This window comes from Myxocyprinus asiaticus, chromosome 18 (assembly GCF_019703515.2).
Source record: "Myxocyprinus asiaticus isolate MX2 ecotype Aquarium Trade chromosome 18, UBuf_Myxa_2, whole genome shotgun sequence".
Taxonomy (NCBI): domain Eukaryota; kingdom Metazoa; phylum Chordata; class Actinopteri; order Cypriniformes; family Catostomidae; genus Myxocyprinus; species Myxocyprinus asiaticus.
In genome coordinates this window covers 25,850,334-25,922,422 of record NC_059361.1, presented here as the reverse complement: position 1 = coordinate 25,922,422, position 72,089 = coordinate 25,850,334, and the positions used below count along the sequence as shown (strand labels likewise).

At 38.9% G+C, this 72,089-nt stretch overlaps 1 protein-coding gene across 1 annotated transcript; it reads left to right on the top strand.

Moving 5' to 3' along the window:
• The first annotated feature begins 38,440 nt into the window (after positions 1-38,440).
• LOC127456000 (mothers against decapentaplegic homolog 6-like) lies at positions 38,441-71,854 on the top strand. The gene is made up of 4 exons (XM_051724266.1): positions 38,441-40,008; positions 43,366-43,422; positions 44,140-44,217; positions 71,040-71,854. The coding sequence occupies exons 1-4, from the start codon at positions 39,201-39,203 to the stop codon at positions 71,579-71,581; spliced, it is 1,485 nt and encodes a 494-aa protein (XP_051580226.1). The 5' UTR covers positions 38,441-39,200; the 3' UTR covers positions 71,582-71,854.
• The last annotated feature ends 235 nt before the right edge of the window (positions 71,855-72,089 follow it).

Genomic DNA, 72,089 nt, shown 5'->3' with positions numbered 1-72,089 from the left:
ATGGACATTGCCTGCGATTTTCACCAGTGGAGCTGGAGTCATAAAGTGCTATTTTCATGTTGATATTATGGTATTCGATTCAACATTTATAACCAAAATAGGATTTGCTTCGATGAAGATAAACAACACTCGTATTTACATATTTTGAATGAATTAATACATTTTACACTTATTGCGCTTTTCACATAGAGAACAGTCGACTCTCTTCAACCACCACCAGTTACCAGTATATTTTAATATGATTATTCAAGTGTTTTATATACTATAAATGTTTGTATTGTAATACACTTATCAATTTAAGAGACTGTCATGTATATTTTGTTGGCTCATGTTTTTCATGTCTTTGAAAATCTAATTCCTGTTTCATGTCATGTGGTTCCCTTGTCATGTGATTTCATGTTTCCCTCCATGTTCATGTGTCTTGTTTTCATTGGTTTATTGTCTTGTTATCTTGTTTAGATTTCTTAGTGTTTATTGGTTATCTTTGTCATGTGTTCTCCCATGTCATGTATTTAACCCTCATGTTTTCCATGGTCCATCGTCAGGTATTGTTTGTTGAATGTAACTTTGGTTGTGAATTTCAAGTTTATGTCAAATCAATTCTATGTCAAGCCAAGTTCATGTTTATGTGTGCTTCATGTTTGTAGTTAGGGTTTTTGGATACACATTGGAATAAATTTGCACTTGGGTTCTTTACACCATCGTCATCGTCTTTATCATTGCCAGTGCCAGCAACATCGTTGCAGACGTTACAGCGATATGGCTGATACAAGTTCAATTGAAAATTTTATATTTATTTTATTTGTACAGTGCAAGTAAACTGTTGTACTACAATAGTACGTCTGTGTACTGCAGACAATAACACACTGTAAACGAAAAACATAAAATTAGGATTCAATAATGATGGGGATATAATATACAGTTGCAATCTAAATTATTCAACCCCCCCAAGACCATAAGGATTTACAAAGTTAAGCTTTTCTGATGACCCAGAATTTTTAAACTTTACATCTATGAATATATAACCTAATATTTCTAAATAGCAAGATTTTTTAAAAATACAGCCATGTCATAATTATTCAACCCCTATTGCATGTAGCTGTTTCTTAAATATGTAAGGCTACACAAGTAATTGTTTTAAAACAAAATTAAGTCATCAATCTGCAATGGCACTTATTTAAGTTTTAAAAGTTAAGTTTAGCGTTGTCAGCAAAAATGTGTTTCTATGCAAAAAATGCAATTAAATATAAGCTGTCTCAAAAGCTAATAAAAAAAGATTATTTCATTACACAAGAAAGGTCATGGCTAAAAGTAAATTTCCAAGGCACTTCAATTTCCAATAGACAAAGTTGGCAGCACCATTCATACATTTTTTAAATATGGTACAACAGCAACCTTCTTGGGGTGTGGAAGAAAGCAAAACTTCACCAAGGGAAATGTTGACCTGAATATTCAAGAAGTAATTAGGAAAGACCTGTGGAGTCCTGGAAGAAGGTTTTATAGACGAATAACACTAAACTGAAAATGAGTTTTAGACCCATGTGTCAGCAGTACGTCTGGAGTAAGATGACAAGGTGATGACAAGAATGACACCATCCCCACAGTCAAGCATGGAGGTGGGTCAGTCCTGTTATGGGGCTATCCTGACTATGTGACTGACACCATGGATTCTTTCAGGTATCAGGCCATTTTGGCATGAAAAATGTGATGCCTTCAGTGTGTAAATTGAAGCTCTGTGATCACTGGACTTTCCAGCAAGACAATAACACCAAGGATACGTCCAAGTTGTCCAAAATCTGGTTCAGGGATAGGTCATGGAATGTCCTTAAATGGCCCTTTCAGTCCATCATTAAAATCCCATTGCAAACCTTTGTTGGGATTTCAAGGTAGCAGTGGCAGCACAGAAACCAAAGAATGTCAATGAGCTGGAAGCTTTTGCTCATGAGAAATGTGTAAAAATTCTAATAGAGAGGTGTCCGAAGCCTGAGAACACTTACCTGAAACATTTATTTGCTGTTATTAAGGATAAGGGATGCTCCACAAATGATTGACTTTGGGGGCTGAATATTTTTGACATGACATTTGTGGAGAGAATGAGTTAGTTAAATTTTGGTAAACTGAACTCTTTGTTCTCAAAATCACTCAAATGTGTATTAAAAACTTTGTTACTGAGGTTTTAGTTGATGTGTTTTAATTCACATCACCAGAATATATTGCTGGTCAGGGGGGTTGAATCATTTTGATTGCAATTGTACTTTATTAAACATGAACATAATATGCAGAAATGTACAATATAACAATAACAATACATTTCCTTAAAGGTGCAGTATGTAAACATTTTCATGTAATATTCACCTTATTTTTGCCAATGTGTGAACGGCTTGTAACGCAACTTTAAAAAATGAGCCCTTCCTGGACTTCCTAGGTTGCCTATTAAAGCCTGTAGACTGATTTTCATTTGAAGGGAGCGGGTCGGTTTTGACGGAAAAATCCAAAGGATGTGATGTTTATGCACGCTCCTGAGAGCCTTGCCTCAGTGCTTCTCTTCCGCGATTCAACAGTGACAACAAACTGCAACACTTGGTAACATTATCTTAGAGATGGAATCCAGCAAACAGCCGGCTCCCAGCACAACACCGACTCCTACACAAACTCAGAGTAAGCAAAAAAAAAAAAAAAAAAACATTTATCTACTGAATCACGTCTGGCTAAGTGGGAACGTGATCATGGTTGAGCGAAAACTAGAGTGAACATCGGCAGGGCATTTCATTCCTGGAGGGACCTTCGTTCAAAACCGACCCTGATTTCTTATTGGACAGGTAAGCTTACATAACTGCAAAGCATGTGAAATATAGTGCCATAAGGATTGATCTGTGTAATTTTAGCTAACTTGATCTTGCCTGCTAACGCTGATGAATTGCAAGCTACCTTGCTTCGTAACTTTCAAATAATTTCAACGATCTTCTCTTTATACTAAAAGTCAGGTATACAGGATAAATTTAAGCAAGTATGCTGGTTTCTTGATCGTAGTACAACATATGACATACAAAACATACAATAGTGCAACATAACAGTGCAGTGCAACAGTAAACTGTCTGGTATAGTTCGGTAGTATGTAGCTGTATGTGTGTATCAGGATGCTATGTTAGCTGATAAGTAGTTTTAGTATAGTCTCAAAGTTTGTAGTAAAACAATCATAACTGTGTAATTTTAATTATGCTACCTCATCTGTCAGCATGATGCTGGTGAATCACGTTCATTGTCTTTGTACGTTACGTCATGTTTTTGGCCGAAGCTCACTCGCTCACATCCCTATGTAGTGTGCGCACGAGCGCGAGCACAAGCAACAGGTAGCTGGCTGCAGTTCACTTAATGACCACAGGTGTCATTAATAACAAGGGTTTCTGAATCTTACATACTGCACCTTTAAATATTTCCTTAGCAGTAAAGTTATAATAGAGAGATACACACTAAACAAATAAATATGTACATTACTGTCAGGGTTGGGGAGTAACGGAATACATGTAACGGGATTACGTATTTAAAATACAAAATATAAGTAACTGTATTCCACTACAGTTACAATTTAAATCATTGGTAATTAGAATACATTCAAAAAGTATTTTGATTACTGAAGAGATTACTTTGCATTTTATTGTCATTTGTTTCATTTAATATTTAGTCCTTTCAGATGGAAAACATTTATACATATAAATGATGCGATCCAAAGTGCGTTTGAACAGCGGTGAAACACTTTCTTATGATGTGTTACATTCATACGAGCAGACAGAGAAGTAAGTTTGAAGTAAGTTTGGAGCAGAAGAAATAGAAATTAACCTTGTGTAAATTGTCAGCTTTAGCTAAGCTAAAATACTATTTCTAGCCATTTTACATGCACATGTTACCAGGCACAATCATATTTTTTATCAAGAAAATTCATGTTGGATCATAATTTCTTTTTTTCTAGTAAAACCTTTGATATTAGGGCAAAAATCATATTCTTGATAATAACTTTTGTATTGTTTTCCTGTAAAAATATCTAAAAATCCTTAAAACAAGATCAATTAGATTAATCTTGTTTTTGAAACAACACTGCATATGATATTTAGGTTTTTCAGAGAATGTATTTTTAACATGTGTAATTTTGTCTTACTGTACTGGCAGAGTTTTTATAGTCAAAACAAGTGAAAAAATCTACCAGTGCTGAAGAAGTAATCCAAAGTATTTAGAATACATTACTGACCTTGAGTAATCTAACGGAATATGTGACAAATTACATTTTACAGCATGTATTCTGTAATCTGTAGTGGAATACATTTCAAAAGTAACCCTCCCAACCCTGATTACTGTGCTATGAAATTGGTACATTATAAAAAACTTGATGATTATACATAACTATCTTGTAGTAACTTGTACCTATAATGGCTTTCAAATTGACTTTTAAACAGACTAATAGGTCCTGCTAACAGGACAATGCAAATGGAAAACTTGTGCATTTCTGTGACTGGAGTAAAGGAAATAAGAAAACATGGCACACAACACACACTTAGGAAACCTCAAAACTGTAACAATGTTATAAAATACTCAGAAATCAATAACATTCATAAATATGTTACAGTAACTTCACTGGAAAATGTAGATACATCGCGATTGGTAAACACGAGTAATGTTCGATTCATTAAAGCATGACGTAATAAATATAAGCTTCAACAACCCTACCAGAAAAAATATCCAAGCATTATAGCAAGTAAAGAACTTTGTCAAACAGTTAACAGATAAACATCCATCCAGATTGCTGCGATGCTCTTCTGAACTGTGTGACTGACTGAACAACGTACTTTCCCCAGCCAGAACACACGACAGCTGACCTTCTTTTTTCTGTGTTTACATACATTATGTAAAGACGCAAGGATGAATGACAGTAGCCTGCGATTTCGTGCCAAACCTGACCCAATGCCTCAAAATACAAAGTACGCCTCAAATAATGGCATTTTGTTCCGTAGTGTAGCTTTAATAACAACTTAAATTAGGGTCTTCACACAGAGTTTTCATATGGCTTCAAAATACTTTTTTGTCATTTTTGTAGCTTAACAGCCCCAGGTTACCATATACGTTTGCAGTATGAAAAAGAGCATTGTGAACATTTTTTTAAAATATCTCTAATGATGATGATGGTGAACTAACTCTTTAAAGGCTTCATTATTTACTGTACATGTAGGCTGAGATCTAATGTGCATAGTACTATGTTAGACTTCAAATTAGTAATGATCTCATTTACAATTTACAAAAAAGGCTTGACCATCATTGAAATGTCCCATCCAACATGTAATGTTGGAATTATTTTTGAGAGTGCCCTCTTTGTGTTGGTTTGTATTAACAGCCATCAATGGCACCTCTCTTCCTGGGTCTGACCGGCTGCCCACGTCTGCGTCTCTTCCACTGCTCCACACGCTGATGCAGCCCACTGATACATTTCAATCTCACCAGGCAATTAGGCAGCTCTGCCCTTTGCTGTGAAAAGAGCGAGGGAGAGAAGAAAAGAGGAGAGATTAGGGCTGGGAGGAGAAGCGGTCAGGGGAGGGCAGGGTGCAGTCAGAGTGTCTACTTCCCCAGGCCCTAGTCCATTCTCTTGGCTGCCACGGCCCGACGCCGCCACTGCCTTTCTTATCAGCCTGCTCAGCTCAGCACAGAGCAGCTCAGCGCAGCGGCAGCTCATACAAGAAGCTGTTTATCTGAGCTCAGCCCTGTATCTACACTCTGGCTCCAGTCAAATCTGCCTGGCCAGACTAGCTCTCAAAAAATACAGTTTGTAGGGAGAAAGAGGGAGACAGGAAGAGGTTACAGGAGGATAATTCATTGAGAATCACCCTCCCTCTATGCATTTGACTATCCCACAGTTGCACTATACACAGTTCTTGTCTTTATTATATCCAAGTACATATATTTCACTATTGTTACCTTCTCTGAGAACTTTGACTAGGGTTTTTCCTGTCATGTCTGCACAAAGCTGGCGTGTTTGCAGCTAAATAAACTCGGCATACATGTGCATTCCTTTTAGCTTTGATCTTTTTTGTGTATGGGATTATTTGCATAGTGCGTTTACATGTAAAACAAAATGCTGATAACTTTTAAAAGTCGGCTCGTTATTGAAACACGACAATGCAAGAAAAACAAGTTTGCATGTGAATAGAAATTGTTAGTTTTTTCTGGTTTTGATGTCAAAATGTAAATATACATCTGCACAACCTGTCATAACACCGATAAATGTGTTTTGTATGCACAGCAAAATCATGCCTTTTTTAAGTGGAAATTATTTGAATTACCTTACACATTGATGGGTTCTTAAAGGGATAGTGCACCAAAAAATTAAACTTTGTAATCATTTACTCACTCTTATGTTGTTCCATACCTGTATGACTTTCTTTTTTCATGGAACTCAGAAGATGTTAGGCAGAATAACTCAGTCACATTTAGGGGTGTAACGAACTGCATGGTTCGCCAACCAAGGTTCGGTAAGCACTGGCACAGTGGTTCACCTCAAGTTTAACGACGCATCTGGAGCATAAGGTTTTGTGAAGAAAACAAATCGTGAAATAGACACGCTAAGTTACAACCTCTGCTAATGCACCTGCATGGATCTGTAAATGGACACACTCTGCCTGTGTTTCACGTGGGTCAAATTGATGACATCACCATTCTGCACACTTTGTACATAGTTGAAATGGCAAGTGAAGGAACCGAGCCGCTGATAGAGAAGCCCCCTGCGCTATTCAAATCTCCTGCCTGAGAAAAAAATGTCGCAGTTAATTACAACAGCGATGGTCATAAAACGTTTACAAAACAGGCACTGTTTGCAGACATCGCTTGATGTGAGTGCTATATACTTGTAATACATCGATATATGTTTAATAATTTACACCGACATCACCCAGGGAAAGATAGCACGTGGTGCGCACAGAGCCGCAGATGAGCCGAAACTGCACACACTCCCTTTCGTTTTTAAGCAGGCACTCAGTGCTTATTCCGACAGTCATGACACAATAACTAAAGCGTTTGGAGTGTACATTGCCATGAAGTTATGCTACTATACTCCATTGATAAGGATGTGGGATTTCAGCATATGATTTTAAACACTTGAGCTCATCACGTCATCTTGGACCCCCTCGTATCCATTTTGATGAGGTTCCTTCTATACTGATGTATAGCTTCCGAATGTTGAATGTTGAGTTGAGTATGAAACGCACTTTTTATTGATGCATGTAGCCTAATACTGCAGGTATTAAAGGAATAGTTCACCCAAAAATGAAAATTTGCTGATAATTTACTCACCCTCAGGCCATCCAAGATGTATCTGAGTTTCTTTCTTTTCTTTTTTTTTCACCCAATTTGGAATGCCCAATTCCCAATGTGCTTTTAAGTCCTCGTGGTAGCGTAGTGATTCGCCTCAATCCGGGTGGCGGAGGACGAATCCCAGCTGCCTCCACGTCTGAGACCGTCAACCTGTGCATCTTATCACGAGGCTTATTGAGCGCATTGCCACGGAGACATAGTGCGTGTGGAGGCTTCACGCCACTCAGAGTCACTCAGCACGCCCTGGGATTCGAACTAGTGAACTAGCGAACTCCAGGGGTGGTAGTGAGTTTCTTTCTTCAAAAAAACAGAATTTAAGATTTTTAGGATTTCATTTCAGGCCTCCTCCTTTAAACAATGCAAGTGAATGTACTCCATTTTTTGATGGTCCAAAATGCATATTTAGGGTGCATCAAAATAATCCACACGACTCCAGTCGACAAACAAAGTTCTTCTGAACCCAAACGATTGATTATTTTTAGAAACAAAACAATTCTTATATAGTTTTTATAAAGTTTAACAACAAATTGTAGCTTCCGTACATCTCTGTGACGTGTGCTCATGAGAGGGATGACATAAGCTCGTTGGTAAGGTCACGCGTGGAGGAGGAGGCAGGAAGCGCGTCATTGAGAAACTTGCACAGACCACAGACCAAGCACCGTTCACAAACCAAAACAGTCCAAAACAATTTCAAACACGATGTCGGAGGATTTTGATTTTAGAAGAAAAGAGGAGATGGAGTTTTTCGCCCAATCCTACCTATTTGAGCCCGAATACACCGATGAGGAACTGAGGGAGATGGAGGAGGCTGCAGCAGCGGTGCAATCACAAGTTTCGGGGAGGCAGAGATCTATGGAGACATGGTGGTGCACATGTAGTAAATGCCAACTAATGCCAACAGAGGCAGAGAGCCTGTGCTGCCACGATTGGACCATAGCAATCCCACCGTTGGAAACAATTAGCGAGGCAGCCGGTGAGAACACTCCTAGTCCTAGCTGCATTACCAAACATAATGGTTTTCCACCATTACTGAGCCCCCCAGCGTTTTATAGGTGTTTTTCAGTTTGCCACGAATAAATTGGAAGCGCTGTCCGAGGCCAGAAGGACCCAATGGCATCCTATCAGTAGAGTAAGTATCATGTTTTGTTTGTTACACTAGCTACTATATAGAAATACATAGGCTATATGACAAAGTTTTCACACCTACCTGAGTTCGCTGGAAAAACAGCACGGGCACAGCCGATGAATTCAGATATCGACCCTTTGTTTCTTTCGATGGTCTGAAATCATCAGGGGTAAAATGTTCACTGCACACCCTCCAGTATTTGAGAGAATGTAGGGGTGTACTGATATCCAGGTTCAGTGCGATAAGCCAGAGCTTCAATCGCTCATGATCATATACAGGCAATTGATGAAAAGTTAATATTTTTCCTGGCGTGCATTTTCTTTGGGGATTCTGAAGGTTGAAGCTTCCAGGATACATGCCAAATGACCATTTTGAACAATACACTTATACAAATACAAATCTACAGCAAAGACAATTAAACTTTTGTACAGCGCTCCTTCTCTTGTAAACAATGATGCACTTCCTGCCTCCTCCTCCACGTGATGCGTGACCTTACCAACGAGCTTATGAGCCCTCTCATGAGCGCACGTCACAGAGATGTACGGAAGCGAAAATCTGTAGTTAAAAAGTATATAAGTATTGTTTTGTTTCTAAAAATAATCGATCGTTTGGGTTCAGAAGAACTTTATTTGTCGACTGGATTCGTGTGGATTATTTTGATGCACCCTAAATAGGCATTTTGGGCTGTCAAAAAATTTAGTACATTCACTGAAATGGCCTGAAATGAAATCCTAAAAATCTTAAATTCTGTTTTGATGAAGAAAGAAACTCAGATACATCTTGGATGGCCTGAGGGTGAGTAAATTATCAGCACATTTTCATTTTGGGGTGAACGATTTTTTTTTTTTTTTTTTTTGATAGATAAGGTCCCTAACGAAATGAACCATGGTTTTACTATAATAATATTGTAGTAATCATGACTGAAGTAACCATGACTGCTGTCACCAGGGTTTTCTTAGCAGAAATCATGGTTTTGATACAATTAAGCATGGTTCACAACAGTAATACTGTAGTTTCCATATAGTAACCATGATTTTACTATAGTATTGTAGTAACCATGAGAGTTACCATGTTGATTTTGTGGTTACTATGATTTTACTACAAATATCATGATTAAACTATGGTTACTGTAGTAAGACCATGATTTTTTTAAGGGCAAACCTGTTGAAGTGTTTGTTACCAAATAGAGTATTCTTACTTGGCAGTAATATATATTTTTTCTGAACATAGCAAATAACAAACCGTACCAAAACCATGACCCTAAAACTGTGATACAAACCGAACCATGAAAAATTTTAACCGTTACACCCCTAGTCACAATTCACTTTTATTGTATGGGGAAAAAAATGCAATGAAAGTGAATGATGACTAAGGCTGTCATTCTTCCTAACATCACCTTTTGTGCTCCATGGAAGAAAGTCATACAGGTTTGGAACAACATGAAAGTGAGTAAATGATGACAAGGTTTCATTTTTGCATGAACTATCACAGTGGTTATCAAAATGGGGGGCACGAACACAAACATAGTATTTATAATTATTTATTTATTAAAGATTTTTTTTAAATCGTGTAAAAGTGATCATTAATACATAACCAACATATCATAAAATGTGTTTTGGAATCATTAATATTTACAAAATTATTATCAGGATCCAGATGTCCACAAATTATGCTGTAATTTGAAAAATAACGTGTTGTTTGTTAGGTTGCCATGGATTCCGTCAGTGCAGGGATCATTGCAGCAGGCTAATTAAAGGTGCTGCAAGCGATTTTTGCTATTCTTGAACTTCCACTAGACCGAGACATTAAATTAGACACGTCCCCTTTTTTTAAACAACGCCCACCAAAGATACTGTTGAGACCGACACCAAACCATAGAGCAGTGCATCTTCTCACAGTTGTCAAATACAACAGTAGCAAAATAGCGCTTTCAGCTGACAACTGTTATGAATCTAAATATGACATTACACCTAAATGTTCTGCTTCAACTACTACACTATGAGAACATGCAAAATGATTAACAGGCAGAAAGCAAATGAAAGACTTCTGATTGGCTGATCAAATAACGTCTCTGCGACCCACAGTCACATACTGTATTTGTTTGCTGTTTACACAGTCTAGAGCTGTCACAGAGACTGGTGAGATATCTCAGGCCACTTATTTCAGTGATAACTTTCAGGGAGAAGGAATGTTTTCTCCATACTATTCCATAAAAAAAAAAATCGCTTACAACACCTAATGCTCTGAAACCATTTCAATGTAGAGCCTCTCTCCTGAACAAACCATTAGTAGTGTGAGATCATGCATGTAAACACATTCTGATACAAGAAGTATTGACTTTCTCAGATAAACCTGTACCTGTCTTCCCCAATCATTTATTAGTGCACCAATAAGCTCTGATATCTTTCTGTGAGGATGAAGGCATCTTTTAAATGCCTTCAGCCACAATTCCAATTGCATCCCCTGGATTCCTCTGCTATCACCAAAGAGGGGATCTCTGGTGGTCGGAAAGACATCTCAGCAGACAGACAGCTTCTGCTATCTGCTGTTTCCACACAGTTGAATCTTCCTCCATTTATTTAATAAACAGGCAGATTAAGAGAAAGACAAGTTATTTCACTGGTTGATGTAAAGGAAAGTAAACATCAACAGCAACATCACCAACAAAATGTTTTATTCCTGCTCATTCCTTTAAACAATTCCAAGCTACATGTTTGTTGTCGCTCTTGGTAATATCAGGCCCAACAAGTTGCATGACTTAAACACATGCATTTTTAGGACATTTGGGTTGTTGACACATAACATGTCCATGGACATTTTTTTTAATCAACATCAAGATATTAGGTAAAAATTTAACACTTAGGGAACATTTTACAATGAGGTTGTATTTATTAACATTAGTTAATGCATTATATATGTATTAACTAACAATGAACAATTTTTTTTTTTTTTTTAACAGCATTTTTTAATCTTGGTTAATGTTAATCAATCAAAATACTATTGTTCACTGTTTGTTTTTAAGTTAGTTTATATTTATTTAATGTTAATGTAAATATATATTTAATGAAAAAAACAAATATGTGTATATGCAGAAATGAACATGAACCAAGACTAATAAATGCTATAAAAGTATTGTCCATTGTTAGTTCACTGATGCATTAACTAATGTTAACCTATACAAACTTATTGTAACTAGTATTTCTACCTTCATATGGTTCTGTGTTGTGACCAACTATATTAGCCCCATGCATAATAATTATAAAAGCTTGAGAAAAATTATATTTTAGATGGAGTAAGTCAACTTTAATTTGCTCTTTGTTCAGTTCACTGAGCAAAAAGAGTTTTCTCCGTGTTTCACTATGGTATGGTTATTGACTTAAAAACATTTAACTTGGGAAGAGGCTTTTTTAAAACTTCTGTGGTCAACATATACCATTACTGACACAGCTTAAAAAACACACTCAAGACTCCATTGACCCACATTTTGTTCAGCTAACCTAAGAGCATTTTAACTGATGAGGCACAGATAATTTAAATAGGCTAACTCTTTATATTTGCTGACTTGGCTGAATGTCTGATCTCAAATTCACAGTGCCGCAAAGAAAGCATTTCGGGACAATGCTTTTAAAGAACTCAGTGAACCCAGAGTAGTTAATGAGGTGGGTTATAATTGACATGTGACTAGAGTCCCTTTGTGAGTGTATGTTTGACTTTGCCTGGGTTTACAGTTCATTGTTCACAAGTTAAGATTGATCCATGTATCTATTTATTTGTGTGTGTGTGTGTGTGTGTGTGTATACAGTATATATATATATATATTACACCGATCAGCCACAACATTAAAACCACCTGCCTAATATTGTGTAGGTCCCCCTCGTGCCGCTAAAACAGTGTCAACCAGCATCTCAGAATAGTATTCTATAGTGGTTATCTGAGTTACCGTAGACTTTGTCAGTTCGAACCAGTCTGGCCATTCTCTGTTGACCTCTCTCATCAACAAGGCATTTCTGTCCACAGAACTGCTGCTCACTGGATGTTTTTTGTTTTTGGCACCATTCGGAGTAAATTCTAGAGATTGTTGTGTGTGAAAATCACAGGAGATCAGCAGTTACAGAAATACTCAAACCAGCCCATAGAATCAGGTATATGTAATCTGTAGCTTACATTTCAAAGGCACCACACCAAAACCTTTGGCAAGACCAAAGGATAGGCTTTGGTCTTGTCATGACCTGATAAGAGACACTGTGTTAGCTTGAGCCAGATACACAGCAACTGACCTGGGGTCAGCGTCCACTGCAACAAATAAGAATCGACTTTCTCATAAGAATCAAATTTCTCATATATGTCTCTGAATCAGAAAGCTTTTGTTTAATTACAATTCTATATATGTTTATTGTTAATGCTTTGTGGTTAGGATACAGTCATGTATTGTGAATTACATTTGTGCTGAGCTTTCATACTGGTACTCAACTTGGTTTGACTTATCTTAGCACTTGAATTGTATCCAGTAATTAAGTGATATTGGTACTGTGTTTGTCATTGTATTAGCGTTCTTGTTAAGTTGATTCCCAAATACACAGTATACCTAAACAATACGTAGTAATATTTTTTTTTTTTTTTTTTGGTGATGCTTTAAAAAAAAAAAAAGGCTACTAGCAACCAGCAACTTTCTCACAGCAGGAGAAACAGAGCATTGGTCCGTTTTCATGCCTGTTATTGCGAGATCAAATAACAGCTCTGTGTTTGAGTGTACGCACATGTAGGCCTCTGGCTCGTCTCCCTATGTGGCAGTGGAAAGAAAGCTTTAATGAGTTCACATTCAGAAATGACAGAGAGCGGCTGGAAAAACAGAGCCCCACAGGCCACTTTTATTAACCCATCTTGGAGTCCATCCTCAAATGTGTGTGCTTCAGTGTTCCCTTAAGCTTTTTATCAGTGGCCGCCATTCATATCCATAATCCATATCTCAGTAAAAGATGATCTCCATATTTCTCTGAACAGTTGTCTTTATATTTTGTTGAACTTGCACATCATCTTTTCTCTCATTCACACTTTTTCCCTGAATGTTAAGAAGTTATGGCTGGTGATGAATGTTTGACATAAAATGCACAATGTCAGAAACACATTAGTGTTCCTTATGTGGTTAATCTGCATTTCCTGCTAATCAGACTTGAAGTAGCCGGCTGCATAACTGCATAGTCAGTGACACACTGGAAATAAAGCAAGTTCTATGTCCCCACTGTGTGTCCTGTCCAGAGGAACAGGTTTGTATTTGCACTTCCATGTGTGCAAGTATTTATTAATGTGTGTTTTTTGTGTGTATATTTGTGAGTGTTAGTTTTGTCAAAGAAATAGTATTTGACTTTATTTATGCATGCGGAACAGTCTCAGTTATAGTATCAGTCTGTTCAGGGCCAAGATGCCAGTCAGGGGACCACAAAGAGTATGCATTTTATTTTCCAGTCAAGATTACTTTTCATAAATGCCTCTCTCAGCTGGTCGAGACAGGTAAAATAATAAAGTGATTTAAAGCCTTTGTTGTTCACAAAGTTGACCTGTAAGACATTTGGAGCAGTGTCTAAAAAAGCACACTGGGGTCTAAAAGTTTGCGATCGCTAATCAAAATGTTTTTATTATTTAATACAACATTTTTAATTGCAAATTATATTATCAGCTTAACAATGTAATTTGAAAAATGTAATTTCTGAATTTCTTAGTTTTTGGGATGTTCTTCGTTTGCTTAAATGACAGCATGCATTCGAGCTGGTATGGATTCTGTAAGTTTGGGCAAATCCAGAGGACCCATGTTATCCCAGCATGATTTGAGAATGATCCAAAGAGCATCTTGGGTGTTTCAATGGAAGCAAGAAAATCTCACCTTACAAAGGAGTTAAGTAATTTTGCTTGATCAGCGACTTGTTTAAAATTGTTCAAAATCCCAAATCTTGCTGTTTATTTCCCAGTTAATTCCCAGATTTTCAAAGTAATCACAGACTTTTGGACGTGTATTTGCCAATAGAGTATGGTACGCATGGTCTCTTAGTTACATATCAAGTCTATCCTTGGCAAGTGTTTGATTGTTGAAGTGCAGAGTGTAAGTTTGATTTGTATTTGTGTATATGTGTGCCCTTATGTCCACTGCAATATGTGAAAACTAGCTTGACTCTCTCCATAGTCACTGTGCAGGGTCTGAACTGTTATCATGCCTATCATGCCTTCTAACCATTGGGGTGTGTGGGGGGGGGGGGGGGGTGCCTGGGGCTCATGCTAGGTGAGTGGACAGCGCTACTGCAAGGCGCCTGTAGAGCTGGGAGCTGCTAGGCTGCTGAGCTCTATGTTTGTGTATGGAGCGCGGCTGTCTTATCTCTGGGCTGTACTGACGCCACTCTCTTCCTGTTTAAAATCCGTACTGCTGATTTTTCTCTTCACTCCTGCCTCTGCTAAACTTCACCTCCCTTGCTCCTTAGGCCTCCTTTTTACTTCAGCCAGTTCCCTTATACTTGCTTCGTTGGTGATGAGTATGCATGTGTATCTGTGGGTTTTAAACTTTTGTATAAATTTCAGTACAAGTTGTCATTGCCATGACTTATGCAAGAGATTGGAATGTTGTCTCCACGGACACTCGCAAATGTTTTGGTCGAAAATATATCATCCCTAATTCAAATAACTAACTCAGGGAAATGAACATTGGAGTTATTTGCATAATTGACTGCAATCAGATCCCCAGAGCCCCTCATTGCAGACAGGGCATGCTAATATGGCAGCCAGACAGGAAATATTTGCACACACGTAGGCTAGACATACAGTAACACAAATGCATCAACACTTACATACAAATGTATGCATGAGGTGTTCATGCTTAAAGTACATTCAAAAGTACTAGCATTAGTGGGTCCACATGGAGTTGTAAAGAAAAAATAAGGTACACTATCAAATTAGTAATTGCGTGTTACATGTACATGCTCAAAAGGGCAGTCGTGATTTCAAAACTTTATTGTATAATTTTTTTTTTTATTATTGTATTATGTACTGTAGACAAAGTTCATCCCTAAAGCTCGTTTACATATTTTAGCATTTATTTAGTAGAAAATATATAAATAAAGGCCCATGTTCAGTATAAACTATAGTTTTTGTCTTCACATGAATGAGCCATTCAAAATCTCTGTCAACAATCTTAGAACAATACTCTGTGTAATATCTAACAACAATCCTATGTAATCCTCATTTGCATAGATATTTGCATTGCTAAGGCTGCCTTATAAAGCTTTTTATATTTACATGAAACATGTCAATACTCAAAAGAACATTTCATAGCCAAAGCACATTTCAAAATATTTTAGAATGTTCCATGAATATGGCATTATTTACCTAACTTTGAGAGTTGCCAGCACTATTTTATTCCAAAATACTTGGCTTTGGGGAGAGTTCATATTCTTCTGTCTTCTTGTGTTTTCGAATCAGTCGAATCAGTACCATCTAAAATATATAAACACTGCCTGAGGTTGACTTACTGACTAGCCCTTTCACTTGGTATTTAGTGAACTTCACCGCTTGTCTTCCTCTCCCCGTCTGCCTCTTGCAGTCGCCTGGATGGCCGCTTCTGATGGCGCCTTGCATATTCAGGAACAACGTGGGGGCAGCCTGCTATCGACGAGGGTTTTTTCCCTTTCCTCTGTTTTCCACTGCATTTCCTTCCTCATTTTCCTTGATATTCTCTCCTTGGCAATGTGAAGCCAGATACAGTTCTATTAGTAATAGATAAATGAGGGTAAAAGCCTTATGGCATTCATGGAGGCGAAGCACAGAGAACCAATTTCTCACTATGGCTGGCCAATGTTCATGCAGCCACAATGTACAATCTTGGCCAGTCACAGCCCAGCACATCTAAGAAAAGATTCCTAAATGTTCCAAGACCTACAGAACTTAGCTGCCTTGCTGCCTAGCTGCCTTCTAAGGCCATGTACACACAGTTTCCTAACTAGGGATGTGTGGAATGACTATTTTGACTGACTTTTAAATGTACATTTTGGAGTCAACTAGTCTAAAATGTAAGAAACCCTCAGAAAACAGTCAAAAACATTGTGTTTATGCGACCCCTTTAAAATACTAGTTCTGTTCCAACAACAGCCAAATCCGACACTAAATTCCACTGAAAAGAGGCATTTATTTGCAATGTGTTTGCCTTGCATTATGATCATTGTACATTAAATATAGAACATGACATGCATTCATTGAATCAACGTTAGCAAATACAGGCATATTTATTGAAAACAATTGAATGAATAGTGCAGGAAAAATAGAGCAACCCCAATAGCATGTTCTAAACGGAAGTCACCAAAAGTTACTTAACATATTAAAACAGTCAGGACATTGTTGAAAATGATTAACAGGTAAGCCAAATCTAAGAGAAAGAGAAAAATGTGCATATTTCATGACATGCATTAGCCTATGATCTAATATGGCAACTGTTTGGTTAAGAATGTTAACCAATAACAGCTGCAATGTAAAAAGAAAAACAAAAAAGCTAGAATTACAAAAGGGGCCTGTGAGAAATGTACAATAAACCTAATGTATTGTTCTAAACATGACGTGCCCACAGAATGACAAATAGGTTAAGCAGTCGGCACATCATTGAAAATAGCCTTCTTGATCAGCAGGGTAAAAATAATTTGCATACCTATCTTAAAATAGTCATTTGCTACTAATTTAGAACATTCATTTTTGATGAGCAAAATTAACATGTCATCATGGTCAGGTGAAAGACGGGACCTGACTCTCCTGAGGCAATTATCGTGCACTTGAAAAAGCCAGCTCGGCTGGAAAATAACTTGCGAGCAAGCACACATTTAAAGAATACTTGAATGTGAAAACATCCATAGTGACTCGCAGGCCAACACATCGGAAATCCACCTCCCGCACCACTGGTCTTCCGAGAGAAAATGTTTCCGTGCGCACTGCGAGTGAGAGAGGGAAGACGCATGCGCAACCTTAGGTATCCTCTTTTTTAATAATTGTATTATTAATTAAATTTAAAATGTAACATTAACATGAGAGTAATTTAAACACAGCCTTTGTAAACATATAAATGTGTAAAAATGTTGAACTGTTTCATGGAGAAAAAAATTGACAGACTAGTTATTCCAGTGTCGACCAGCAGCATCAGAACCGTTTAATCGACTAGTCTCGCACATCCATATTTCTAACATCATTGTTTTTCCCAAAGTATGTGGTAATGGAGAGCATTTTCTAAATGCTCTGTTTTCAGCAGAGAAAAACGCTGTTCTAGTGTGTGTAAGAGGCGTAAATTAATTAACTAAATTAATGTGTTTTTTTAAACGTGTGGACGTGCACTAAGGATGCATCCTAACAGAGATGGAAAATCAAGGAACTCATTTTTAATGCTGTACGTAGGTAGCAACTCTGCACACCATACAAACAGTGCTCTGTATAGGAGAATTGATTCACATTTGATTTTTGCATGTTGCTAAGCTAACGATCAGCCTGTCAGGCACAAAGCAGGGCACATTTTTGGAATCAGTGTAATGCCTTATTAAGCATAAAATACACACAAATATTGGATGAAATAGTACCTTTTTAATTAGAATATTTTTTATGGATAGAATTCATGGGATTAAATTAACTATATTTTTAAACTACATTTATATAATTTAGTTCGCTATGATTGATTTATTTTTCATTCAGTTGGTCGCGATGTATTCTGGAATTACCTTCTCCACAAAGGAAACGTGCGATGCCGTCGAACAATTTGGCCAAAACAAGGCACTAAGGAGGCAGCATAATTAACATGCCTACCTTTTTGAACATTCTTTAAAATACTGCCTCTTCGGCAGCTCACCAGGTTTTTTAAGAGAGCTATAGTGTAAAAACAGTTCATTCTTGATGTGGAACAGCTCTGGATACTAAGAGTTATTAATGTCAGAGGAACTCATAGCATAATGTACCACTTCTGTTGGAGCTGAAGGTTCAAATTTCTTCTGCTGAATATATATGATTACATGCTTATGTTTAATGTTCAGATCTTAGTCTTCCTGGATAGGTTGAGTGGTTCCATCCTACTAGTTTTGTTAAGAAAGAGCCATAAAGCACATTAAGAGGGGGATTCATTTCTGTTCTTTGGAAAGGCAAAACCTTTTTTTGTACATTTATGTTCAATACACACACACACACACACACACACACACACGCACACACATGTTGGTGCAGCTATCGTTATGAGGACTCTCCATAAACATAATGATTTTTATACTGTACAAACTGTAGATTTTATCCCCTAACCCTACCCCTAAATCTAACCCTCACAGAAAACTTTCTGCATTTTTACTTTTTCAATAAAACATAGTTTAGTATGTTTTTTAAGCGATTTGAATTATGGAGACACAAGAAATGTCCTCATAAACCATATTTATAGCATAATACACTTGTAATTACCAGTTTGTAACCTAAAAAAAAGTCCTCGTAAACCACTTAAACCTGCCCAAACACACACACACACACACACACACACGTCATATGTGTATAATTAGCCTGTGTGAAATTACATAGTTCAATGTAGTTCTGTACTTTTCCTTAGTAACTTGTAGTGTAGTTAACTACTTTTTATAGGGTAGTTTGACTATAGTATAATTTATTTTAAATTTAAGAGTATCTTGTAGCTTGGGAAACTACTATTTCAAATTAGCTTCTCCAGCACTGCTACAAAGCTATGCAATACAGAGAGGCTACTTAAGCAGTAGCATACATTGTAGTCACTGCTGGAGATTACATTGAGACTCTACCTACATAAAAAAAATACATGTATTATGTAGAATTTCACATGCAGCTCTGACCTGGGATTTCACGATAAGGCTAACTTTTCCCCAACACCAACATGGCAGCCATACTTATAGCAAACTCTCTGCAAAAAATCTATGGATCAAATGAATTCAAGGATGTTTTAATATCAACAGTGAAAAAGCCCAGTTTACACAACTCTAAAGGAAACAACAATAAATCAACCCCACCTCCTTCCCTCCAGACATTTCCTTGTGTTTGTGTATTTATGACTGAATAAAGTAGGGATCAAGCATTTTTACCATGGCAAATGTATTCCATGGTGCTGTCAGAGGTTCACACTTCCAGAAGAAATATATCTCAGGAGGGACTTTGGACACAGCGTAGACATTTAGAGTATACTAGTGTATCTCTCCAAGCTCATAAACAGTGAATTTATAAATGTCTAGTAGTATCTTAAAGAGCCACACAGATTAACAGTCACAATGCATGCAAACCTCTGAATAAAGATTGATGGAAGCCATTGATAGAACAAGGCTTCAATTATTTCATTACATTGTCTGTTTTAGATGGCTTTGGACTTTCTGAGTACATACACTCCACCAGGATATCCTCCCCTGCCACTGACTGCAAATTACCCATGAGGCAGTGGGGCTACTTTGGGCCGCCCATTGTGATCAGGCCTCTGCACTGAGGTCATGAGGGGAGCCAGACTGGCAGGCACTCTGCGGCTTCCTCTGAGATACCAGATCAAGTAAATCAGAATTAGAACTCGTTAGCCCTTCAGGAGCCCTGATGACTGCGACTCCTCATCTAGCACTCAGTGGTACCAGAGAGGCGGCTCACTGTGGGAATAAAGGTGCTGGAAACTTTGAAGAGGCCATGTCAACAAGAATTTCTTGTGCATTTGTTTCTCTGTCATGCATACTTCTGGTGTGGTTAACCAGAGACTGTGTGAGGCTGAAAGTGTTTGTGTTTGTATTAAAGCACAAAGAACTGCAGCGGCCAACAGACAAGGCAGAGCTCCATTAAGCTGCTGATAACCACAGATCATGGTGTTACTCTATCACCTCTTAAAGAGATCCATTTTTCACAGGCTTCCTCAGGCCATAAAGACAAGAGACAAACCAATTGATTTTAATATGGCTTCCATGTCAAGGGAACACAGGAGAGTGGACATATGGAGATTAATCTCTTCTGCGCCAACATACTATTGGTAAATCCGCTGATTCATGCCTTCATGTGTGGGGAGAGGTGGAGAGGTGGAGAGGTTCATTGATCTAGTGCACTTTCCCTCTGAGCTTTTTTCTTCTTTTTGTTGAGTCCATTTTGGCCACCTTTTGTTTCAAAGCTGTATCGTTACTCTGTGTGGTTTGTCTGCTCAGAGTCACTGCGGTGAACCTCTAAATTCCCATTAACTTGAATGAAAGGCCTGAGTGTGCACATGCCTTATTGGCAGCTCTGCCATTATGTTGATTGATAACTTCTGCACATTATCTGCTAATCACAGCGGCAGTGTGTCTCAGCATCTGTTGTGTCAGTATCTCGTCAGACCGAAGTTTTCAGGTTAATGAGTCACTTGAGAAACGTGTTTATGTTTAGTGTAAACTGCAATTGTAAGAGGACAGATTTAGCTTAAGGGGAATAACCATAAAATAGATAACTTAAACATGTTTTCAAAGATGCATTTAGAGGTCTGACTCAATCAACTGTTGAGCTTTGCAGAGAGTGAGACAGTTTGCCAACCACTTTCTGTCTCCCTTTTCTTCCTTTTCCCTTTTGATTTATTCCACCAGTCTGGAAATGGCGGCATAGCGAAATCATCACTGCCTATGCTCTGTGCACCACTAAACGAGTGGCTCTTCTGGGAGGATAGACCAAGGCAAGGCTGGGGGTCACGGTAGAAAGTTTGTCCGCCACAGCAGAATAAATCAAGAGTGAGGAGAGAGGGTCGCAAGGATGACCTCAACAGCACCAGTAAAGTTTAAATCAACCAGCTTCCCTGGGTAGAGACAGTGCAAGGTACATAATGAAAACAGCATGTACCATTTGACGTGGCTGATGCTTAAAGGGTCAACTTTCAATGGCTCTGCATTGACTCAAAAGTAGTGAGTTTTTGTCCAGGAGCCAGTAAAAAAATACAGTATAGATCGGTAATATTGGTAATCCCTCAAATACATTGGGCTGTGTGCAAATTTTCCAGATGTTTTAACTTTAGCTCCTATTCACAGCAATGATATTATAACAGCTACCCTACTGAAAAGCCAGCAAATGTTTTGTTTTGGATGCTGGTCTGCAGCATCGGATGCTAGTATGCTGGTGTCCCCACCATGCTCCTTAACTAGCTTAACCAACAAGACTTCCTTGACCAACCAGCTTCATCCAATAGACCATTCTTGTTGACCAGCTTCCAAGTTTCCAAGTCTCCAAACAAGTTTTGCATGGCTTTGCTGGTCTAAAAACTTGACCAGCGCAAAACCAGTGCAAAACCAGCACTAACTAACCATGAATATGGAACTGCCTGGAAGTTCATGCTGGTCTACATTGGTCTTTTCAGCAAGATAATCAGGTTCCCTTAATTCAGATACCAAATAGTGTGGCCTCAGACGTATCCACCACAAAAAGGGGTTTTGAGAAATCTATTGCAAAGCCTGAGAAGAACAGGACATAGCTATGCACACGAATGTCCTTTATCAGAGCCGACCTTTGTTAATCTTGACCTCTTGTTGGTTGTGTCCATTAACTCACCGGTAGTAGTCCTGGCTCCCATTAAAATAAATTGGCCTGATGACATACTCTTCCTGTGTCTGCCCCTCAGCAGGCCCCGCTCTGACGAAGGGAATGGCGAGGCTTGGAGTCCCAGCATAATGCTCTATTTTGGGAGGTCATTTTGAGCAGGACGCCCTGTCTCACCAGGACTGCCTGTCTGCTGATAGCCTATCAGATTGCTGGCTCTTAAAGGGGAGCCGCTGCCATTTGCCACCCTGACGCCAGGCAAACCAATTATCATTATCAGGACCCTCGACACCAGATTAACCAGTCCCAGTGCTAATGAGCATCTTAAGAAAGGGTTGCACCATGCATGTAGGAGCAGCAACAATAACAGCAAGGGTACAAAAAACAGCAATGGACACCGGAAGACAAATAATAGAATATTAATGATCAAGTACATTTCAGTGGCATGTACTTACATAATGTTAATAAATAATTTTATTACAGGGCAGTTCCTCTGAATTGATGAGTAGTTGAAGGTAATCATAAATATATGATGAAAACATTCACATAAAGACATAGAAATATCTGATAATTTTAGATATGGAAGTCTTTTATGGTCCCTCTGTACAAAATGCATGTTATTGGCTTTTTAATCGATTGTGGCAAAGAAATCTCTGACTCCAAGGTAGGTTCTTCCATAAACAACGTTTAAACAACTGTGAGAGAATTTACAAAATCCTCGATCCCTGACATTTCAAAAGGATGTGACTAAAACACTCAGATATCCATGCCAAACTCAACACGCGCAGTGAATAAACCAACAATAGGCAAGGCTGAGTGCCTCAACACAAACAATTTTGTTATTGGTTGTGGTGTTGCATTCAGTTGAGAGGTAACAACACAAATAAAAGTGGTACACACAATAATTTTGTTTTATTGCTATTGGTGTTGTAACAGTTGTGCAGTTGTAGAACAGAACTTCTACAGTATATACATTGCCTTTTATCCAATTCAAAACAGAATCCTATTCACAAGCTTTTTGTTTCAGCTTACATAGAAAACAATCAAGAATGGAAGTATGATGACTCCATGTGATAATAATTATAGGGAGGGGTGTTGTAATACAAACAAGCTTTATCATGCTCGTCATTATCTTGTGTGTATTCTCAATGCTATCATGTGTTGCAACTGATCATTCCATTATTCCTCACATGTCAATGGAGTGTTGAAAGGGGCTTTTTACTCTTAGCATGGCTTTAGAATATCATACCCAAGCTGCGGCTATCAAAATGGCTCCCTCCTCTATAGTGAGGAAGAAATTGGCTATTAATACTGTAAATACTCGCACAAACATCAGCCCACATGCTCAGTAACTCGGCTATGTAGGAATGCTGTTGATCGGCATTAATAAAGCCTATTGAACAACCAAATTTCAAAAGCAACAAGGCAGTGTAATGAAGTTCTCTGTCTCCGAGGCTCACATTAGCACTTGCGTGATGAGATTTGCCATGTCACAGTTAAAATTGTCAATTATGCAGGAATCAAATAACATATGGTCTGGGTTTGCACAATCAAACTGTAATGAGAAAACATCTACTGATCTCTTTTATCGCCCTTTTTCTCTCTAAACCCTCTTTGCCTGCTTGAATCATATAGATTCAGAAATCTCACTTGTGCCACTGTCAAATGACTTTGGTCGGCCAGTCCTCTCAATGCTCAGTTTGATGGGGTAAGCTCAAGGTACAAAACAGGCTCTGTGGCCAGGCTGGCCCCTCTTCTTCTTTCAAATGAAGTATGTGAAATCATAAAAAATGTCTGTGGATGATGTCAGGCTTGATATTGGTTCCAACACGGGTTTTCGGAGCGCTACATTTACTAGCATTCGGGAAACATAAAAAGTACAGTGGTTCACAGTCAGAGAGTCTATGCTTTCTACAGCAGCCCTTCCCTTCATGTCCCCAAAGCTTGGCCACTGTGCCATGGCGGCATATATTAAAAACACAGTTTTATTAAAACATCCAGCACTTTGATACTCTCATTTCACCCATTTGGGAATGTTTACAAGATTTTTTCCTCAACAAACTCCCTCACCCTCTGAGAAGAAGGTCTTTTTTGGATGTAACGTGTTATGAATACTTTGTTGTGATTAGTCAATAATCTATTATTGGTGGACGGAATGCTAAGTGTGTTTAGGGCCTACATGTGAATGTTTTTGCCCAAGTGTGAGGACTGGGTTATGCCAAAGTGTGAAAGTTTGCTTGGTGCCAGTATATTTTGGCCCGCGCTCTTTCTTCTGTATGTGTTGGCATCTTTTCTCACACAGTATTTTTCTTACAGTAATGGATCCTGGTTACTACTTCAGGCGATCCGGAGTAAAACTTTATGAATGTGTAAATCTTTACATAAACATACTCAAAGTAATGAGCCTAGTCTAGTCTTGTAATACACTCACATTTATATATCATCTTTGTTGTTGGTACAGTAGGTATTGCTTTGCTTTGCTTTTGGCTAGGCTGAGAGATGGTGTAGTTGAAGATGTTGTGATTCTGCTTGTGATATTATAAAGAGATGCACAGGCAGTTCTACCTTTGTTCAAACATGACATCAGCCCAATCCTATGTCAACATCTAATTCAAATTAAAAACAAAGCTTCACAAAGGTATCATTACAAACAATTAATCTACCAGAGAAGTCACAAACAAAGTTTGGGTGGTTCAGAGAGTGGAATAGGTTGCCATTCCCATCAGGGTTGCCTTTCCTCAGAGAACATGCCTCTAATTTGGGGCCTAGAGGAATGTGTGTGACTGCGTTTAAGTCAATCTGGCAGAGACAGTGCAATTAGAGGTTTTGACTTGGTTATCTGGCTATAAAAGACAGACTGTCTCCATGACCCACTGAACAAATGCTGATAAAAGGCTGGAAAATATTATTCTTCACACAAGCGTGTCTCTGGTTTGGGCTCTGGTGACCCAGTCATACGAGGCTCAGCCTCGCCGTCTCTGCCGGTCAGGAAGGAAGAGAGATAGGAAAAAACACGCAACATTCAGATAACCAAACTATTGATCAGCCTTCTTCAGCATCAGCCTATAAAAAAACTACTTAATAGAGAACTGTCATTAGTGCTTGCACTGAGAAAGCAGCCCAGGTATCCTGCTTGGGTTTGCTTCCCATGTAATACTTGTGGAACAGAAGTTTTAACTAATTATTTGGAGCAGTGTGGATTTTGGGATTTGTTGGTGTGAGCAGTAGACACTGGGACATTTCAAACTCATTAGTCAGTGGCTAATGTTCGGATTTAAATACTAGCTTACTACTTACTGAATACTGCACAATAGACACTGTATTCTGCTTAGTATTCTTTTAAGTAAGTGAAACAGTAAGCATTATTTCACTATAAACACTTCTAACAGTAGCATGCTATGTTGTTGTGACATGAGCTCATTACCTTTATCACATGGGCTCATCACGTTGCATGTTTAGTTCAATGAGTGCCGTCCAATTATCAACATGGACATAAAATCGGTTATTTGGCATTTTTTATCCAGTTTTCCATAAAAATTGTCTTAACAGTTGGCAGTCCAGTCAAATAATGAGTAAAGAAACAGATGCTGAAAATCACCACTGAGTGATTTTACTTCATTCATCACACTACAAATGGAAGGTCAAGTCAGACACTTTGCACTGTAAAATACAGTATTGCATGCAGTGTGCTCTGTTGTGTGCTGCAACAGTAGATCATCCGGATATTCTATGCAAGCAGAAAATTCATATATGGGGGCCTGGGTAGCTCAGCAAGCAAAGACACTGATTACCACCCCTGGAATCGCATGTTTGAATCCAGGGAGTGCTGAGTGACTCCAGCCAGGCTTCCAAAGCAACCATTTGGCCCAGTTGCTAGGGTGGGAAGAGTAAAGTGGGTTACCTTCCCCATGGTCACTATAAGGTGGTTCTCGCTCTAGGTGGGGTGCGTGGTAGGTTGAGCGTGGATGCTGCGGTGAATAGCGTGAGCCTCCACACGCAAACTTGAAAAACTCATGAATATTAATTAGGTTATGTGCAAATAATGTCATATAATCTTTTTTTACTGCTTTGATAAACAGTTGGTCTTGATGACCAATTTAAGAGCTCCAATAAATATTTCACAGAATTAATTTGATAACTTGATCCTTACATATGGCACTGTCAGTACTTGGATTTTGTTAGTCAGTTGATAAATACATGTGTCAGTGAACTTTAGCCAGAATAACTAATTGGTCTCATGGTAAAGTTTTTGCCTCCAATACAAGGAGTTCAGGGTTCTAATTTTCCCTAATAAAACTTTTTATTTTAATAAACGAAGAGTGCATCTGTACATCAGTGGATGTATATTATGAGCGGGGACACATTTGTTTGCATTTTGCTTTGCGATTTAACTGGAAAAGAGCATGCATCTGGATGCAAAAGAGAACACCGCCGCCCGCTGTCACTCAAAGCCACTGCATACAGCTGCAACGAGCATTCATCCTAACATTAAAGGGGTCATGACATGAGGAATAAAATTTTCCTTGATCTTTTGATATATAAGAGGTCATTGTACTATAAAAACATACTGTAAGTTTCAGAACTGAAAACTTCCTCCTTAATAGAAAAAGAGCATTTATTTAAACCAAGCTGCAAAAACAGCTAGTTTGGAATTCGTGGAAATTGTGACGTCACAAGGACCAAATACATCTGCATATGCAACACCTATTTTTCGGTCATTGCATTCCTTGGCCCCGCCCACTGGTGCTTAGTCAGTCACACAGGTGAAGAGGAGAGACATGGGGTCTGTCATGGGAGATTCATCCAAAGTGGACTTACACAGGACACATTCATGTGCCTGTCTGGATTTAAATGTTTTTCCACATAAACATGCACAGACATCTTTGACCGCTTGATACATATCTCGGGCCGCTTTTAAAAGATGTGGTGTCAAGTTACAACTCTGAAGAGGAAAAGCTCTCTGTCATTCAGCTGCTGTCTCGTGTTCTTTCGCCCATCTGTGCTATTTATAGTTGGTGTATGAAAACATGATGGAAAGATACTGGAAACTGGATGTAGATGTGTCTTCAGCATATTTTAGAGTGGATTGTATGTTTGCCTCTTATCATACCAGTCATAGTACGATTCAAGCTTTGCAAAGGAACTGTTATTGAATGATGGGGCAGTTAAAAACACATGGATGCGATCACAAAAATCATGACTCTGTGATAGTTTATGGTGCTGACACCCTGTTTACACCCGGCGCGTCGACACAAACTTTCTAAACCTTTTATTTGTGTTGTTGGCTGTAGTAGCACCACCGCGTGCAACGCAAAATGGAACTGGACATCTGTTTACTGTCGGCCGCAACACGACGCAGCGCAAAGGACGCTTCCATGGTAGACAGCATCATTGATTATAATGGGTTCTATTGCTTTTGACGCAACTCTCACATCTGGTGTAGACAGGGTTTGAGTGTTAACAGTTGTGCTTTAGATGAACAGTTTAATATATTCAGATGTAATGTGTTGGATGTGTGTTATGTGTAAACCCTGACATTTAGTTTTATTGTGTTTTGATGCTTATACATTTTCTTCCGATTGAGATTCAAAAGTGGCTGTGATTGAGGGGCTTCACGATGTTAGCCAATCATAACAGTGGGCGTTTACGTTGAAGTTTAAAGGAGGCACTTAGGTCAAAACAGAGCGATTCAGACAGAAGGCCAGAGACAGGGTGGAAAATTATCATATATTACTAAATTATGACTATTTTAATGCAAAAAAAAACTTTACTATCATTATCAGTGGACCTCAGGGAAGATAATAAAAAATGAGCATTTCATGACCCCTTTAAAAATAACAAACTTCAGTGCTGGGTAGCCACTTAATATAACACACACGAATGAAATTAAAACTCCTGCTTAAGAATTGGAAATGTTTATTCTGCATTAGACACTTACCTGACGAAAGCTAATTCAAAAAGTGGTGGGGACAAAATTGGCAAGGGCAAAAAGTTGTAGGGACATGTCCCAACCGTCCCACCCGTAAATTACACCTTTGAGTATGTTATTCCAAACATAGTTCATTTCAGTGTGTCCTAAAAGAGTGTGTCCTACCTTTCAGGGGTTGTGACTTCTGACAGCTCCTTAACAGAAAGCATGGGAGGAAATATGCGGCATGTGGAATGTTTAGAGTTAAGTTTGGGAGAGTAATGTAGTATTACAAACCTAAATTATTGCCAGATTTATGACTCAATCCACTATTCCAAACTCAAAATCACATTGCAAAACATTTCATCTTAAACCTTTGCTCTTATAAATCTAACCAACATTTATTCAGTCTGAGTCAGTATGTCATAAAACAACATAAAATATACAAATCTAAATTTTTCCTATGAAAACGGCTACGTTCTTAAACCTGACCTGAATTAAGGATTTAGGACTTACTCATAGTACTCTAGAGGAGGTGTTAACTGTCTAGTGCATTTGAGGAGCCTACATCCCAGGCATATCTAGCAGGTTACTCAAATCAATCAATCCCAAGTTGTGTATATGGGGAATAGCCCAGCCACATTCCCCCACTCCATGGTGTTCCCCAGCTTCCTTCAGTGGCAGAATGGACCCATAATGGGCCAGATCAGCAGGAATGTGATCATGGAGCCTAGCCACTGACTGCCCACCCCTAGGGGCATGAATTACCCTGACTGGTACAAAGAGAAGAGGACACACGCAGCTTCGGGCCCCGTCCGCCTGGACTACCCGTCTCCAATGCAAGCGAGTGAATCAAATTGCCACCAATTAAATATCTCTTTCTTTTCCTTTTTTCTCAGTCCCTTCCATTTTTCTCAACATGCTTTCTGTCTCATAATATAGACATGGCATTTACAAAGAATAGAATGATTGTACAGTATTGAATATACAGGGAAAGGGAGGGTGGGAGGTTCCATTTTTTTTTTCTGTCTTGTGTCATGATTTTGGTGTAGCATTGTGTGAATAGTCCCCTCAACTCCAGGGCCATCCACCCCCACTGTGTCCACAGTCCTAAGTGTGTGAGCCTGTTTTTCATTAGTATATGTCCATACCAAACTCCCTCTAAATTTCCTTATGAAGAATTAAATGCCTCTTGCTTTTTGAATATATGGTTGCTGTCGCATGCTGGTACATTTTATTGTTGTGCTGTCTGCACTCTCTCTCCACTGATTTTCTTCATACAAAAGCCTTACATCCACTCCCACATAATGTCTCTTACTCCTTCTTTTGATTTTTTATTTGCAAATCCTGTTTTCTTTATTTATTTTTTTCAGTATATTATGAGTCGGAAATATCATAATTATGAGTTCCAATATGCATTTGTTATATATAACAGATCTTAAAGTCAACTTATAAGTAAAGATAATGACTCAACCTTCATGGTTTGTTATATTCAAATTAATTAATCATTTGTTCGATACCATGCATCAATTAATCATATTAATGGGCTGTGTAAAAATGCTAAAGGTGTATTTGCGTATGCTTATCCACTGGTACAACAGATAATTAGCTTTTGCTGTCATTCATTGTGAATTCGTTTTAGTTTGACTTCTTTCCGGTTTTGTTTCTGACTTAAATGCATAATAACAAATGCCCATCTTGCCCAACTTGAATGTAGGAGCTTCCCAGGTGCACTTGAAGGCAGCATGTGTTTTGTCACTCCCTAATATGTGTCATTTTACATGATTTGATTAAGTAGATTTCACAAAACAAGGCTTTAAAAGTACTCAAAAATATGAAGTTTAATATTGATGCCTCTTCTTTAAAATAAATATCACATATTACTTTTAACAGTGTAAACCCACTAATTTAGGTCATTTTACATAATTTGATTAAGCAGATTACACTTAAAAAAAAAACAAAAAAAAAAAACAAGGCTTTAAAAGTAATCAAAATTATGAAGTGTAATATTGTTGCATACTGAGTGACATTTTTTCATGTAGAAATCACATATTACTTTTTACAGTGAAATTCAATTGCTCAAGACAAGGCTAGGTATAACAAGTCTTTCTAGCAAGTTAGCCCACTGGCGTCCATCTTTGGAATGCTCTCGGGAAGCTATTTACAGTCATGAAAGTGCATCTCCTATCTACTAGAATGAGGGAACACCAAAATCTCAAAAACGGTTGGTCAAGATAACGATCAGAAAACATATTTCAAATCACAGTAAAATCTGACAACACTGGAATCATAAATTGTTCTTCTTTACCTCAGATTACGAAAAAAAAAAAAAAATACATTTTCCCAGCTTGTATAGCTAATGCGCATGCATGTTTTCAAGTTGATTGACAGGTGATGTCTGTGTCTAAAAGGTGATTGGCTCTTTTACATGTAAGGCGGGACTTCCTTTCTACATCCGTTGACCATTGGGCGTTCCAATTTCTCCCATTCATAGAAGTGGCCCATCTCTGCTAAATAGTCTCTTGTATAACTAAATGCATTACAATATGCATCTGATATCAGTTTCGAGTGTCATACAAACTGAGCTTATTTCATTGCTGCAGACAAAACCAAAGGCTCAGAGCAGCTCTTCAGTGACTGGTCCGATATGAGATATGTGCGCGCAGTCTTCAGTGTGATGCCGGAAAAACTCCCTGTAACTGATCAAAGAAAGTTTATATTTCAGCTGTGCCCTAATACTAAGAAAGGACATTAATATCTCAGATGCTTCTCTCCAGATCCCATTTTTCTTCCTGATTCCTGGGGCTTTTTTCTGCATGTATCTCTTTTATATTTAATTTGATTTGCTATCCTCTCCTTCTGAAGTGTCAGTTCTGTACCAAGCTTGTGTGACCACTGGATTATTACCCCGGGGTCTCCAGGGGTGCGGACACTCTGCCCTGCCGGTCACGGAGAGAGGAGCAGAGCAGGGGAACAGTGTGTGTGTGAACAGCTGGACCCTGTTTTCAGCCCTCTGACTCAATTACCTCCTCCTTTTTGAAGAGCTCTTTCCTTACACACTTTCACACATGTAGCACACATAAGGGTCAATAGATTGGACTGGATCTTTAGGATAAAGGAGGTGCTGCTCAGAGACACACCAAGGAAGAAATAAAGAGGTGAATAATCCAAAGTTATATGATATTATCTTAATGACTAATATAAAAAGAATGCAACAATGTGTCAGTGACATTAAATTTGTGTTTTTTACTTGTAGCAAGGTTTGTTTTTACAGAGATCAAATCTGTAAAAAACAAGTGTCTTTTTTATATCCAAAAACATCATCTTAATGTCATTCCTTGTATGCTTTATGCAAAGCCCTCACGAATGCACTCTTTTCATTTATCAGCAAGCCACTGGAATTGAGAAACACAATGATCAGTGCCAAAGCCATTTGAATGCCAAATCTCTCAAGGCTTACATGGTGTTGGCCAGAAAGCAAAAAATCATTGAAATCACAGAAATCATTCTTTCCCAATGCTTCAGAAAACAGCCTAGAGTAAAACATTGCATTGCAACCACATTAGTGAATAGCAATAGTCAATGAATGAGGTCACAATAATTTATCAGAAAGCCTTTGCCTCCTATAGGCACAAAACTGTACAAGATGGTCATAATGAAAATTAAATGTACAATATTGTCAGAATAAAAAAACTTCTCAAATAAACAGGAGTCCCTATAACTCAATGCATGGTGTCATGTTTCTTATTTCCTAGCTAAACTACTACCTGTTGGAGAAAAGGTGGGTGAAATGGCTACTATTATCGCTATTACACTGAGTGGGGCTTCCACAAATTTTTCAGAAAAGTGTGAGAATGTTTGAACATGAAGTGCTGTGCTGCAATAACTGTTTTCTTTGCCCTGTCTGACGTGTGATTAAGTTACAAAAGAGAATGTATTTGCAACAGGTGCCTCTAATACAGAGCAGGCATGAGGGGCTCCATGCTCTCTCTCTCTCTAACCTCCATGAACCTGCCAGGGAAATCCGATTCCCGCTTACACGCAGGCAAACACCACTCTTACTCGCAGAGCAAGGGGCAGAGGGAGAGGACAGGTGTTTGTCAGTGTGTAAATCATACTATGCTTTTCTCTTCTAGTGCTTTTAGATCTTAGTGCTGCCTTTGACACCATAGACCAAGACATTCTCTTGAATAGGCTTGAGAATTATGTTGGCATTTGTGGTTTAGGTCCTATTTAGCAGACTGCTACCACTTTGTCACTGTAAATGAGGAATTGTCAAATCAAACAAAAGTTTAGTATGGAGTGCCACAGGGATCAGTTTTATGGCCTCTGCTTTTCTCCTTATATGCTTCCCCTGGGAGATATCATCAGGAATCGTGGAAAAAATTTCCACTGTTATGCTGACAATACGCAACCCAATGAAATTTCACAATTCTCCAAATTAGCAGAGTAAATCAATGAAATCAAAGATTGGATGGCCAGAAATTTCCTTCTGCTAAATTCCGACAAAACAGAGTGTACTAATTATTGGACCAAAAACCTCTAAAAAAAATAAGCCGCTATTTTGACTCTCAATGGATGTACTGTTACATCGTCTTCTACAGCGAAGAACTTAGGTGTTATATTTTATACCAATCTGTCCTTTGAAAATCTAATTTCCAGTGTTTGTAGAACAGCATTATTCCACCTCAGAAATATTGCTGTTATGACACATGCTCTCTGTTGCTGGTGCCGAAAAACAAAGTAATGCATTCATGATTATTGTAGATTATTGTAATGCATTACTGGGAGGATGTCCCGCAAGTTCAATAAATAAACTTCAATTGGTTCAAAATGCAGCAGCCAGAGTGCTGACTAGAACCAAGAAATATGATCATATTAGCCCCATTTTATCCTCATTATATTGGCTACCTGTTAAATTTCGTATTAATTTAAACATTTTGTTAACTACGTACAAGCTTTGAATGATCTAGCTCCGCAGTACTTAAGCGACCTTCTACCACGCTATATTCCATCACGTTCATTACGATCGCAAAATTCTGGCCTGTTAATAGTTCCTAGAATATAAAAATCCACAAAATGAGGTAGGTCCTTTTCCTGTTTGGCTCCTAAAATATGGAATAGTCTCCATAACACTGTCTGGGATGCAGACACACTCACTCAGTTCAAGTCTAGACTAAAGACTCATCTATTTAGCCAGGCATACACCTAATTTATTCATAAACTCACAATTAGGTTGCTTTAGTTAGGTCTGAACCAGAACCAGAAACATTTATCATGATCTATCATCATCTACGCTAATATTATTCTATTTGTTTCCCTGTCTCGAGGTTACCAGAGCCGGCCAGATCCAGCTCCGTTCCTGCTTGGTGTCGGACTCCAATGCTACATCTCTGAGTGATGACAACAAAATGCAGCCGGTGCCAGCCAGACATCACTTCAGTCTATTACGATGGACTTCAGGGGATGAACTGATGCCATCTCCAACCATATGACATGGGATACTTCATATTCCACTGCCTGAACCTTGACATAGGATAGACCTCACCGAAAAGACCTGCTGGTTGAACTGCGATACCTATCACTGATCTCTGCCTGCATCACCTTGGTCTAATGATGGACTACACTCTTAAAATGAAATACATAGACTATCAATGAATTGCCAACAAATGCCTTTATCAGCCAACTAACAAAAGACAACGCATCTATGTGAACTTCTGCAGTTAATCCAGGATGAACTTCAAAGACATTAGTCATTAATCTTACAGTTCATACTAAATCTTTGTTTAAACACTGGCCCTTAACACTTACTTAGTTTACTCATTTTAAACCATGACTTGTACTGCTCACGAATAACTAATATTGGCATTATATTCATGCTTTTTAGCCAGAGGGGAACTGTCCCCCACAGTGAGCCTGGTTTCTCCCAAGGTTATTCTCCAACATCTTATGGAGTTTTGTGTTCCTTGCCACAACAATTGTTATTTAATTATTTATTTTTATACACAATTTACAGTCATATTTAATCAAACTACACAATGATCACTCTAAGACTTTATAGATATTACAGTTTCATTTTCTGTTAATGCATGATTTCCTGTAAAGCTGCTTTGAAATTATGTGTTGTGAAAAGCGCTATACAAATAAAAATGACTTGTTTCATTATTACTTTATTTATATTTCAAAGTGGTCTTTACTCCCTGTGTTAATTTAACTTTTTACTTTTTATTTAATGTTTGATATGTAAGGTACAATGGGGCTAAAGTCCCCCCTGGGTAAAAGTCACTGTTGATTTTACTTCCTTCCAAAACACTAAACAGCAACAAAAACTACCACAACACATTCCAAAACACTTGACCTGATCCATGAGGTCATCGTGTGCAATGTCTAAAGGTTGATTTTGAGGTAATTTGATCTAACATTTAATGTTGCAAATGTTTGAGTGAATGAGAGTCCCTGAAATGTAATTCCATTTATTTTGAGACAAAATATGTATTTGTCATTTTCAGTTTTGTTCAAGGTGATTAAATCTAGTTTTTTCAACAACGGTCCAAAAAGTGAAAGGGTAAAAAGTGGGTGGGGTGAAGAAGAAAAAATTGGGGGGAATAGGTTTGTTATGAAGAATGTTCAAAGTGGGCTTACACTGACTGATCCAATCACAGTGGAGATTAATTAGTTTACAGAATACTTGAATTGTTATAATATGCCAAATGTGAATGAAATTAACAGGAAATGGTGCACCTTTTGTGAAGTGGTTATTTTGAGTAAGCATTATGTTAATGTGTTTCTCAAAAAAGCCCCTTGCTGTCTCAATAGTATTTGCAACAGTTGACAAATTTTGCCCTAAAACCAAATTTTATAACTCAAAACAACCTTCAGTTAGATTATTTTTTTCACATAAACTATGTTGCTCCATCGGTACTCAATTAAAAAATATTTTAATCTTAATACACTTTGCGACCATGAAAAAAAGCAAATTTTCCTTAAGGGGTGCCTTTTACCCAGTAGTAAGCTAGACAGAGTAAAGTTGTAACTGAATACAGTTGAAACACTGTGAATATCTCCCTTGTAATGCAAGTTTGTACTTTCATTTTCAGTATGCATATTCACATTAGCATCATCTCTCTGTGTGGAAAATTTGAAGAATATTCTCCACATTGATAAGCAATTATTAGAGAACATCAATTTTGGGGGATCATTTCTTTTTTTTTTTTTTTTTTTTTTTTTTTTACTCTTTCATTGTGAATAAATCATTATCTCTGAATGACCATGAAAGGAAACTTTGCTTGTTGTAATTATTGATTTTTCTACCTTCAACTAATGTATTTTGGGACATCCTAGGATGCAAAGTCATGGAGCAAATCAGGCAAAAATTCAAGGTGATCAGCGGGGGACAGATGTAACTGTATCCGCTACTTAAGAAACATGTGTTAGCTTTTTTCAGTCAGAAAGCTTAGATAAGTAAGCAAAACAAATTAATGAATATAGATAGATAGACAGACAGACCGACTGACCGACCGACCGACTGACCAGCCACAAAATTAAAACTACCTGCCTAATATTGTGGAGGTCCCCCTCATGCCGCCAAAACAGCAGCAACCTGCATCTCAGAATAGAATTCTGAGATGTTATTCTTCTCACGATTGTACAGAGCGGTTATCTGAGTTACCGTAGACTTTGTCAATTCAAACTAAATTCTAGAAACTTTTGTGTGTAAAAAAATCCCAGGAGATCAGCAGTTACAGAAATATTCAAACCAGCCCATCTGGCACCAACAATCATCCATGCAATTATCTAATCAGCCAATCATGTGGCAGAAATGCAGTGCATAAAATCATGCAGATACATGTCAGGAGCTTCAGTTAATGTTCACATAAACCATCAGAATGGGGAAAAAATGTGATCTCATTGATTTGGACTGTGGCGTGATTGTTGGTGCCAGACGAGCTGGTTTGAGTATTTCTGTCACTTCTGATCTTCTGGGATTTTCACACACAACAATCTCTAGAATTTACTCAGAATGGTGCCAGAAACAAAAAACATCCAGTGAGTGGCAGTTATGTGGACGGAAATGCCTTGTTGATGAGAGAGGTCAACAGAAAATGAACAGACTGGTTTGAACTGACAAAGTCTACAGTAACTGAGATAACTGCTCTGTACAATTGTGCTGAGAAGAATATAATCTCAGAATTCTATTCTGTGATGCGTGTTGGCGCTGTTTTTGCGGCACGAAGGGGATCTACACTATATTAGGCAGGTGGTTTTAATGTTGTGGCTGATCAGGACAGACAGACAGACAGATAGATAGATAAATAGATTTTGTAAAGTATATTTAGTCCAAAAATATTATTGTAAATTAGTATTTTGGTTGGTTTGCATGTGCCGGGGTAGTATTATGACTGTACCTGATATGGGAACAGTTGTAACAAAAGCGCTTCTTGTCTTCAAACACTAATTGTAGAAAATAGGATCAAAGCGTGCTAGTTTTAGGCTTTTTTTCTTTTCGTTATTATTATTATTTTTTTTAAATAGATAAAGGTATCTCATGTGAAAACATTGCATGTTTACTCTGCTCTGTATTTGTGCAGGACAGCAAAAAGTGTTACAACTGTACTCTAACCTACCCTACTATACATATATCTATTTGGTTATCAATGAAATCTAGTATTGGCTGTTTTCATGTAGGGAAAAAAATTATTCTTTCTTCTTCTATTTTTTACTATTTTGAAAAAAGGAAATAATGTTTCAGTTCTATGTTTGAGCCCTCGTTTGAAACTATTTTTTGCAAATATGTTTTTCATTTTAGAGTGCTTAGAGCCCTGATTTGACAGTTTGAGGTCTTCGTTAATTGCACATCCTCCTGATCACTTGATAAATAAGGCTGTCAGCACAACTCCATTGTTAAGACTGTATTTACATAGCTTCTTGCCGAATAAGCGTGTCAAATATTGTGCTCCGCTTCTTGGCAGCCTGCCGGGAAATAGGGAATTTATTTCATTCACTGGCAATTGCAACAACTATGTAGGGTAGTCTATTTGCATTTTTCTTCCTCTTTCAACCAATCCCTGTCTCAGGGGGCATGTCGTAAATGTTGGGGAACCAATCGGCAGTGTTTATTGCTGAACTTTTGCTACTTTGGGCGAGTTAAAACATTGAGTGACGACGCCCCGCCCCGGTCTACTCCTGCGAAAGCCTTTAACTCTTTATGTATGCACAAGCGTACATGACACGAAAAAGCGCAACCAAAAAAAGTGATTTACAAATTGATTCGCTTCTAACATTGATTAATACTTTTATACTTACTTGACGTTATAGTTGCTTTTAGTGTTGAAGTAGCCACCAACAAGTACATTGTAACTAATATCATCATAAAGTAGCTCGTAAGCAGGTTATGTCGTCCTCAAGTTTTACTATTTAAGATGTTTTTCAAATAAAAACCACAACGTCAAAACGTGATGCAAGCCTTACAATAAAATAAAAATAAAAATAAATAAATAAATAAAAACCGCATTATCAGTATTGGATTCAAAGAACACAACAATATCGACCACAGCTAAATCGCGCGCTGTGTTTACGTGAACGTAATACATTTTACCTGCGAACTACGGATATTCAAGGGTTTTGGAGGGATGTATCTTGCAGTCTGTTCATGGACCATAGCTGGAATTCACACCGAATGAGACACCCTCGCGCCTCATGAGGTCATTCTGTGGAATTCGCGCGCTTCCCGCTCACTAAAAAAAATTCTCGTGTACAGGTAACGCGCCGCCCGTGTCACAATAACAAAACAACTTCATAATCTGAATCGGATTTATTTGCCAGATAAGACTGCTTTTACGAGAAATTGACAAGCTGCTTGCAATAGACGGACGTTAAATAAGGATATAGCCTAAGAAGTGGATAGCAGGTCTCAAGTATGCCAACTTATAAATAAAAATTAAATTAAGAGAAAACAATATCAGCATAAGAGTTGCATATGTATGAGACTTTGAATGGTTCGTTTTATTATGCATTGGCAGGATATTATGCAAAGTTCTTATGCATTTATCTTATAGTATACTCTTTTGCATTTTATAATTTGTACACACCAGAAGGGCTTTAAAGTTTAGCTGCAGAGTTTTCCTCTAAAGCTCTAAAGTTTAGCTCTAAGTTCAGATTCAACTGAAATTCCATTGACATCGTATTGGAAATGTTTGCTGAATATTTCTTGGATTTTTACATTTGTTTGAATTTAGTCTTAGTTTTTTCTCTGCTGAAAATAAACAATCATCTTAGTTATGATACATGAAGAAAAAAGAAATAGATGGATGTTACGCCTTTAAGAGTTAAGAAACTTGAAACCTTGTTTGCGCAACAATCAGTGTAGCTCAGAGCCGCCAAAGTGTCTAGACTAGCACATGATGGTAGTCAGCCAATGGCTCCATCGCTCTCCTCGGGGGCCCTGTGTGTGTGTGTGTGTGTGTGTGTGTGTGTGTGTGTGTGTGTGTGTGTGTGTGTGTGTGTGTGTGTGTGTGTGTGTGTGTGTGTGTGTGTGTGTGTGTGACAGGGGGAGAAAAAAGGAAAAGGGGAGAGAAACAGAGAAAGAGAGAGAGATCTGGGTTGCAGTTTGACCAGGTCTGAACACGGAACCAGGAGCATAGTATAAGTCCACGGATTGTTCCTTTGCGGCGCACAAGGATATTTTGGGATTGCATAAAGAGTGCGCTGGAATAGTGGAAAACAACTGGAATTGTGAATGCTGTGAGGAATTGTCTATGGATTTAATTCGCCGAGGAGCAGCTTCATTCATGTCACCAGCGCCGTTGTCGAAGAGTGGATTTGAACGTGTTTCAAAGTCCGAAAACATTTGAGAGCGCGCAAGTTTGTCGCTAGCTATTGTAGCTTTTCGGTCGGATGTTTTGCCGACAAATGCCTCCTAAGTCGGTCTCTCCTGTCTTTGAATAATTACTTGCTCCCCTAAAACTTGTAGTGCTTTTAAAATCCAAAATGATCGGATTGTAGGTCCACTTTGCAACAAACATCGTTCACATGTACTAGACTGCATTCTTCTAAGATGAATGCATTTTGATTTCTGTGTAGTCTTGCATTTGTTCAGTGTTTTTTATTTTTTATGCAATATAACATTGCGCCTTCAAAACTAATGTGGTTTTGCCACCAATATACGGTGCTCTGCTGTGCACGCGCTGCACAGCGTTCGGCGATCATTAATGTTTCGCGACCTCAGAATTAGTTCTAAATCGCGAAGATCTGAACGTAAATAAGAACACATCTTGAGTGTCAAGTTGTCGTATGTTCAGGACGAAACGTGCAGGTCTTGTGCGGCGACTCTGGAGAAGCCGTTTGATTCCAGATAAAGAGGGGGGCGATGGATATGGCAAGAGCGGCGAGGGGTCTCGGGACGATCTGCTTGGCACCAACCCAGAGAAAATTCCCAAGACGGAGTTCGGATCGATGACCCCGAGCGGGTCGCCTGGCGTGGACTATGGGGAAGTGTGTATGAGGAATCCCACTGAGAGCAGCAGTGGCTCATCAGGGGGCATTTTGGACCAAGATGGGGGTACGGCGTGTGTCCTGGAGCAGGGAAGCCCTCGGTCAGTGCAGGACAGCGATTATAGAACAGTCACTTGCTGTTTATTTAAAGATCGGGACCATCACTCTGGATCTAGAAGCCCGGAGGAGTCTCAAGGAAAAGAGCAAGGCTCGTGTCAGTTTGTGCTGAGAAACATTGGTTCATCTCGGGACCCCGGTCCTCTAGAGAGTCAGGAGACGAAATCTCGCTCCGTCATGGAGCAGGAGCTCAAGACCGCCACCTACTCACTATTGAAAAGGCTTAAAGAGAAAACATTGGATACTTTGTTGGAAGCCGTGGAGTCCAAAGGAGGGATGCCGAGCGAATGTGTAATGGTATCGCGGACCGAGTTGCGGCTGGGCGGCCACATGGCACCTCCTCAGCTGCTCATCTGTAAGCTCTACCGGTGGCCAGACCTGCAGCACACGGCCCAGCTTAAAGCGCTCTGTGAGTGCAAGAGCTTTGGAGCTCAGGACGGTCCGGTAGTGTGCTGCAATCCATATCATTACAGCCGACTCTGTGGGCCAGGTAAGCGCTCGCTTTCCTGAGCTTTTTGAGGTGAATATGCTCATGTTGAGAGTCTGATATTTCTTGTGTACTTTAAAATGTTAAATCGACTAGGCCAGTTGTAACTGCGAATAATACATTACTGGATTATTGGTATCTCATTATATTATCTAGAGTTGCTTTACTTGCCACCTGATATATCAGTGGGCTTTCCTCTGGGTGCATTGAAGCTCTGTTATTCAGTTGTACAGTGCCATTCTTTTATTGCAGCTATTGATACAATATAGCAGCTTGGAATTGTTGAAAATTCTACTGTTGCAAAATCAAATGGAAATGTAGACTGGCTTTTCAAGATTAAAATATAACTGATACTCTCAGTAGTATGTAAAAAGAAAATGTTTTACTTGCCTTAAATATTCAGTATTTAATAACAATTTACACACACATTTTGCACCTTGTCCCTAATATACCAGGCCAGATCTTTATATTTTGTGCTACTTCATTATTTACCAACAACTAAGGAAGCTATGGACCGATGGAATACAAAAATACTTATCTAATAGAAAATGCATGGCATTTTACACTCGTGTCCTCTTACAAATGGATGTATTTATTGGACGTTGCTGAACTGACGATAGGCAACATTTTGGATGGTGTTTGTGACCCTGATTAGAGCATGCTGCAAAGTTTATAAATTATCTGCCAGCCAATGGCTTATGTGTTCTCCAAATCATTGCCTCAAGTTATGGAGTAAGAGGAACAGATAACCCATAATGGGCAAGGACAGTTATTATATTTAGTTGTTTTAGACTGGAAAACTATCCTGAGGCTCTAACTATGAATACACAGGCTTAGCATATCTTAAAACTTCATCCAAGAAGTTAGGAGTGCAGACATTTTTAATAAGTCTTCATTTCTATATTTTACTTTGTCAAGCCTTTAGCAATAATATCATTTATTCAACCAGTGGTTTCTTTCCCAATCTCGTTTTATTTAAGATCACTTGTCTGTGTGTGTGTCTCACAAGACTATCTGACTTCATAATGACCAATGTCTAAAGTAGGGTTGTGTCAAGACAAAACAAAATCGATATATCGTGATAAGTTTTCTCATGATATTGTATCGATAGTCTCGACCCATGTATCGGTGTTTGTATTCTATAACTGTCTGTGTATTCATATCATGTAAACACACAACAAAGTTGGCACACTTCCAAATCAATTTAATGAGCACACCAAGCGACAAATGCGTGATGTTTTGAGCTATATGCTCTTTATCAGACATCAGTATATAACTGAAATATATCCAAATGAATTGGAATTGAAATTGAAATTAATTTGTAATCATGATATCGTAATTATGATATCGTGATGTATCGCAATATATCGAATCGTGAAATGTGTATTGTAATACATATTGTATAGTGAGGTGCCAGATACCCAGCCATACTTTAAAGTTTCAAAATTTTAGGTGTTTTGTCATTTGACATATTTAAACTTAGAAAATAGTCAAATAAGCAGATTATTTTTAGTGAACTGCTCCTCACAGGTTGTAAAATCCCGCAGATTTATGGGCTAGCGTTCATTTTAAAATTCCTTGCATTCCTGTGATAGATTGACAATCCTGTTAGGAAAACACTCGGCAACCTGAGACATTTGGCAAACTATAAATCTGTTTTTCTATAATAAATCCTCACATATACTACTGATATTTTAATAACACTAAGACACTACGACCGGCTAAGACTTCAAAACTTTTTGCTCAACATTTTATTGGAGTTTCTCAGAGTAGAGTCGCTTGAGGGAGACAGAAGCCCCCTTCTCTCAACCCCCTCTGTTCTCTCTTATTGGGGCAGGAGTGCAGAGACGCACATAGACAACAGAGCCCTCTCAATCTTCAAACTCCATCAATGGTTTTGACGTCTTTTTTGCAAGGTTAATTTTCACAGACAACGTTAAAGAGAGAAATCCTATTGTTCGGATCTTGCCCTGTGCCTTTGAGAGCATTTAATCACGCAAAACAGTGTTTGAGCAAACATTTCAATGTATTTAGCGAAGCCGCCTACTGTTGTGCTAAAAAGGCTCACACACACACACACACAAAATAAATAATTTACAACAGGATTTGTTTATCAAGATTAGCAATAAAGACCTCTAACTTTAATTTTGTTTTGTGTAGATTAAGGCAGTTTAGGATTTACATGAACTAAAACACGTTTCCTCTCTGAATGATATCACTTTCAAGTTGAGCTTTAAAAGTTGCCTTTTTTCCTGAGGAGTACCCCTCATGCTATTTAGGTGAAGGAGTGGCAGTAATATACAGTTTGCATACAACTGGCGCCAGACTGACTCGCTGTGTATCTGAGTGACTGAGTTAAGGATCCTGCCGTCACTCTTAAAGAGACAGTACACATTATGCTTTTGTTTTGTTTTTTTGCCTCCACGACCAAAAGGCGAGGTTGTTACTTGTCCAGTGACTTTTTCCCTTTGTGCTGTCAAACTTTTCATGGTTTCCTTTGTTTAGTAGGAGTTTTGTGTTTTACTGTAGTTAAAAACTCCATTACCTAACTAGCACCAGTCATTTTTGTATTAATTGTAAATAGCAATTAGTGCATATGACATTTAATGGTGAATCGTCTCAAAAGAATAGGCTTGTACCTTTTTATTATTGTAAGCCTAACATTTTATGATAAGGCTGTTCATGTTTTGATCACTTTCAGATGGGATTTGTCTCAGAAAGACAAAACATTTATAGAAAATATATATTTAATGATTCTCTCATACTATACCCTGTGCATCATTCCATAGTATTTTAAATCCAGGGTGTTTAAGTATCCTGTTTAAATAAAAAATTGAATGTTATGTGTTTATGAAACAGTGTAATGCAGTTTTTGTTGATTTACAGAAACGCAATAGAAAATTAAAAGTATTAAACTGAGCTGCTCTATTTTAAATTGCTTTGACAAAATGAGGAAACATTTATGACTTTGTTTGGGGTTAAATATGTTAAGCAGAGCTGAGGGCACTCCACTTATATTGATAGATGTAAGCATATAAAATTAGCCAAAATATTGAATAAACGAACATACAAGGGACGGGGAAATAGTAGAACTTTGTGAATGAGGTGCGTTAAAATTTTGTGGAAATCTGTGGAGCTTTCTGCAGAATTTTGCATGTGCAGATTCCATGTGGGCCTACAGATAACATATAGATGTTGTAGAGAAGATCACAGACACCTTGCACCAGTTAGTCTTGGTCTCCCAACCTAGTTTGCCCAGATTTTAGTTGTTGAAAAAAATAATCTTTTGTTAATTTGGGCACAAATTATTTCTCCACGTTTTTCAATTCCAATTGTAATCATACTTTTGTCATGTTTTAGAGTCACCCCCTCCTCCATACTCAAGACTTTCCCCCAGCGAAGAACATAAGCCACTGGGTAAGTTTCTGCCTTGTTGTCTCTTTTACACGCAGACTGGATCTAGTTACTGATAAAATATGTGCTTATTTAAGTAGTTAAAAGGCATGTAAATGTATGCACATTCTGAGGGAACAGATGATGGGAGATCATTTACTGCCAAATTTAATAAAATAATCTGTGTAACAAAATAACCTGGCCCCTGTGATGAAGTCAGTGCCATCAGTTGTCACCCACTGGTTGAATCCCTGGCTTTACGGAGAGCCAAAGGGGAAGCAAAATGTAGAACAACATGAAGAATTTTAATGGTGGCAATTAGGCACAGTGACCAGCTGAGAGCCAGTGGAGGCTGCAGCCAATATCCGGCAGGCCCATTTTCAGCATGCCAATCTGGAGCCGGCCTAGGCTCGGCCCTGTTTGTTGTGAGGGCTGCGAGGGCCTGGCACTCGGAAGGCGACTGGGCTGGGATATCCTCTCGGTACCATAGCTTAACATCGGGCACACTGTTGACAGGAGGTGGGGTGGGGAGGAGGTACCATCTGGAATTGATGCTTTGGTGGTTTTAAGCTTGGCTTGTTAATTGTGATTGCTTTTTAGAGACCAGCATAAGTTGCCTGATAACACATATTTATAGTTGTATCATCATTTTGAAAATTATTGTTGAAATTTAAGATCCACACTTAATCAAAATAAGCTCTATACAAGATTGAATTACTTAGGCATGCCTATTTTCCTCAGATCTGTCAGATTCCACACTGTCTTACACTGAAACGGAGGCTGCCATCTCGCCAAACGTCACCCAAGGGGAATTCTCAGGTGAGTCTGCTTATTTAAGATATTTAGGCTTTGAAATTTAGATTTGAGCTTAACCTCTGTGTTAATTAGATTTTTTTGGAATGTTCATGTTAGTGTGGCTTGTAATACAGTTCTCCGACTTGTTGCTGTTTTTCAGTCCATGAGAGCTTCTGTGGTAATATCTTTGTTCAAACAAAAGCTACATGCCTTTAATGGTGAACTTGCACCAGATATTTACTCTTTTTTTTTCTTCTGCAAGAGGGAGCAATGTTATGCATGTTTTTTTCCTGTTGAGGTATTATAAGTTTACAAACATCCTTTTTTTTATCATATGTGTTCTGAAACATTATTCCATGTTCCAGGAATGGAGACAGGTCACAATTACCAATCAAAATTGGGTGCCACTATTCCATAGACATACTGTACAGTGGCCCTAAAAAGTACTTGGTCAATTAAACTTTATACATCCACTAAAAATCACATTGACACCATTTGGCTAAAAGTAATTTGAATGATGAAAGTAAAGTTAATTAAAAAAAAAAAAAGTCATTAGCATAATTTGTTTGCAGATCCCACTTGGTCTGATATTTTGTATTTAATGAAATTACATTCAAACATTTTTAAGTGTGTCAAAAAGTGTCCAGATTTGAGGCTACTGTAGTTTTGTTTTCAGGGCCAAATCAGTTTTAAGGGCCAGGAAGGAGTTAAGTGCTGTGAAAAAATCTGAAAGGTGTAGAAAACTTCTAAACATACCATCTGCTGTCTTAAGCTGTACGGGTTCCCATGGAGTGCATTTGGATAAATGAGCAAACTTTGCAGGTAATTTGGTTTTTATGTTGTGCTTTGCTCCTCCTCATTAAAGGCCATTAGGAGCAGAGAGAGTGCGGTGGAGATAAAGCTCTCATTGTGAGCTCAGCAAGAGGTTCAGTGGGCCGTGTTGGCTGGCCATAGAGCCTGCCTCCCCTCCTCTGTTTTCCTTGAGAAATATTTGAGTGGGATCAAACTGTAATAAGATCCAAGCTCACAGGGACACACACACTCGAGCACACAGTCACGTTATACGCACTGGCCGATCGTGCACACATGCCACACACACAAAAGGAAAAATCCGAAGACACATGCTCACACACAAACACACATATCAGAGCATGATACCCACACACATTCACTCACCCACACGCACACTCACAAAGCTTTTACAACTCTATCTTAACAGAAAGCGAAGGGTGGGCTAGGAGAGAGTTTTTTTTTGTTCCTGTGAAAGGGCCACACCAAGAGTAGAGGAGAAACGGTCCTATCCTGTCTCATGATTTGAGACAAAACACTCTCCTTTCATGGTATGAAATCAACATGCTTCTCCCATAAAACTGAAGCCACACTGTGCATGTGTAGGATCGTGGCCGAAAGAGAAAGGCTAAGGTCTTGTTTTCCACAGCTAGAAATAGCATTCAAAGAGAGAGCAGGTCTTTCCACCCCTTTCCCAGAAGGAGCTACCTCAGCTTGTGGCTTCATGCAAACCCCCCTCTTTACATTCATGCACCCTGTCACCACCACTACACAGGCTGGCGACACTCCCTGTGCAAACAAATCATGTTTAAAGTGCTTACTGAGATTTTGCTCTGTACTGGGTCTGTGAGAACTGTGACTTGCATTTAGTTACATAATAATGCCATTTTTAGTATGCATGCAGGATTTAGTTTGCGTGTTACATTTTAGCTAGAAAAGTTTATTATTTTCCTATGTTGGATTAGGGAAGTGGGCTCAGACATGTATAGCATGTATCAAACTGTAAATGTGAAGTGGAAGGGAAGTTCTTGCTTAAAAAACAGCTTAGACAAATTTCAATGCTATATTAGGCTGGATTGGTGTTGGTTTAGCTGGTGGGCCAACATAGTAAAGGTGAACATGTAAATCAAATAAATAATCAAGGTTATTAACTAATTAACTAATCATGAAAGTCTCAATTACAGCATTCCTTTTAGGTCTACTGAAGTTATTGCTGTGTTATCCATCAGTACCTAGTACTTTTTCATTTAAAAATGCATATATTTTGCTAAGTTTACACCTTTCATCCACACTGGAATGAGGTTTTTCTGCACCGAAAACAGAGACTTTCAAAAATGTTCTCCATTACCACATCCTTTGAATAACGATAATGTTTGCAAACTGACAACGGAGTTCTCAAACGAAAGCAGATTAGTGTGGACGTGGCTTAAGGCGGCGAATGTGAAGTTGATCGTTTAGGCGCTGTCTTAATTTACTGATGGACAAAACAGCAATAAAGTCATTCAGGGAAAGTTCTCAGTTTGTTTCGGATGTGTAGCCTACATAAAGTAGATGACATACAGTTGCCCCACAGAAAGAAAAAAAAAAGGATTTTAATGTAAATTATATTTATCAAAATCACAATATCAAAGAGAAAATAATCTGCAATTATAAACTTATTTTGAACAATTATGAACAATTATGTCATAATCATGCAGCCCTACAACATAGCGATGCGGTTCACCAGCAAAGCTTAGCTGGTTAAACTAGTTAAGATCCCAAAAACACACATGCTGTTTTTTTCTGCTGGACTTAAAATATTTTGATGCAAAGCATTGAATTGACACTTCTACAAAAATGTTCAGTAGTTAGTCCCGTGCTCTCCATTCTATGGAGCTTAAATTGTTGATACACATTGCTGAATTCCACACAAGTTCCACAGAATTCCATAAGCAATCCTCTCCTAATACAAATCAACCTACCCCTATATCACTCTCCAGCACGCAACCCGTAAAGAAGAAAATAGAAAGAAACGATCAATCTAACAGCGTGCAAACATGTGGCCATCCACCCACCCCTGAGTCCCTTATCCCCAACCCACCCACATGCAGGAAATAGTAAAGCTCTTAAAAGTGAGGCCAGGGGGGCCAAAGGTGGGAGGGAAGCAGATTTTTGCCCCCTAGGTGGGTGTAACTCTTGCTCCGAACACTCGTCCACTCTGTCTGACAATAGCAACAAAACACATCTCAACGAGCCTGATGAAAAGTCTCTGCCGCCCAAGGGCTAGATTTTAGAAAACTTGCCGTGGTCGGAAAATAAGGTCTATGGACGCCTGAGATCTAGGGCTATGTCTGTTTTACATCTTTGGTGCCCTGCAGCCTCAATGAGTTTGTTCTAAGCACACTGTATTAGGATTTTCAGCTTACCCTTTATTGCATTTCCGTAATCTCCCCCTGAATGTATTTAGTATTTGGTCTGCGTCAGCTATTGTGAGATCGCATACTGGAATCCGGGCGAATATTTGTGTTTCTTCGAGTTTGTGTTTGCACACGCCTCTGTGATGTATGTGCACTCCTGTGTGTTTGGGTACATCTCTTTCTGTTTGTGTTGTCTGTATCTGGATGTCTAGCTTTCTGTTTCGTGTGCTGGAATTGGCCATCGCATTTTCTTTAAAAGAAACAGTGTTTGTCAGATTGTGTTTACACTATTGCTATTGATTAAGTTTCCAGTATGTTGTCAAAGCATGTGCTACATGTGTGTCTCTAAAAGTGTGCATGTGTGTGTTCGCAGTCACATTCTGTATCTGTGACTGGGTTGTAATTCAGCCCACCTGTTTCCTCGCTCCTTGTTGTGGCCGTGTGAAGATCAGAATTATGCCCTTTGAAGTAGGCCTTATTGCTTCCTGTATAACTGCATGCATGTGAGTTTGTGTTTCCTCCCAGTATTGGGGTTTTTGTGATCTTGGTGGTTCACAAACCCCTGTATTCAAGAGGTGGTCTCCTCATCGCCAGTGCTTGATGTTGACTGAGCATCTAGGCCTTTTGATCAACACTGAGACCTTGATGCAAGCCATACTACTGTCTGCAGAACAGTAGAATTGTTTTTCTAGTAATTATTATCACTCTGTGATGAGGTATCTGACAGATGTTGAGTGAAAGGCCGGCAGGGGCAAGAAAACTAGTGGCTGTTTACAAATTATTATCAGACCAGCCATAGATGTGCTACAGCTGAGATGCACCCTGGTAAGACCACTGGAATTTGTCACCAGATGTGAAAAAGGAAGCAAATCTAAACTGTTTACATGCGTGCAACCATCTTCCGAGACGTCATAATCGGCAAACAGAGTGAGATTGAGTTGTGTCATCACTCTGTGAGAGACCCTGGATCCCTCTCAGGAATCCCACGGTGCCATTGTGTGCATATGTTTTTTATATCTCCACTCTTCCTGGTTTTCCTTGAGAATGTTTAGAATAGAATACTAGCTTTCTACTTACTCAGTACTGTGCAGTATACACTGTATACTGCCTACTTTTTAAAAGAAAATAGTATGTGAAACAGAATACATTATCTAGTGATAAGCACTTCAATCCTTAGTTTGCTACAGTTGTCACATGTTGTCATCATGTTGCATGTCTAATTCAGATAGTATGTCTATATGCACTTAAAAGTTTTCAAATGGGCTAAAACAATAATAAAACGCTTTAATCCGACTGAAATGGTATCAGTCCGATTTTTGCGAAGTGGGACAGACCTAGATAATGCAATTGTAGCTCGACTTCATCCAGCATGTAATTGAACCACACTTGGCCCCAGCATTGTACACTTGCTCCTATAAACAGATGTGGCATGCGGCGTACATTTAACTCTGCATATTACACTTGTGTCATGTATACTTGGACAGACAGATAACTCTACCTTAACTACGCAACAGACCACTGTAGCTTGATTATATCTGTGCATGAAAATGTAGTGAATGAGTGGCATCATGTTATCCTCTTGGAAATTAAAATGTTTATTTGGTTGTATGCTATTCTGAAAATCTTTGGAAAACTGGTGGGAAGGCAGATGGTTGTGGGTAGATGGAAGGATTTTGGAGTGCCATTCTGGAATAAGGAGGAGGAGGAATGGCATGGTCAGGTTGTTTGGTGTTCTGTAATTTTTTTCTTGGTGCTTTGTGATATTTACACTGCTTTTATTGAGCAGACCACAGCCTTGCTGCCATCTATTTGAGGTCTATCAGTGCTGTATGTTTTAACAATATAAATGAATGACAGCCTCATTCAACCTGTAGTGGACTTTACCAAACTGATAAGCATTGTAACTGTAAATTGAAGCCAGTGAGAAGTTAAGTATGAAAGGCATTGATTTCCATGATTCTCAGTGGCAAACTGAACAAAACGGGTAGCATTGCTAGCACAAGGAGCCATTGGTTAATCACAGTATTGATAGGACAACTTTCTGTCTTTGTTTTCATAAAAATGCCATCTTTGTTGTCATACTTGTGCCAGTGTGTGTTTTGTTTTGCTGATAGTCTGATATAAGTGTATTCACACACTCACGTTCTCACTAAATCGTACAGACACAACCAAGCATGGCTTTTTTTGATAAACTGGCATCACTAAATACATGCCAGTCGGCGCTTAGGTCTGACCTCATTCCTGAAGTGCATGGCAAGGACTCCTGGAATTGCATGGCACAATTAAGTGAGTAATCAAGCATGTGATGGCATGCTGATTACCACTGATTTGATTGCATCCATAGATTTTCAACAGCCTTAAAAGGCATGTGATGTCTGTCCCTCAATTTGAATTTATTAGCTTGTCCACAGACGTCTGAAAATAGCTGGACAGTATTTTGAATTTTTTTTTTTTGCTGTCAAGGCCTAAATCATTCCTATTTGGTACACTCTGGGCTATTATAAATGAAAATTAATGTCACTTATTTACTCACCCTTATTTCGTTATAAACCTCTATGAATTTCTTTGTTCCATAAAGCAAAAAAGGAGACATTTTGAAGAATTTTCACATTGCTCTTATACATGCAATTAAAGCATACACTGACCAGGGACTGTAAAAAAATAATTAAAAAAAACCCCACCATAAATGGACAATAAAGTAATATTTACACTTCATTCCATGTCTTCTGAAGCCATACAGTACAATGGCTTTGTATGAGTAACAGATCGAAAATAAAAATGTTATTCACAGGAGATCTTCCCTTTTGCTGTAGCTATCAAATCTTATTAGAACTTCCGCGTATTCAAACTTCGAATGCCTTTGAAAGACATGAGGGTGAGTAAATTACAACTTTTTCATTTTGGGTGAACTATCCCTTTAAGCCTCTGAACCTGAGCAAGATCATAATGAAAACATTGACATTTTGTATGCAATGTGAAGGCTGTACTAAACTGCATTTTCTCCATTGCTAAGGAAATCTGTGATGGTCGGAATGACATCAACTGGATTACATCATGGACAGCAGAACATGAATGATGAATTATATAACTTAAAGAGCCTAAACAGCTCTGCAGTGGAACTGTTTGAATTTTAGCCATCCTTTCCATTCTTTTTTAAAATTCATGCCAGTCTATATTATTCAAGTATGACAGAAAGACAGAACAGCCCCACATACACATCCTACCCTGCCTCTACATCAAAGTCTATATGTTACCTTGCTAGTGAAAAATAAGCCTCAGTGGGGTAGACAGTGAGGCCTTATCGGTGCGGGGGCCACCCTTTTGCTCTCCCCCCTTATATTCCCTCACCTCAATGAGCCTTATATCTCTCTCCCCCAGTCTCTCTTTCCCTCCTTTACCCCCTCTCCCCCATTCCCGTTGCCTGACACAGGGCCTCAGGTTTCCACCGCAGTCCCAGAGCCTGCCCACACTCCCCCAGGGCTCCGAGTGCTCCAGGATACGGGATGTGGAAATAATGTGACTGGAGTACTTCCACCCTGCCTCCAGAAAATGAGGTTCTGCGGATTGTTTATTTGAGGGGAAGGAGGCCTCAGTCAAACATCCTGTTTTAAAAAGCTTGCCTGGGTTTTGTAGCACAGGGGCTGCTCAACTGCCCCTTTGACGGCAGGGGGAAGCTGAGGAATGTTAAAGAAAAGGCCAGTGGCCTGGAGGTGATGGGTTAGAATGTGTGTTTACAGTATATGCATGTGTGAGAGAGTATGTGTGTCTGTGTGGCATATTTTGTTGATTTGTGGCATTGATTTCAGTTTTATTTTGACTGAGAGATGCAGAGCATGCAAATAATAAATATATATTCCACAAACACAGGCAGTACTGTGCTGTCATGGCTATACCATACGGCTCTCCTTGAGTGTGTGTTCCTGTCCTGAATGACTGGCTTCCTCTTCCCCTTGCATAACACACATAAACAAGGCACAAGACATGCTCATCAACCAATAGAGGACAGCTGAAATAGTCACACCTCTACTGTATGCCATAACAGATTCAGAAGAAATATATTTATCATCATGTTTTTATGTCTAAGTAGGATTGTATCATGTTTGTGTCTTTGTCTATGAGTTTACATGTGTGGGTGCTAGGGCTGGTGCACATTCATATTGATACAGATTTCCCGATTCGATTCACAAGCTCTCGATTGGATCCGATTCTGATTTCTATGGGTATATTTCATTTATAATGTCAAATGTTTCTTACATATGAAAGAAATTCTCTCTCAGGTTATGGTGTTAATTGTATTAAAGACTTTCTAACTATTATGAACTATATTAACTAAATATGAATGTAAAAAAATGTATTTTGCATAATTTCGTTCACATTTTAGCTTTTAATTTTTAAATGTACACATCCATGTATCCCATTAATAAATAGCTATGTCTTGAAATTATATATATATATATATATATATATATATATATATATATATATATATATATATATATATATATAATGTATGAATATACAGTATAGTTACAATGTTTAATTTTTACATGCATAATTTGTACTGTTTTCAAGTATCATTGATACTGTATGTAGAACAAGTGCTAAAACAGCAGTCTCTTTAAGAATTGTGGCAGTTCAGAGAGCGTCTCACAGAAGGGTTTTGGTTGAGCACATATTAACGAGAGTGGAGTTGCATGGCTTCTTTTCCGTATCCGTGCTATGTTTGATTAAAATTAAATGTCACTATTTTTTTTTTCATCAAAAACTGAACAGAAAGGGTATTAAATGAAACATTATTCAATGACAAATGGATTGCGTGGATCTCGTAGTTGGACGCATTACACTGAACGAGTCAAACCAAACATTTACTCTCAACCTGCAGTCAAGGATCTTGTAGCTGAACTTCTTCGCCAATATACTATTCAATAACTGGTGAGTGAAATCTGAAAATTTACCAGCCAGTGGCTAATCAGACATTTTTAGCTGCATAGCACAAAATTTTGTCACATATGTGTTTGACCAAACACGCATTGTAAAGGGTTGTCACATAGAGTAAAAGATCGATCTTGGGATTTAAGAATAAATATCGAAGATTGCGATGCATCGGAAAATCTATATTTTTATCCAGTCCTAGTGGGTGCATGCAACTTAAATCCCTTTATTTTTCAGGGATATTAGATTATAATTTTCCTTTTGGTCTTCTACACATTGTTTGTTATAAATATTTCAAGATTTGAAGCATTTTGGAAAGAGAGAGAGTGAGATGGAGCTTTTTTGGAAGAGCTCAGTAGTACACAAAATCAATATCAAGAATCACTATTTGGTTCATGGTTGGCAATTTGGTAGTAGCTCTATCTTGTAACTAGTGTGGCATTTGTTTCAGTCTGGCATATTTCGACCTCTTTTTGGCTAACTGAAATGTTGTTCATCAAGTACACTGTGTATTTGCTCTGAAAATAGGTCAGCAGACATCAACAGAAACTTTAAGGATGCCTGTTCAGTATTTATTTGTCCTCTAATGGCAGTAATATCAGGTGTTGAATGAACAGTAGCTTAAGATTGTTATATGCTTTATGTCCGCACAAGCATTAGTATGTACGTGCCAGAAGTGACATCATCATCCAATTTTTGTCACCTTGTACACTTTTGCATGTGGTGCATGAATCTCCTTAATCATTTACCAAAATCTGAAGGTACATCACCACACTGAGCTTGTTTAAAAAAAATGCAGTCCATTTGTACAGGTTAAACTAATCAGTTCCTAACTGACCCCACCCCCACCCATGGAAAATAATGATGCTTTGGGAAGGCTGGGGCAAGCCATCTCTCCTCTCCCTCCACCCAGCACGCCGCTGCGCCTGCCTGCCTCCTCCAATAGAGCCATTCATTCAGTCCAGGCCACGGGGTTAGGGAAACAAATAAAGAGGCAGCCATGCCATTAAAAATGTATGGAATGTCCAACTGTTAGTTTAGTTTCAGCGAGCCTCCTCTCAAGGCTGCGGAAGGGGGAATAAAACTGTGAGTGTCACTGTAAAAGCTTTTGCTGGTCTCAGCTGGCCCATGCCCAGGGGACCGGGCTGAAAAAGATGGCCGTAGTGGATGCAAAGGCTTTTTTATTTTCTGACCGGTTTCGGTGCCCCAGTAATTATAAATTCTAGAGCCTGGCACCAGGGGCGGACGGATCGTGATTTAGGCCTGCGGTTTGATTGCCTGGCTAAAATAAAGTGAAGAATGTTTTCCCCCCTTCCTCCCCAGAGGAACATTGACAGTTGTGCAGGGACCTATGGCAGTCAGTATTTTTAAAACTGGGAGAGCCAAAGCATTCCTCTGGCCTGCAGAAAGCACTGTGTGGATTAACTGCAGGGACCCATGGAGTCCAACATCCTTACGTTAACCTTCATTAAGAGCATGCATGGAGAAAACAGACACTGTGTGTGTTTTTGTATGTGTGGCACAATTAGGGTTGCAATGGTATGAGATTTTCACGGTACAATAACTGTCTCAGAAAATATCACGTTATACGGTATTACACATTTATTATTATCAGTTACAGTGACCCTTAAAGGAGTGAAAACAGAAGGGTTTGTTTTTTGGTTGAACAAACACTTTATTATAATTGAAACTTGAAACTATTTTTTTTTTAATGGAAGTATGTGTAAAAAAAAGTCTCCCTTTTGAAAATAAATAAGAAAGCTAACAGAATTATAATAATAGGTAGGTGCGCGACAGCACAGCCAGACTGCTCCTGTCTGTACCTTTAACTCAGTGGTTCTCAACTGGTTTTGCTTCAGGACCCAGATTTTACATTGGAAATCAAGTGGTGACCCACCATAGTAAAAATGTAATCTGTATTTAATGTACCCTGGGTCGCATTTCCTTTTATGTTGCATAGTTTTGTTCATGGTTTTCAAGTACAAGGACATGCATCAAGTGACATTATTTTTGTTGTTGACGTCAACAACAAAAGCTACAGGAATTTTCTCTCCCCCCTTTTAAAAATTGAAGAGCATATTTACTTATATGAGCCCATTATTATCCCATTTGTTTCCAAATTTCAAGCAGAACATACATATTACACAGGAGGAAGGCTCCTCATTACCATGGTTAGGTCAGTGTAACTAGTCTTAAATAATAGTAATAATAATAACTAATTATAGTATTTATGAAAAAATAAGTACTAGCTGAAACACATCTTGAAACTTTAGCTACTACTGCCACTGTTGATATTAAATGTGGTCTAATAGGTTCTACCTTTAGATTATTTCATATGAAACTATAAAAAAATTTCAAAATATAACTACTTACTTTTACTCATGTAAAATCATGAAACAATTTTGTAAAGTTGAAGCATAATGAAAAAAAGAAATGAGCGCATAGCACAGTGTTGCTCTTTTCCTCAGTGCTGTTTGGCATGTAAGGGCAGCCTACTGTTTGATGGGTTTGACTTGACTGCCTCCGTAACGCTTTAAATGTCTGCGCTCTGCGCTCTGACCCCAGCTTGGCTGGGATATGTGAAAAAAATTAATTCACTGTATATGTGCAAATGTGTAATGTGTGATAAATAAATAAAATTATAATTAATTAAACTAAAGTCTCACTAGAATTGAAATTGGTCACATCAGTTTTGAGGACTGCGTTCTGCAATATCGAGGGAAGCCCGGTTGTTGCGCACGCGCCAGAGAGAAGAGCATATCATGATCGCGAGCTGGTTCCGTTACACTCGCACGAAAGTGCAGTTGAGAAGCCTTTAGCCTTTGTGAGATTATCATTAAATCTGCCTCAGCAGTCCTAAATAGGCTATCACTTGGGCGGCCGCCGAAATAGCTTCAATGGGAGAACCATGGCATTGTTCTTTCCCTGCTGTCCGCGACCCAGTCCGAATAGACCTGCGACCCACCAGTTGAGAAACACTGCTTTAACTCACACACACACTCAGTTATGTCAGACACCCTCGCCTCGCTTCTCTCTGACATTTTCTCTGCTGCATGTGTGTGTGTGGCGCAAGTTGACAAGTCTGACAGGCAGACGAGGAGGAAAGGAGATGCGCATGTGCAGGTGAGATTCTCCGTCCGGTTGCATTTTTTTTTCTTAATAACGTAGATAAGCAAATGTACATGGTATGATAACAGTCAATTTTCATACTGTGGTATACCGTGAAACTGGTATACTGCTACAACCCTAGGCACAATGGAGCTCTAATGTTTAGAGATGTGCAAAACTACAACTACACTATTTTCGGTCATCTACCTGAATGACTAGTCAACTAAAGGAGATAAGGAAGCCCTGTATAAGTAAGCTGGTTTCGGGTTCACATGATCCTAGCATTGCATTTCTAAGGGGGGCTTTTACAGAAAACACATTCAAAAACAGCTTAACAGACGATCATAACAGAATGCAGGGGTCTCAAGACACATTTTTAATAGTTGGACTATTTTTAACTTGACTCAGCATTTTGAAAACTCAATGCTTTCTGTGGATGCAAAAACTGTTTAAAATGTGATGCAGTGCCAAGACACCCATCTGCATGTTTATAGCTATACTGGCAGCGACTTAAAGGGGATGAATTTAAAGATGCCATATTTCCGAGGGTTTTATCGTGCAAAATTGTCTTGTGACTAAAGCTCAACACGAGGCCAGCACACTATTTAAAACCCTGCCACTAAAATATCAAACCTAAAAATAAAGTATATGAAAAAGTCTAGAATAACTAGTCAACCTCACTAATTGATTAAATGGTTGTTCAACGACTAGTTAACCTTCGTGACACATCCCTACTAGTGTTTAAATGTTTCTTTCTGTATGACCAGAGCTTTTTTTTAAGTATAGTGTGAGTAATAATCTGATGTAATGTTTTTCACTGGATGCATTTGTCACAGTGCATTTGAGGTTCCTGTCTTTTTTATGTTTCATATGTCAATTTGGCTTTCTGTTTTTTCTTTCCACAAGTTTGACCAAACAAGCATGATCTGCGCTCCTTTTAGAAATGGGTGCTACAATCAAAAGGGTTGAAAGCAGTGCACACTTGTCAGACTAACTCATTTTGTCATCAGCACATTTTTGGATTTTTCCAGAGCACCATGGGGAGTGTTTTGTTTTTTTCCCCCTTGTGTTTGCTACCTGAAAATATGGAAATATTAATCAGACTAAACGAGTGGGATCCGTTTGTGAATCATCACAAGGAACTGAGCTCACAAGGGGGAATTCAGTTGTACCCTCACAAAAGACAGATCCTTGTACTAAACTACGAAGACGTAGGGTGCTTTCACACTTGGTTCGATTACTTGGGCCGAACCCAAGTTCGTTTCCTCCTTCCTCCCCCTGCTTCTTCTGGTCTCTGTTCACATCATATTATTTGGGTTCGAACCACGGTCTGATTACATCATCAACGTGAGTACAAGTGGCAGCTGTTTATCACTGTAAATGGGTAACAACTATGGAAGAAATCAGCTTCAATGTGTTATTAAAGTATTTGAATGTTTGGATTTACCACCAAACCTTTACATGCACAGATATGTAAGTGCAGCGTAGTTCTAGCGGGAAGACTAGCAACTGTACATCATCGCACCATTAGCTAGAACTCCTAGCCAATCACATGTAAGCCATTGCTTTATAAGTTTGCTCACAATCTATCACATTGCTGTTTCAGTGTGCTAACGCGGCAACCTCCATCACCCCACCACCACAATTCGAGTCCCGTCCTGCACGGTGGTTGGCTCCTTGCCCCTGCCTCCTATCTCCGGCAGGATATGACAGTTCAGAGTACAACTTCTTCGGACCGCCAGACGGGGCTTACGCCAAAGAGAGACATTACATTTCTGTTTTATATTCATCAAATAAATGTCATCTTAAATTTCACTCAAGTCTGCGAGTCTTCCTGATAGAACGACACTTATGTTTGTCTCTCGGATGCATTTAATGTGTCATGATGTGGAAAATGTTAGCGTTTGTCTGCCGTGAGCCTGCGAATGTGTTGTAAGAGATGTGAAGAATGTGAGCTGCTCTCTGAAGGGGATTTATTTGGAGACAAGCAGGTATGAGAAATGCATTATACCATAATAATTGTGATCGGGAGCCTGCAAAGATGCAAATTATACGTCATCACAAATGGTTCACTTCCGCGATTTGGTACTATTGCGTTCATATCAGCAGTGAACTGTATTGGAGTTCACATGAACCGTACCCCAGACCACCTTTTCAAGCGGACCCAGGTGCAGTACGCAGGTGTGCACCAGGATTCGGAAAACAGCGTTCACATCATCTAAACGAACCAAACTTTGACGACATTCGAACTCAGGTGTGCACCAAGAGTGCTAGTGTGAAAGCACCCTTAAGGCCTTTGCACACCAGAGGTGACGCGATATTGCAAAATGCAGACAAATGGTCCTTTCAGATTAAAAGCGTGGCGAATGATCGCCGTTAGCACATTCACGCCTTTACAATAGGTGCCGCTAATCAACAAGCAATTTTACCCCGGTACGGAAGGTGGTGCAAAGCATCTTTCAGCTGGTGTTCCCTCCGCCCATCATGGATGAGAAGAAGAACATCTCAGTATGAAAGACAAAGTTCTCTAGCGAGCTGATTGAAAAAATAAAGCACATTTTCTACAAGCTGCAGCAGATGACGAGTTTGTTGTTGATTTGCTCAACGAGAAAGAAACCTTCATGCCACTTTCACACACTATTTAAATTCACCTGAAGAACAAGTTAACTGATCATGTATAGGCTGTATCAGGAGCGTCATGCACTTGTTTTTTGGAGGGGGCACCAAGGTCAGCCTAAACTATAGATGTGTGAATAAAGATTTTTGCCACATAAATAACCATTTAATTTAATTATCGAAGATAAAAATTTGTTTTTGGAATTTCAAATGAACCATTCAAAATCCACTTGGCTCACAAATCTAAGGGGGCACATTTCCCCTCAGTCTAAATGGGCATGATGCCTCTGGGCTGTACCACAGTCTGAGGGGTGATTAGAAAGTATCGAGTGTGAAAATAATATTAACTTTAAAACAAATGTTATCAGTTGGAACAAGATTATATCTTATTGCCATGTACAGTACATCTACCTGTGTTATTTGCATTTGTTCAAAAATCTGCATGTTGCGAGTTAAATGCATTAAATAAAATGCAAAGGCAAAAATGCAGCAATATGAAATACATTATGAAGACAATCTACGTAAGATCAGAAGGTTTTTTTTAATAGGATGCAAGGCAGTGATGCAGCAATGTTAAGCCATATTTATTTATTTATTTTTTTCAGTTTTTAACACATCCTCAATGATGTCTAGTGCATTCAAGCTATACATTATTTTTTTTACCAGCTCATGTTTTCCCTGAGAGTCAAACCCACAACCTTGGTGTTGCTAGCGGCACAGTCTACCAGGAATAAAATTGCACAGTTGTTGCAATATAGTCAACTCCTTCTAGTAACTAAAGAAGAAGCTGTCTGTTTTTCTTTGCATTTAAGAGCCCTTGATCCCCACGCTAATGACTCCAAAACAGATAAGGAAAAGAGACACAGAGGTAGAGAGAGAGACAGGCCTGGCGATCAAACTGCAATCACTCACTCTTTCACTCACTTAGCCGCAGCGCATTCTCTGATCTGATTAGTGGTATGACGAAACACACTGTACCTGTTTTAGTTTGCCCTGTTGGTCAATCTAAGCATGGAACAAAAGACTCCCTCAGAGACACAAAACGGGATTTGTGCGCACCAGAGAGCAAGAGGAACATTAAGTTGATCCACACTAGCTTGACCTTTTCTATATGTCCAGAGTTTGGTCTCTCTTACTAAATGCAATTACAGCCCTCAATAGGGAGTTTGTGCCATACCTCAGTGGCCCTTATTGAGGATTTTGAAAACCCACAGCAAACAGGTCTATTAACTTCTGCTTATTGTGGTGTACTGCAGAGTTTCGAGTGGTTTTCTGATGAAAAATGTGTCTGTGTCTATTAAAGTATGTGGTTGTGGTGTGCTTCAAGGTTCTTTCACCAGACCTACTGGCTTCTGTTTTTTTTTTTTTTTTTTTTTTTTAGTTAACCTTTGACTAAAATGCAAATTGCCAGGTCCTAAAATTATAATTTGGTTCTTTTGATTTTGGAGTATGAAAAATGAGAAAAAAATAAAAAATAAAATATATACATATATATATATATATATATATATATATATATATATATATATATATATATGGAAAAAAAATTATGGTCATAGATGTAGTTTATATTTTCTTTATGGAAAATATAATTATATATATAATTTTTCTTTTTTTTTTTTCTGTATTTATTTGAGGTTAAATGAGTCTAGGACATTGTTTGACCTGTTTCATGAGCATCACCCAAGTACACACATTTTCACGTGCATAACTCAGAAAACAGTTCTGCTTGTGGATATCTAGTTAACTTGATACTAGTTGTATCTTGATACTAGTGCCTCAAACTTTCAAAGTGCCTCAAACTTTCAAAGATTTGATGCCACTAACTTTGCAAACTTTGCAAATCCAGTGATATTTCATCCTCAAAGGCACTCTTGGCTTCCAGGAAGACAGATAAAAAAAAACCATCTGTGTCTTAACTCCAGAAAGTTGTCTAAAGCCAGCCAATCAGATTAGAGCTTGCCAGATTCACTGTCCGGTTTTGTGTGCAATATGGATCAGATGGTCAGTGAGCGGACTGTGGGTGGTACAGTACATCGGCTTGCCATCTGAGTCTGAGACTAGTCTCGTTTAGTCTTTTCTCTATCTGACAGGCTTTCCTAATGCGAACCTTCTACTCTCTCTCCATCTATGTTGACAGGCCTGAGGTACCAGAACTGCTAGCTCCTGCATTTTTAATGGGCGAACATAAACAATTTACTTTGTTTTAGAAAGCAGTTGTGTAGCTACCCCATGTGAGTGCGGCTTCAACCTTTTGTGACTGAAACAGAATGCGAAGACGGCTTGGCTCCTGTCACGATGCATTCACTTGAGTGTTTATGATCTACTGGACCAATCAATATCAGGCCATCGTCTGAGCTGAGAGTGTGTCCATCACCTTGCAGACGTGCTGTATCCAAATACATAGCTTTCCCTTAAGTTAACCTGACCTCAGGAACTGTCTGAAATGCTAGCGTGGCTCCCACTCTGAAACTGTACCTGCTGTGTAACGTTCAGCTGTCAGAGCCCATTTCCCCATTAATGTACAGCAGCTTGATATCTTTTATGACAGCAACAGTTGTGGGGAACTCCAGTTCTCTTTGATAAATTACACTTAATAGATAATAATCACTTGAATAATAGTTTATCTTTGTTTTCTTATCTTTATTCCTTGGATGATCATTGTTAAAAGGTGTCAGTTTTTATAGCATGATGTAACCTAAAGTTCTGTCATCATTTACCCACCCTCATGCAGTTCCAAAGCCGTATGACATACTTTCTGTTGTTGATGCTGCTATGTTTTCCATACAAGAAAGTGTATGGTGACCGAGGCTGTCAGTCCCTAACACTAAGCCTAACATAATTTTGTGTTCCGCATAATAAATAAAGTCATTTTGAACAACATGACAGTGAGTAAATTACAGAATTTTCATTTTTAAGTGTACTATCCCTTTTAAAGATCTGGGATGGTAACCGAAAGGTTGAAGGTTCAAACACTAGATTGTCACATGTAAAAAGTGTACTGCACATTGCTTTGGATAAATGTGTCAACTAAATGACAAATGAGTAATTAGTGAAAGGGTCTCAAAGTTCGTTGAATTTTTATGGCTTACACTATTGACATTTTCATGGCTTCTTAGATACATTGCAGAATCTGCCTTTAGTTCAGCCTGCTGAAACCGAAAATCTTTCCCATGTTTCCCTAATAGAAGCAGCAGCCGTTTGGTGTTGAGAGGGAGCTGTAGATAGTCTGTATTTCTGGGAGTTTGTCCTTCACACTGCCCTGTCTGTTCTCATGGTAAAGGAATTCAGTTTGGATCCCCCAGTCCTTCTGGCTAAGTTTTGCCTGTGGAGATCAGTACACAGGTCTGTGGGTCTTCACACCACTTGATTGTGCTGTGGAAATCACTGCAGAGGCCCACCGATCTGACCCAGGGAGACTGCATACTTGTTCATGAGTTGCTCTGGACTCAGATTGCCCATGTGTTAAAATGTCAACACTAGTGAGTTTGTTCTGCATTTTTTGAAGCTATAGAGGGAACTAGAAGATAAAAAGCCACACGTGCCCCCTAAGAGCTCCCCAGAAGCAATAATAATTAAATTGCAAAAGTGTTGTATGTTTAAAAAGAGTAATGGACCCTTTTCACATTTCCAGGTTTGGAACGCAAAAATAAACTGTAGTGTGTAAAGTTCTATATCAGTGAATGGGAGACCACAGCAAATTAAATTTTTGCTTTCCCTTTCGCTACAAAAGCAAAAGAAAAAATCTGCTATTTTCCACGACTTCAAAAGAGGAAAGAAATGGAGTAAGAAATAAGATGGATTTCGAAGAAGAGAGAAAGATGCCAAATTTACTGTCACTTCTTCATCAGATGTATTTGAAATCCCATCACATTATAATTGTAAAAATGGAAAATATTAAAACATTTGCTAGATAAGGAATAAACATGTCATCACAGTCTGTGAAAAGGGTCCATTCACATGTCCAAATCAGTCCAATCTAGTCTCACCTTTTGCAGATAATTTGATTTATAGGAAGAGCTTACCCAGAACCATTGTTTTAAACTCATTGTTTTTCCCCATGGAACACAAAATGAGTGGACCCACTTTATATTAGGTGTCTTTAACTACAATGTATTTAAACATTGATACAATGAACTTATTATGTACATACGCATTGTACTTGTATTTAAAGTACATGCATTTAATTACATCTGTAGTTACACTGTTTACCTTAACCCTAACCCTAAACCCTAACCAGTACCCCTAAACCTAACCCTACCCCAATCCTTACCCTAAACCCTAACACCTACTCCTAACCCTACTCCAAAACCTACCCATACCTCAACCTTAGGAGCAGCAAATGTGAATCTTGTGAGAATTTTGCAGAACAGAATTTAGTTACACAATAAGTACATTGTATTGTATGTATTTTAATTTTAGTAAATAGTAGTTAAAGACACCAAATATAAAGTGGGTCCAAATGAGTTATTATGTAAAATGACCAAGCTCCTCTTGTCCATACAAAGAAAGTACACGCATCAATGGCTATGCAGTATTTGCTTGGTTTATTTTAAAAATAATTTATTTAGATTTTAACTCGAGGCCCACTCACACTCTAAACAAAAATCTATACCAGTGAGATAAAGCATCATAATTTAGTAATAATCATGGTTTCTCTCTAAAACACTTATATAATTCTAATAATATCTAGACACCAAGTAAATCTACCATTTAAGGCATCAAGTAAGCCAGAGCCACTACTGATGCCCTCTGAAAAATAGAAGTGCATGACGCTTGAATATGTTTCTCTCTTCATTGATTTATTAACTCTGTTTGTCGGTCAGCATTAATGCTATAGTTCCTTCTCACAGAAATGAAAGAGAGAGAGGGAGAACAAGTTGCTGTAATTTCTATGTTGTTGTATTTCTCTCAACATGATTCCATTGCTTTCACTTCTGACTGTATATTGTCTCACCACTTTACGGCCTTACAATGGCAACAAGGAGCCTGTGAAAATACTAAAAACTCACCAATGTAATGAAGTAAGCGAAAGAATGGAAAAGAGAGAGAGGGTCAAAGAGAAGGAAACTCATCTGTGTGAGAGTGCAGCCCCAGTTAGTGCGTCTGGCTGATAAAGCAGTCTTTGATGGCGGAGATAGCACAGACGCCAGCCTAAATGTGGCCCGTTAGTGTGTTATAAGTTGTGCTGTAGTGATAGTTGTCTAAAAAATCAGAGCCATACCAAAGAGAAGCAGGAGGGAGGGAGATACGTCGGCATTGTTTATTGTTTCACTTTTTTTCCCTGGTCCAGGCAACCGTAATTTCATAGAATTGCTTTTCTCTCTGACCTCAGTACAAAGAATAATGCCCAGGCCTGTCAAGACTGGCGTCAAAAGATGAATTCTGTCCACCATAAAACTTCACTGTACTCTCTCTCTCAGTTTCTTCTGCTCACATAAACACTCTCTGTCTTTCTCCCCCTCTGCCTGTCAGCCCAGTGGTACAGTCTAATAGCTGGAGGGAATCTAATCCTTGGCACAGGATAAGAGATTTAGACTCCCACTCTGTTCCTTCCCTCTCTCTCTCTCTCTCTCTCTCTCTCTCTCTCTCTCTCTCGCTTGCTTGCTCGCTCACAGTTCAGTTCAATTCAAGAAAGCCTCACTGCCATGTATGTTAGGATCACATTATTTCCAAAGCAACATTGTCTCTCTCTCTCTCTCTCTCTCTCTCTCTCTCTCTCTCTCTCTCTCTCTCTCTCTCTCTCCCTCTCTGGTTAAAGGGTCTGGCAGGAGTGCTGTGGAGGAATGAGTTCATCTTTTCAGAATTCCCTGGATTGGAGGGGATGAAAAAGACAGAGATGTGGGCCTGTAGTTTGGTGGGAAGAGATGACAAGCTGCTGTTTTTTATGTCTCTCTTGCTCTGGATCTCCCCTATGGACATGTGTGTTTACCCCAAAGCTGTTCTTTTCTCTCCGTTCTTTTCTCATTCCTGCATGGTGCTTTTAAAAGCATTTGTGGATAATCACATAGTATTGCCATAGAAATCAACTTCCTTTTGTGTACTTAATTACCCCAACTTACCCCCAAATTAATTTTTTGATGGGGTGTGTATGCAAGTAGATCCTCCACTTATGTCTGTGTGACTGTCTGTCTGTCTCAAAATCTCCTTTTTTCAAAATTGTTCCACCTCACATGAAGTCGCGCTTGTGTGCAGCCACGAAAATGTAACGCGAGTCATTGTTTGAAATAGAATATGATCAATGTACGGTCCACATTTTGTCATGCATAATTCATATTCTACCATTCCTGTTTTCTTTGCTTGTAATGCACCTCTTTCTCAGGTCTGAACACAAAGTTCACAGTTCATGCAAACTTGTTGCTTAATGTCACTTAAACAGGCTCCTAAATGGGCTTCTTTTTGAATGAGTAGAGAGATCAGATGAGGTGAAGTTATTTTACCTTAAAGGGGATAGTTCACCCCAAAATTTACTTGAACTATGACTTTCTTTCTTCTGTGGAACACAAAAGGAAATGTTAGATGAAATGACAGCCTCATTTACCATTAACTTTCTTTGTTTGAAAAAAAGATTGACATTCTGCCAAGAAAGTCACACAGGTTTTAAACAACACCTAACATGCTAAAACAGCATGCAGTACTTGAGTTAAAAACAAAAGACTCAGAACAATAACAGTAATATTATAAAAGGCATAATTCCTTGTTTATTTAAGGTCGGTTTAAAATTGCTAATATAAATGGCACATCTTTTGAATTCGGCAACAATTTGCACTGTTCCATGGCAACCGTAAACAACTGTTTCGCATTGTGCCAAACAACAGCCCTTAATAGCAAGTTCATCCTCGTCTTGACTTGTTTGGGAATTGTCCTGGTTTAAATTTGAGCATTACCCAGGTTTCTTTGTCACACTTGAAAATAATATTAAGCAGTCCTGCCCACTGATAGCCACACAAAGTAGGCTATACCATCATTCCACCCAGCCCTAAATAGAGTGTTTTTGTTTTTTGTTTTTTGTAATGGAAATGTGGCAGTCTGGCCTGAGAACGGGCTGTGAAATGCATGTTTACCTTACTGATTGTGTAGAACGTCCACCAGAGCATTATGCACAAGCCCTGAAATTCAAAGGAAATACCTTTCTGGCTGTCTAGCTGACTGTGTGTGCACGTTTTGTGCATTTTGTGCTTTGTAAAAGGAGTTGCTCTTTGTCTGAAAACAAAATGGAGACTAAATCAAAGACTTTAGACCTCTGATAAAGTAACCTTTAGTCTCACAGCCTCCTTCTTAAGCTCTTACTTTGTGAGTCAATACGGCCTTCGCTGCTGTTTGATCTCAGCTCCCTGTGCCCCTTGTTTGCTTAGCTTTGAGCGATTTACTACTCTAATATAATCTTGACCTCAAGCAACTGTTCTCGTCTCTCATACGCTAATGCATTTTCGACAAATTTTGCACCTGTGGGCTGTTTGCATACTGTGAAATGACACACACACTTGAACTGTCACCAGAGCTACTCGCTGGTTGGTGAAGGCCGATACCACGAAGGAACAACTCCAGAAATGTAATTCCAACCCCATAGTTTTCATTCAATAGGGCATATGTGCAGCAAGGCAGTGTGTCTGTGAAGCTTTGTGTTTTTCTGCCATTCTGGCTGAGCTCTGGAAGAGATTAGACCAGAGAGTGAAATTAACCATGGCTCTGGGCAAAAATGCCACCAAACGTGACAAAATTGCCCCAGATATTTAAAATGTAGTGGCAAAAATGCCCCTGTAGTTTTGTTATTTAATATTTAATACATTTCATTATACTGTATTATTTTCTTCTAGGCCTATCTATTTATGAGTTCAGTGCCTCTGCAGACACTGACCATGTTTACATGCATTTAAGAAAACGGTTTATTCAAGGGTTTTTGCAGAAAGTGGCATTCTGAAACATCATGTAAATGAGAACTCCAATGTCCTTATGCCGCTTAAGGGATTTAGAGAAAGCGGTTTAACACACCCAGGTTTCTCCTCGAGAACGCAGCTTAATGCGGCCATGTAAACACATCAGAGTACAGTGGGAAAAGCACATACACTATAAACTATACCCATTTATACAAGGCAATAGAAAACATTGATGGTCCCTCACATATATGCACTCTTACATTGGGGTAATCCTGTAAGAGGTAAACCCTATTATTACAGCGCAATTCTGCTGCATGTCGTGATGCAAAGTTGAGAAAACAAACACAACAACAACTCTGGAATATCTGGAAATAAAGCAAAGCAAAGGAGAATAAAGTAGCAAAGTCTTCTTTGGATGCCATGGTTGTTATTTACACAAGCGTCGCGGGGAAATTATATTGCTGTGGAGAAAGCTGCTTACTGACCGAGACACATGTATACGGGAGTAAAGAGTACAGCGCATGTAAACCGGTACGATGCTTTCTCGCAATTAGCCACTGTCTGGTGTCCATGTAAACGTAGTCACTGTAGTGACCTGTAACTGTCTAATATTGTAGTCTCATAGGCTAGTGTAGCTCAGATAGCTAATATTAAGTGGTTTTTGATTAGAAAAAAATATAATCAGCTCTAAAAACACTGAATATGAAGAAAGCATTTCCAACTTCTGCAAAATGTACAATTATATATAAAGTGCTGTAAAATCTAACATAGAAACCAGAAAATTATTTAAAATATGTTCAAGCAGAGTGTATGCGTTATGACATCTTGTCCGTTATTTACAGCTACTTGGTTATTTGATTAGGATTTTATCATTAACAGCCATAATTGTTCAGATTGTATTGTGTTTTCTAGTTAATTCATTAAATTGCAGTATTAAACTAAACACACGCTTTGTGTTTTATATGGTTACAAAATATTTAAATATGCACTCATAAAAGTAAAAATGCCACTGAAAATCAATTTCTGGAGGAAAATATTGCCTCTTAATAAAAAAAATAATTTCTGACACTGGGCTCTCGTTGTCGTCTTCTCAATGCCTTTGACAGTGTGTTTCTCTGAAGAGACTGACACTGGCGGAGACAGTTTTGAGAATATAATAACAATAATAAAACACTCTACCTTTCTAATGGGCAAACTGAGCTGTTGAGAGGTGCTGGGGTTAAATGAATGCAGAACAGTGTAATTGCTCCCAGCTTTTGTCTTCCTCCCCTTGTGAAGTCTGTAGACTGTAGAGTTTTTGAGGCTTACTCACTTAAGTGAGAAGAACACAGTTACCACTTTGTCTGCCATTATTATCAGTACTCAAAGTGACAGGCCCACAGCGCTTAAGTGTTGTTAACTAAACCAGTGCTGAGTCATTAAGGTACATGATTTTAGACAGCGGTTGACTTTGAACTAACACTTACTCACCGCTGTTGATAACTTAAATGAGGTTTATTATACTAAAGTACCGTAATTGGCCACGATTAGAGCTGCGGTGCCATCCGTCTGTCTCTCTGTGTCTCCCGCTCTGACTAAGACGGTATTTCCAGCACTGGCAAACTGTCAGAGGCACTTCACTGACTCATGAGTGAGGCCTCCAGGGAAAGGGAGACAGGAACTCTGCATCCTGCTTGTTTTGCGCTTGCTGATGTGCATTTTCCAGCCCCTACCTGAACACATGCACACACACACAAACACGCTTCGATGCAGTGCACTGATTTAACATTCTGTCTTGGACCAAACTTGTTCCTTGAGTTGAAGAGCACAGATAAATAGCCTGTCATTATGAAATTTTTCAGAGGGCAGCCCTGCTGGAAAATCCAGCTTAAGACAATGTCTTTTGGGACATGGTTGCTGGTTTCTAGCTGGTCTTAGCTGGTCCAAACAAGTCATTAGCTGGTTCATCAGTCACCATGTTCCAAAAACCAGCTTGACCACCTTAATCTCATATGATCAGCTGGTAATTGGTTTGTTGATTGTCTAAGATGGTCTATGAGCTTGGACCAGCTAGTGACCAGCTTAGTAGACCAGTTATTGACCAGTTTGAAGCAGCTAATACCTGCTCATACCTGGTAGAAACCAACTACCATGTTCCAAAACCCAGCTTGACCACCTTAAGATGAAATGACCAACAAGTAGCTTATTGGTCATACCATATTAGACCAGCAACAAACCAGCTATTAGCTAATTACCAGCTTGGACCAGTTAATGACCCGTTTGGACGAGCCAGTACCTGCTTTGACATGCTTGAAACCAGCTAACATGTTCTGAAAACCATCTTGACCACCTTAAGATCTATGACCTGCTGGTAGCTGGTTTGATTTTTGTCCAAGATGGTCTACCAATTTGGACCAGCTAATGACCAGCTTCAACCAGTTAATGACCAGACAAGCTAATAAACTCTTTGGGCTAGCTTATGACCAGCTTAGACCAGCTAGAAACAAGCTACCATGTTCCAAAAACCAGCTTGACCACTCTGAGATGGTATGACCAGCTGATAGATGGTTTATTGCTGGTCCAAGATTGTCTTCCAGTTTGGACCAGCTAATGACCAGCTTCAACCTGTTAATGACCAGACAAGTTTATAACCTGTTTGGACTAGCTAATGTCCAGCTTAGACCAGCTAGAAACCAACCATCATGTTCCAAAAACCAGCTTGACCTCCTTAAGATGGAATGACCAACTAGCGGCCAGTTTGTTGCTGGTCCAAACCAGCTACTAGCTAATGACTAGTAAATGACCAGTTAGGACCAGCTAATACCTTCTTCCAGCTGCTAGAAACCAGCTACCATGTTCCAAAAACCAGCTTCACCACTTTAAGATGGTATGATCTGCCAGAAACCAGCTACTATGTTCCAAAACATATCTTGAGCTGGATTTTTCAACAGGAAGTGAAAAAAAAAAAAAAAAAGGAAAGAAGAAAGCTGAAAAACAGTGAGATGGCATCAGTTGGTTAAGAGTTTTAAGATACTAATGAGTTTGCCCGATTTGTTCTCTTCTTTACCTGTGTCTGTTTCCACTGATACAGTCACACGGTATCGCTCAGGCGAGACCAGCCAAAACACACACTGCTCTCTCAAACACATACATTAGCAGATATTCTTTTCAACACTAATATACTTAAAACTCATGAACACACATGCACAATACCCTCAGGAAAAGGGCTGGTCTTTAGGCTGAGCATTGTTTGCTCCCAAGCTAAACATTAAATAGATTATTAACCTTTAATCTTTGCACCTCTGTTAAAACCCACAAAACAGGCAGCACAGACTCCACCACCCTTTTCTGTCTCTCTCTTTCACATTAAGAAGGGGTATTATATTAATCATATAATAGCACTTCTATGTTAGACAGCCATGTGAAACTTCCTGTTATATTGTTTAATTTCTTGCATCTGTTTGATCAGGTATAAGTTTAAATTCAGCCCTCAGTAGACTATTTAGGTGGAAGCATGCTTTCCTGTTTAATTTCCGTTGACTTAAAGTAGAGCTATGGACTTAACATAGATCCTTAAAGCTGTAGTGTGTATTTTCGGCACCACTAGCACCATAAAAACGGAATTGCACGAATAATGATTGTTTTCTAACATGTTTCGAACACTCTCTGTGTGTCAGCCATTTGTTGAACAAACATTGTTAAGCCAATGCTGCTGTGTCAGGCTGGTCGGGATGCTCAACAAAACCTGCTTAACCTACCCATGACTATCAATTTCAATGACACATTGAAAAAAACTACACACTTCAGTTTTAATGGATAAAATTGCAACCGCTTTGAAAACACACAGTTATAATGATTCAGCAGCAGTAACATTATTCTCCATGAAGTGTCTTTTTTGGATGCAGTCTAGAGGAATGGTTTCATTAGAGCATTCAAGCAGGAAAAGCTGCCTTGCCAGCTCAAGGATGATCTAAGGTACTCCGTAATGTTAACATGCAGGGGCCCAGCGCAAAGGGGCCATTTAAGTGGGAAGTCAGTCCTAATTCCACATACTGTATGCAAACAGTTGTGCTTGAATGGGCAGCAGTTGTCATATATAGAATTTTTAGATTTTAGGTTTTTATGTTATTCTGTAAGGTAGGCATTCTTAACTCTTGGGGCCAATTTTTTGGGTCTTGCTTCTACGGCAGATCTTCAATGCATTGGTTAATGGGTCTGGCATTTAGTCCCTGAAAGCACAGCAAGTGAAAGGAATGGGACCATAGACCTGGCCTTCAAAATTCCCCCTGCCAAATGCCTCTCAGGAGCTAAATAATGGCATCACTCAGTGTGCAAGTTAATCGGAGCTGATAGCGTGAAGCTGGAGGGGTCAGGGGGTCACAGGCTTGCGCTAAGTTGTCAGGGAGCTGAAAGCTGTCCCCAGGCCCACAGCAGGAGAGACTCTCCTTCTCCTCCCAAGCCATCATCACCATCACCCACCCACAGGAATGTGGAGGAGAAAGGAGGGTAGGGTGTGGGAGTGTGTGGGGGTTTGTGGGGTGTTTGCCGGATATGAGCTCATAGCTTTTCTATATCCCGCTTTCCACAAATGCTTTCTCCCCGGATAAAGAAAGAACAGGCAGAAATGTACACAATGTGTGGTGCCAGATAGTGTGGAAGCATTTATGTGCTTGTGTGGCTGAGGTAGACATGCATTCAGGGAGTTGTAACTCAGTGTTTGGCACTGCACACAGTCCACAGACAGACTACCACGAAAAGTGAATTAAATGAGCTGATTTGGAGCGTTTGAGGCTGTTCTTTCAGAGCTCTGTTTCATGTATGCATTGCAGGTATGCATTTCTCTGTATATTATTACTAGGGATGTTTGCTTAAGGTTTGCTGTCTTTGTTTTGGGGGCTTAAAATTACAAATGGTTCTTTCTCATCTTCAGCTATGCTGATATGATATAAGAGAGAATAACTTTAATGAATTAGGTTTTGACGTAGTGCCCTCTTGAGGTAGTACATAACAGTGCAGCGTTGAAATACTCCACATCATAAACCTACTCTAACTGCAGTCTTTACAGCCAGCAAATAGTATTATCCAATTTGCTTGATAATGTCGTGGGAAATATTTGCAAGTTACTGACACTTTCTCTTTCCTATTGCAGATGCTAGTCTGTCACCTGATGCCCCCAAGCAGAGTCACTGGTGTAACGTGGCATACTGGGAGCATCGAACACGGGTGGGCCGCCTCTACACGGTGTACCAGCCCGCCGTCAGCATTTTCTATGACCTACCTCAAGGCACAGGCTTCTGCCTCGGGCAGCTGAGCCTGGACCAGCGCAGTAGCACCGTGCAGCGGACTCGAGGCAAGATCGGCTACGGTTTGCTCCTCAGCAAAGAGCTGGACGGAGTCTGGGCCTACAACCGCAGCCAGCACCCCATCTTCGTCAACTCTCCTACTCTGGACATACCAGGGAGTCGTAGCTTGGTTGTCCGCAAGGTGATGCCCGGCTACTCCATCAAGGTGTTTGACTATGAACGCTCATCCATGCTTAGGCAGGGGGCAGAGTCTGAGCTGCTAGACGGACCGTATGACCCGAACAGTGTGCGCATCAGTTTCGCAAAGGGCTGGGGCCCTTGTTACTCCCGCCAGTTCATCACCTCCTGCCCCTGCTGGCTGGAGGTCCTCCTCAACAACCACAGATAACACATACACACACGGATTCACTTACATTGAGAGACTGTTGGACTCCACAAACCATCCCAAATATCATCTACTTAGATTTAATATAAAGTTTTATATATTATAAGAAATATATATTATACTTGTAAATAGTGGAGTCATTTTTACGATGTAATTATTTATGTATGGTGCAATGTGTACATGAACAAGAGGAAAAAAACGGGAAATGCACTTTGGCTTAAATATATATATATATATATATATATATATATATATATATATATATATATATATATATATATATATATATATATATATATAAAGATAAAAAATCTTTCAATACCAATTTGAAAAATTATACAGCAAAAATAGGAAGAGCCTGGTTTTGGTGTATAGTTTTCATATACTATTAATATCCAGATGAAAAGCTAACACCATTCACACATTGATAATAAAGTATTCGCATAATGTTGCTTTGCTTTCTGTCTCTCACTTATTAATTTTTCACCCATAAGGATCACTTGATCATAAA

Bases quoted from the DNA above. Each gene is read 5' to 3' on its own strand.
- LOC127456000 (XM_051724266.1), top strand. From the start codon at position 39,201: ATGTTCAGGACGAAACGTGCAGGTCTTGTGCGGCGACTCTGGAGAAGC. The intron at 43,423-44,139 runs GTAAGTTTCTGC...TATTTTCCTCAG, and splicing joins CGAAGAACATAAGCCACTGG to ATCTGTCAGATTCCACACTG. The intron at 44,218-71,039 runs GTGAGTCTGCTT...TTCCTATTGCAG, and splicing joins CACCCAAGGGGAATTCTCAG to ATGCTAGTCTGTCACCTGAT.